Source organism: Miniopterus schreibersii, assembly GCF_964146895.1.
Source record: "Miniopterus schreibersii genome assembly, chromosome: 1".
Taxonomy (NCBI): domain Eukaryota; kingdom Metazoa; phylum Chordata; class Mammalia; order Chiroptera; family Miniopteridae; genus Miniopterus; species Miniopterus schreibersii.
Genome location: NC_138101.1, coordinates 167507830 through 167579918, shown reverse-complemented (window position 1 = coordinate 167579918; position 72089 = coordinate 167507830). Strand labels below are relative to the sequence as shown.

The window sequence follows — 72089 nt, the reverse complement described above, 5'->3', positions numbered from 1 at the left end:
AATTTTGCCATTTAAATATATTTTTTTATTGATTTTAGAGAGAGGGAAAGGGAGAGGGATATGTAGAGAGAAACATTGATGAGAGAGAAACATCTATCGGCTGCCCCCTGCATGCCCCTCACTGGGTATCAAGCCTGCAACCCTGGCATGTGCCCTGACCGAGAATCGAACCTATGAACTCTTGGTTCATGGGTCGACGCTCAACCACTGAGCCACCCAAGCAGGGCTATAATTTTGCCATTTAAAAAAATATTGTATAAATTACATAGTACTTAACATTTTGTGTGTTTTTTTTTGTGTGTTTTTTTTTACTCAGCATAATTATATGGAGTTTCATCCGAGTTGCTTCATGTATTAATAGCTTGGTTTTTTTTGCTGCTAAGTAGTATTCCATGGCGTGGATGTGCCACAACTTGTTTAACCATTCACCCAGGGGATTGTTTCCAGTGTTGGCTATTATAAATAAAGTTGAAATAAACATTCCTATACAGGTTTTTATGTGAATATAAATTTTCATTTTGGGGGATAAATGTCCAAGAGTGAGATTACTGGGTTGTATGATAACTGCATATTTAGTTTTTTGTTTTGTTTTTTAAAGAAACTGCCAAACTGTTTTTCAGGACCATTTTCTTTCTCTCCAGTAATATGAGTGATCCAGTTTCTTTACACCCTCCCCAGCATTTGATGTTGTCAGTATTTTTTATTTTAATCATTTTGATAGGTGTGTGGTGATATCTCATGGTGGTTTTAATTGCATTTCTCCAATGAATAATGATTTTGAACATGGTTTCATGTGCTTATTTACTATTTATATATCCTTTTTGCTTAAATGTCTCTGCATGTCTTTGGTCCATTTCCTCACTGGATTTTTTTTCTTACTGTTGAGTTTCCAGAGTTTTTTATGCATTCTAGATACTAGTCCTTTGTCAGATATATAATTTGTAAATATTTACTCCCACCCTGTAAAATATCTTTTCATTTTCTTAACAGTCTCATGCATACTAAAAGCTTTAAATTTTGATAAGGTACCATTTATCAATTTTTAAAATTATGGTTTTGCTGTCGAGTCTAGCCCAAGATCCCAAAGATTTTCTTCCATTTTTTTTCCTAAAAATCTTATCGTTTTAAGTTTTACATTTGAGTTTGTGATCCATTTTGAGTTAATTTTTGTAAGGTATGAAATTCATGTTCTATTTTCTTTTCTTTATTTTTTTGCCTGGGGATGTCTAATTGCTTAGCATCATTTGTTGAAAAGGAGCCAATTGTTTTTTGACAAAGGTGCAAAGTCCATCCAATGGAGAAAGGAGTTTATTTTCAACCAATGATGCTGGAACAATAAGACATCCACATGCAAAGGCATGAACCTCAACGCATACCTCATACTTTATATAAAAAGTTAGCTCAAATGAATCAAAGATCGAAAAACCTGAAGTTGTAAAACCTAAAACCATAGATCTGTGAAACCTAAAACCATAAACCTGGAAGAAAATATAAGAGAAAACTCTGTGTGACCTTGGGTAAGGCAAAGAATTCTTAGATACAATACCAAAAAAACTATTCATAAAAGAAAAATGTTGATAAGTGGGCTTCATCGAAAACTTCTGATCTTCGAAACTGTTGAGAAAATAAAAAGACAAACCACACACTGGGGAAAATTACTTATAAAACATACCTGACAAAAACTTCTATGTTGCTTATGTAAATAACTTCCAAAACTCAGTTATAAGTATACAAACTAATAAGAAGGTAGGAAAAGATTTGAACGAATACTTCACCAAAGAAATTCAGGTGGCAAATAAGCACATGAAAAGGTAATCAACATCTTTTGTCATTAGGGAATTGAACATTAAAACCACAATGAAATACCACTTCCCGTGTATTAGAATGGCTAACCTAAAATAACAACTGACAATACCAAATGCTGACAAGGATATGGAGCGACCAAACTCTTACACGGCTGGTGGAGATGCAGATTCGTATAGCCCCTTAGGAAAATGCTTGTCAGCTGCTTATTAAGTTGAACGTATTCTTCCTAGATGACCCGGCAATCTCTCTTCTGGGTATTCACCCAAGAAAAATGAAAACTATATACTTTATTCATAATCACTCAGAGCTGGAACACAATCTAAATGTCCTAATGACATTTTAACCTGGAGGTTAAAACTGGTGAATAGATAAACTATGGTACATCCATACAAAGGACTAGCACTTGCCTTGCCACCACACGGATAAATCTCAGATGCATTAGGCTAAGTGAAAGAGGCAGATTCAAAGACTGCTGCTGTGTAATTTCGTTTATATGACATTCTGGAAAAGGCAAAATTATAGGAACAAAAGACGGTAGGAACAGAAGGGAATTTGTTTGGATAACGGAACTTTCCTGTACCTTGATTTTGATGGTGGTTACATAACTGTGTTTGTCAAAACTCATAGGATTGACATCAATAGAGAGGGAACTTTACTGTGTATAAATAAAGAAGTCACTAAGAAAATATTCCTATAGAAAAATATACACCAAAATCTTAAGAATTATGTCTTGAGTGGCAAGACACTGCATAATTTCAGTTTTCCTTCCTGTTTCTGTAATAAGAAATAATTTCAAAATAAAAATAAGAGAAAAATTGATACATGCTTATTGTGGAATATTTGGAAAAGACAGAAAAATGCTATGGAGGGAAAAAATTACCGTAGCCCAACAGCCTTTGGCAATTACACTTCAATCAGTCTTTTCTTTGTATATGTCTATATATGATACCAAATGACATAAATTTGCTTTTGCCTTTTTTGAGCCTGTAGTTATTATCTTAACTTCCAAGAGCATACATATTGTTACCCTAAGAAAGATATTCCTGTTGTTGGTAAAAACAGTGACCACTTGTTCCACTTTTAATGCCACATGCAGGCAGGGCCTTGAGGCCCCTGTCTGGCCTTGGGGGCCAGAGCCAGCAAAGCAGCCTTCCCCCTTTGGGAAGCATGGGAGCGGCCACCTGGTCAATGCTTTCACATAGAGCTGGCTGCTGCCCGGGTGGGCACCTGCCAGGCACTCATGTGAATGGATGCTCAGAGGATGCACATGAGCAGATAGCATATCTCCAGGAGCTTTATCTCCAACGCAGGAAGTTTCTTGCTGAGCCCTCTAATGACTAGTGCATTTATATTTGCCCTCAAGTCTAGTTCCCTTCTTGATTTCCTTGCATATTCAAAGTTCCTTCATGGTTTCTTCTTTTGTCTCGAGCCCAAGTAGCACATTCTTTCGGTTCTCCCTGCTCGACTGAGCTTATGTGTACTAGACTTCCCCAGGTTTGTATCATGTTTCCCTCTGGGCAGCTCCTTGATTGCTCTAGCTGCTGTTCTGTTTGACCTCTGGCTGAGCCACTTCTCACAATTCTCTCTGTGTGTGTCTAGGTCAGCACTTTATGTCTCTGCCTCTGTCTTCACATGTCTTTCAGTCTGTCTCTCTGCCTCTCTCCTTCTGTTTTCTCTCTCCCATTTGGACTCTAGGTGTTGTACTGAGAGGTCTGGGAGCCAGTCCTCCCTCCAACCCCTCAGGGCCAAAATATTGGTAGTTATTCTACATCTGGCACTGAATGTCTGTGCAAATATTGCTGATGAATATAAATTGTCAAGCGTGAAGATTATAAAGGAGAATTTTTTTGGATTAACTTTATGGTAACTTTTTCATATATAGGGGAAGGCAATGTAGTTTTGTGGGAAGGAGTCAGCACTCTGGGGCCAGATTACTTGGATCTGAATTCCTGCTGTGCCACTTTCCAACTGTGGGGTGTTGGGTGAGTTCCTTAACTTCTCTGTGCCTTGGTTTTTGTATCTATAAAATAGGGATTTTAATGGTACCTAGGTCATGGTGTTGTTGTGAGGATTAAGTTGGTTTTATTAGAACCATTTGCAGGAGTGCCTGGCACATTGTAAATGTTACATCAACACCAGCTATTCTTATTGTGGGATAATTTCACCTCTGTACACCGCTTAAGATGATGGCAGAAATAAGTATTAACTACAAATACCAAATATGAGTTGGGGAATGAGCCAGTTCCCAGAAGAGGTTCTCTGTGACATGAATGAAAACTAGCAGTCAAGGCAGAGGGCCTGGAGAACTGAGAAGGCCAGGGGGTGTTCTCAAAGGATTGAAGTTAAAATCTTCAAGCAGCCACCCCAGACAGAACAGTTTCTTGTACAGGTGTTACCTCTGTGAGGACTGGGTGAGTCAGGAGCCCAGAAAGCTGCTTGTCCTGTCCAGTTTCCTGTGTGTGAGTGTGTGGCATGTGTGAGTGTGAGTGTGTGAGTGTGAGTGTGTGAGTGTGCATGTTTAGGTGGGGAATGCCATTGGAAAGGAGGGTCTTTCCTTCCCTAACGCTCAGTGAGGTATGCAGAGGTCACATCAATGAATGCCATTTAAAACGATGCTACTGCTAACTAGGGAGCTCGGCCTTAGTTCTTGGTTAATTCTTACTTAGACCTGGGAGAAACTTACCTGTTAGGGAAAAGTTAACAGACTTTATTTTGGTTTTGAAATGTAAGCTCAAGACCCTGAGAAGCCTATTTACCTTTCACGTTTCGCTGTCCTACCAGGCTGGTGACTCCAACACAAACGCTTAATCACATCATCGTTTCTGCAAAGAATAGGCACGGAGAACTCTTTCAGTGATGCAAGTGCCTCTGGGAACAGGCTCTGTCTGCAAAACGCACACGGAGGAACAGAGGCCATTTTCTAATTTGATTATACATTTCCAGCATGCATCTGTTAAAGGCAGCAGAATATGTTTCCATAAACACTCGTCTGTTTTCTTACAGCAGTGCTGTTTGAAACTTTTCATCTGACCCGAGGATTCCTGTGCACGCCCTCCCACCAAACAAAAACAGCGAAGCAAAACAAAACGAAAACTCTAGCAACTGGCAGCAAACTGGAGGAAGGAGATAGGATCAGCAAAATTTTGTGCCCAGGAGGGATTTAGTTGCAGATAAAGTAGAGAAATAGGGCCAGAGGCGTAGACAGAGAGCGGCCCTGGAGCTACCCAGGAGGGCGAGAAGGTCGCTGTGGAAAGGGTGCCTAGCTAAGAGACTGTAGGAGGGCTCAAGGGTATTGCTTTATTTTTCTGAGACAAATATTTAAAAGTGAAATTTTTAAAAATTCCACTTACCATAGCCTCAAAAAGCATAAAATACTTAGGAATAGATTTCACAAAAGATCTCTACCCTGAAAAGTACAAACCACAGCTGAAAGAAATGAACAAAGACCTAAATAAGTACTGAATGAATATATATAAAATGCTCATGGGTCAGAAGTCTAATATTTTTTGCTATCAATTCTCCCCAAACTTATTTATAGAGTCAATGTAAAACCAATCAAAATTCCAACTGGATTTTTTTTTCCTGGTAAAAATTGACAAGTTGATTCTAAAATTTATATGGAAAAGGAAGGCTCCTTGAACAGACAAAACTACCTTGAAGAAGAAGTATTATTTTACACCTTAAATATTAATGACTAAAGTGCTGCTATTTAATGAATGAAACTCACTTGGGGGAAAAGTTAAAATGCTGAGATGCCCGGGGTTTTTATCTTTTGTTTGCACTTTCTGTGTATCTTTTACTGGTGGTTAATACTGAAAAGTAACGCAGTTATAGCTGCATTTGGTTCTTGGTTGGCCGCTGCCTCTTAATTCTAACGTTAGGAAGGGTGGGGGCGGAGGTGAGCGCCAACAGAACAGATGATGTCCCTGCATGCTTCTGTTAGTTTCTCAGCGTACAGGCAAAAATTTAGCTTTAGCGTACACAAGCCTCTAAATTTACTAACAAAATCCCTGTGTAAATCTTAAAAGGCCGTTTATATTTATAACCGCTTCCTAATGTCTTCCTCTCTTTTGGTCCTGTCTTTTAGACATGCTAACCATAGGGTTTAGAAAAACTGGGACTGTTTAGAGAACGTTAGAGAATATTGGATTAAGGCCAGGATGTGTTAAACTTCTCAATGTAAATATCTACCAACATCCCACGGTGAGTGGGAGTGCAGCGAGCGTTTATATTTACCAGGGGTTTCCATAAATTCACATTAGCTGGGCTGCAATGTTAATCTGGATACAAACCTTGAATGGAGCTCCTTTACTATGTACAGCCTGTGAGTGGATGTGAATGGTGATGACAGCTGCTAGAATAACAAAATTGAGGAGAGGAAAGAGGAGAGCACAGCTCTCATCCTGCGCTCGATTGTTGCTAATTGGAGGACCAGTCTCAATATCCAGGCAGCTTGTTCTGGGCTCAAATGGCAGACAGATGCTCTAAAGCCCTTGGGCTCAGGTATCTTATAATTGTGGATCCAGCCAAGGACAAATTTGATTTGTAGCCCACATTTTGACCTTTCTATAGTGCAAAGTGCTGGGAGTTGTTCCCACGTTGCCCCTCTCTTTCAGATCGTTTCCATCGCAGTCCCCCACTCCCAACTGCTTGTTGATGTCCAGAACTATGTTCATATTTTACTAGCCAGTCAGTCCTCGGGAGGATGAATTCCAGGAAGAAGGATGGGGGAGAAAGGAGACGAGAGGAGAAAGGAGGACAGGCTCATGGTGCAGGTCCCTATGAAGCTGACCATAGGCTTCTGGGGGGCAGAAAATGAGCACTGGCTTGGGAGGGCTGTGGCTGTTCTGTGAAGGCCGCATCTGCCTCTCCGGTTCAGCCGAATATGGCTAAAGTCAAGTTACAAAGGGCCGTGCAGGCAAGGTTGAAGGGAAGGGGGGTCATAAGAGCAAGACATAACTTCCATTTGGTGGATGAGGCGGTCGGATTTGGCAATAGTTGAGGAGATTTACAAACTAATTGTGTATCATGAGTCTCAAAACTTTTCAGTTACCAGATGTCTCAATTACCTCTCAGAAAACTCCCTGCAAATGCCATTGGCACTCTGTGGGTCCTTGGGTATTTAACTTAAAAGCAATAGCTCGTATTGATGGTTAAGCTTATGGGATGGGACCCTGAGACGTTGTCTACCCCAGTTAGGACACAGCCTTAGCATTGCAGGGCTCCCCACCCCCTCCCACACGAATGCACTTTGCACACAAACAGTGAACCACAGGCACTGCTTAGAACTTTGCAGACTCCTTTATTTACATCAGAGCTACATGGCTCCAGGCATTTAACCTTTCTCTTTAAGCACAAAGCTTTGTTTTAAAAATGTTTGTTTTGGTAAAAAAGAAATATTTGTGAAATTGTAAGAGATAACATGCATCTTTCATTATATATCTTACTGATCTTATAACCAGTGCAGTAGGCACTAGCTACTCATGGATGTTGAGCACTCAAAATATGGCTGGTCCAAACTGACATGTGCTACAATTATAACATGCATACTCAACTTTAAAGATTTAGTGTAAAAAAAAATCTTACACTGTCTTACAAATAGTTTTAATATTGATTACATGTCAAAATTATAATATCTTGGATATATGGATTCAATAACATATATTCACATTCATTTAACTGTTTCTTTTTACATTTTTTTCTACCATGGCTACTAAAATTTTACAATATGTGGCTCACATTATATTTCTATGAATAGCACCACACTAGATTTTAATATAAGAAACATGTAAAAAGAAAGCTGATCAGCAGACAAAATACTGATTCAAGCTATTTCTCTCACCTAAACAATTAAATAATTTATGCAAAACAAACTATGTGACCAACACTTTGCCAATGTAAAGGAGCTTAACAATTTCAGTGGGGAGAAAGTAATTTCTTAACCTGAGATTGGACATGAAGGGTCAGCATTACACCTACAGTACTTTCATATGAATGGTCATCTATGATGAATCAGGTGAGCAAGGGGAAAGTTACAAAAAGCAACAAGACCGTGGGGTCAGAGAATTTGAAGCAGGAATGAATCTTGGTAATCACAGATTCTAAAGCCTTCATTTTATAAAGGGGGTAGAGGGGGGCAAAACCCATCAATATCAGGGAAGAGTGACTTGTCCAAGGTTATACAGAATCATTGGTCTGAACAGACCAATCAGAAAGGGCGCCCCTCTGGGCAGACCAGGCAGAAAAGGCCCTTCCTCCTGAGGAGAACACAGGGCTTGGCTTCACCTCCACTTTCCTCGTTGGCCAAGGGCAGTGGGTACAACTGGAGGCAGAGGCCTGAGAAAGGTCACTCTTCTCCGGCCCCTTCATTGTGGTTGAGATAGTCCCAACTTTAAAAAAAATGTTACTTTTCCCCCCTTTCTCTGAGGTTCCTTGTGGGAAAGCAATGTATCTATTACAATCCTTGATGATTTCAGGTTGTAACAAAATCCCTTTATTATTTTGTGTTGTTTTAGGAGTTTCAAATGAATGTTTCAACCTTCTTAAGTGTGAATCCATGTTCCTTATTAAAAACATAATATTAATATTTTTAAAAATTAAATGAAGAGGAACTTTAAAATCACATAAAACAGGATTTGGGGTACTTTTGTGCTATTAGAAAACCCATCACATTTTATATTTATAGACCAAATATTTGATTGTAGGCAATTGCATCAGGAAGTTGAACTAACTTACGGAGGCCAGAGTTTCTTTTGGTGTAATCAAAGTTTTAAAAAATAGTAAGTTGATAAATTCATTAATTAAAAAAAATTTTAAAATATAATCTTCTTGAAGGCTGTCATTTTGGAGGCCTGCTATAACCTTTATCTTTTTTCCAGCTTTACTGAGATATAATTGACACAACATTGTGAAAGTTTAAGGTGTACCACCTGTTGATTTGATATATTTATAAATGGCAAAATGATTATCACTGTAGTATTAGCAACTGCCTCCATCTTGTCACGTAGTTACCATGTTTTCTTTGTGGTGAGAACATTAAAATCTACTATCTTAGCAACAGTCAAGTCTACCCTCTTTACTTTTTATTTTTTAAAAATATATCTTTTATTGATTTCAGAGAAAGAAAGGGAGAGAGAGAGAAAGAGAAACATCAATGATGAGAGAGTCATTGATGGGCTGCCTTCTGCACGCCCCCGACTGGGGATCGAGCCCGCAACCTGGGCATGTGCCCTGACCAGGAATCAAACCCTGATCGCCTGGATCCTAGGTCTACGCTCAACCGCCGAGCCACTCCTGGCCAGGCCACCCTCTTTATTTTAATCTTAAGGTTTCTCATTTTGATCTTAGGGATTTTCTCCCCTCAAATTAAATAAACATTTTTTTTTTTTTTTTTTAACGTTAGGAGAATAGGAAATATATGTATAAAATTTTATTTTTATTTCTATGGGTCTTCTTTGAGATTAGTTCCCTTTAATAGTTAATAACATTTTTCTATCCTTCTCTTTGAAGACTTGTATTATCTTTACTGATGATTTATATTCAGTTATCTCTAGATAATTATTTTTGCTTCTTTTGATTTTTTTGCTAATAATTTAGGATTCAAGATTTTTCTCTGCATATAGATTTCTAACTCTGGATCTTACAGCTTGTTTCTATAATTATAGTCTTGAAAATAACTTCCCCCATTTTCTTGATGCAATTTAGCTACAAACATTGGTCACTGATTTTGTTCCTATTTGTTTTTGGAAAGCTTGTTTCTTTGTGAATTAAAGATTAGAGTAATTTTTTGATTGGAATATAGTTTGTTTTCTGGCTGTTCTGATCATCAAAATATTAGTTTCTTATTGGTAAGTTGCATTTAATTATAGTAAGATCTTAGTTACTAGACCAAATAACTGGAAAGATAATTCATTAAAAAATAAGATTCCTTAAGTAATATTTAAAATTTAAAAATGATTGTGAAATAGTTTAATATTTCAAATTTCTTTGAGAAATTAATACAAGAGAATGATATTCGAGATAGGTGCAGGATTACAGTTTTTTTTTTCTAATATGGTATGTAAACAATGAACAAAACGTTCTGAACCTGGATTTCACGTGTCTTTTGTAGATTCAATCTCATTATACTTCCTATACAGTGACACTTATTTGCCAGGAAATTCTATTAGCCAGGATATCCAATTTCCAACCCCAAGAACAACAGAAACAACAACAAAATCCTCCAGGTCTAATAATAAACATTCTCCCTTCCATTCAGAATACACTAATGTAATGAAATATTGATAATGTTTGATCACTTAGTTGAATAATTCTCTTTTCTTTATAAAGAATAGTTTATTTTCAGAGACAGAGGAAGGGAGAGAGAAACATCAATGTGATAGAGAAACATCAATTGGCTGCCTCCTGCATGCCCCCCATGGGGCACTGAGCCCGCAACCTGGGCACGTGCCCTTGACTAGGAATCGAACCAGCAAACCCCTGGTGCACCGTGTGATGCCCAACCAACTGAGCCATACCAGCCAGGGTATAATTTTCTTTTCTAAAACTTGTGCTCTTTCCACCATGGATTTGGATTCTGCCTAGTTTAACCTCGAAACTAATTTTCAGCATCTGTATTAACAGTCCAGTGTGGTTGACTAAGCTGATGGTACCTTTAGGGACAAATGTTGTGTCTACTTCATTGTAGAGTAAATAAAACCCCACATTATCTCCATGCAAGTTACCCAGAATAATATATTGATAGTGTGTGTTTTCCCAACTGGATTGGGAGCCTGGGGTGTCTCCCAGGGTTGTTATATCCACTTTGCTTTCCCTACTTCATCTAGCCCAGGGCTTTGCATATGGTGAGCACTCAAAAATGTTTATGGATTAGAAATAAATAAACATATTTAAAATGGGCTTTGGAGAACACTTCTGTTACAGATGCTGCATTGGTCAGAACATAACCCTCTGTTCAACAGGCCAGGAGAGGAATGGAGCAATAACAGGGGTCCTGAGTTTGCTTAGTGCCAGAGACTGAAATGCATGGACCCTGGAGAGAGTAATGCACCAAGGGACAGGGCTGGGGAGAGGGGTCGTGGTGGAGAGGCCTTGGTTTCTAGGCAGAACCTGGTGCTTCCATATGCTGTTCTCACCTCCTTGGGGCTTCCTTTTTGCATCTGTCAAATATGGGTATATATTGTGGGTGAGTGAATAGTGTTAAAAGGCAAATACTCCTTAAATGTCCACATGCACACAAATCTGCTGAGAATCTTGCTAAAATGCAGATTCTGATTCAGTGGGTCTGGGTGGGGTCTGAGATGCTCTGCCCCTGGCTAGTTCTCACATGGTGCCCACTCTGCTGACCCATGGACCACACACTGAGCAGAGAGGCGGGGACCTGCCTAATTCATCTCTGCATGTCTCATCCTGTGAAGGGAAGAGACTAGGTCCTCAATAACTGCCTGCTGGAAAATAAAAAACCAAAAACAGACAGTTCTATATTTCATACCCAAGCTGTACGGCTTCCAATTCAGAACCAGGCCCTTAGAGGACAAAAGAAGGGTTTTGAATTCCAAACACTTTGTTTTAATATCAAAATCTTGGTCGACTGAGAGCACAGTGCATTTACCATGAGCCACAGAGCTGAATGGCTGGTTTCCAGCTTGTATGAAAATACATCCAACATCAGGAAAGGCAGATTAGAGGCATAATGAGAGGTGAGGTCCTTGTGGGTGCCTAACAAGGGGTCCCTGAAGTCACACCCCACAGGGAGTCCTGGAGCAGAGAGGATGATTTCTCCATCTCTCAGGGTTTAGTGCAGGGAGAGTGGAAGACCCACGCCGGGCAGACCCTGAGGAGTGGGTCAGTAAAGGTGAGGACAGCCTCCCACGCAGTCCTGAGCCCCCTTAGAGAATTCAGATTGGCCAAGTTCAAGAGTTCCAGAAGTTGGGCTTGTGATCTAAGTCCTGTGCTATCTAAGTTAGCAAGAAATATAGTTATTTTGTATCTCTGAGACAAATCAGTAAATTTTAAACTTGCTCCAGATGTCTGATACTAGGCTCCACCTGAAGTAGAAAAGTAGCGAGGTAAACAGGGACACAGTGAACAGAGTCCTGGGAAATGCCAGACCCCAGTTGCATGGACACAGTAGCAACTTCCCAGGTGTCTTGTGCCTGGCTGATCGAATGGATTGGATCAATCTGATTAGGAACTTAAGCTGTTGGAAATAAGATGAAACATTCCCAAGAGCTTCAAGCAGTCTTTGGTGACTCAGGCAAGGAGAAACATTCAAATGCACCATTCACCTGCCGCACACAAGTGGTAGTGTTTCGTGCTCTGTGAGGGCCAGACTGACACAGGGTCACTCTCAAGGGTGGTGCTCAGACAGATTCTGTTTAAGACAAAAAAAACCACAACAACAACACAGGAAAAGACAGAGCAGAATAGTTGCCTCAAAGAAATCATGTTGAAGGGAGAGTACAGAGTGCTTCTGTTTATAAGCTTGTTCCTTTCTACCCACCACTGGAAATCCACATACCACACTTAGAATCCATCTGCAATGCAACCCCTCCCACCCCACCCGCAAGAGGGTCCGTGTCCCATTGTCGTCTGCCCCACGAGGTGAATGGGGAGTCTGCGAACCCAGTTCAGGCCGCTGGACTCTAGCAGGCATGAGTCCAGTTGCAACATCTGGTGGCTTGGGAGGGGCGTTGGCCTGAAGCTTGGAAAACTGTTGTGACATCCCTGTCCTCACGAGAGGCAGCCTCCTACCACAGCTTCCTCTCGGAGCTCCTGCACCACCCAGGCTGACAACTGAAAGTGGGTGGGATCATGAATCAAGCAATGGCAGGACCCTGGGGCCCTGGACCTTCAAAAGGAGTGGACTAAGAAGTCAATGGCCTGGAAGATCACAGGCTCATTATGGCGCTAATATTTTGTTTTTTTGCTAATTTCCTCAAGCTTTGATCTGAGGGTTGTCTGACGACTCTGGAGCTCCAGGCTTCTACTTGCATTGGGTTCTAAATGTAGCTGATTACAGTTCGAGTTCCCAGGCCTTACCTCAAACCTGCTGATCAATGTGCAGAGGCAGGGCCTGCAAAATCTTTCTCCCCTTTTCCCCCTCCCCCCTCCCCCTCCCCCCTCCCCCCTCCCCCCTCCCTCCCTCCCCCCTCCCTCCCTTCCCCCCTCCCTTCCTCCCTCCCTCCCCCCTCCCTCCCTTCCCCCCTCCCTTCCTTCCTTCCTTCCTTCCTTCCTTCCTTCCTTCCTTCCTTCCTTCCTTCCTTCCTTCCTTCCTTCCTTCCTTCCTTCCTTCCTTCCTTCCGCAGACACGTCCAAGAGGAGGTGGAAGGGCGCCGTAGGAGGAAGGGCAACTCACTGCAGCACCGCTGGGCGGGGGAAGAGGCAGCCAGGTAACGGGGTAAAGGGAAGTGAGGATGCCCCACTATAGCAAGTTACCCCCATTCTCTAAATTTCAATGTCCTCATCTGTAAAATGAAGATTAGAATAGTTGTAAAGTTTAACCATTTGTCTCCATAGTAGCTAAATGTGTAAAACAGGGTGTGGAACAAAGCAAAAACTCAAAAACTCTCTTCTTCCTCCCCTCCCCCTATTCTTCCTCCCCTCTTTCTCTTACTTTTAAATCTTGTTACAGACTCCAGACTTTGCACATAAGGGTGGTACTATCATCATCATCATTATTATTTTAATTGTCAGAAGCATTGACCTTGAATTAAAATTATAACTTAATCTGGATACACACTTCCCCTTGAAATTTGCAGATAGGAATGTCTTCCCCCCTCCCCCTTCGGCAACCCCCTTCATTTGAAGCCCAGCATCCAGGCAAGTTACAAAGACCTGAAATCATGCGATGTCCTGCTGAGCAAAGTGCCTGTATTGGGCTGAGTCTTCTGTTGAAAAATGTCTGTAAACGCAGGAAGAGTCTCCTTTGGTGCTTTGGATCCTCTTTGCTTCTTTCCTCAATCAGGACTTGTTTACTTTATTTTATTTCTTAAGCATCTTGTTTATCTGTGTTGCAATTTATTCTAACATATGTGAGTATGTTAAAGTAAATTGCTTTCCCCATGGATTGAAATCTCTACTAGGAGTGGAAAGAACTGGGGGAAAAACATATTGCCTTATCAAGTAGGAGTTAGGATTATTTACAATTATAGAGAGGAAGGTAAAAACAACACTGATTTGCTTTTTTAAAATGTATTTTTATTGTTATTGATTTTTTAGAGAGAGAAGAAGGGAGAGGGAGAGGGAGAGAAATATTGATGTGAGAGCAAGACACGGGCCAGGAATCAAACTGGCAACCTTTCGGTGCACAGGACAATGCCCAACCAACTGAGCCACACTGGCCAGGGAAGCCCCGATTTGCTTTTGATGGTCTTCTACGCAAGTTGGTAGCTGAGAATTGGTTGGGGGTGGAGAGGTCAGGTCACTAGAGAGAGTAAGTTATTTTCCTAAGTTGGCTTTAGTGTTGTGGGCAGAGCTGATGGCTTCTACTTCTCTTTCACCCACTGCACTAGGTCTATTTGTTAACTTTATTGACTCCTTTCCTAATGTTTAATAACAGAGATTCAATCTTTAAAACATGGTGTCACCATGCCTTTAAGTTTCAGTGGTAGAAACTTCCACCACTGAGAAAGTCTTAACGTCACTCAGATTCTCTGGGACCCTGTTTTGGTTCCCAGGGCATCTGAGTTCTTCACGTACCTTTAAACCTTAGCACGCTGCTTATTGCTTCCGGACACCGAGGCCGTCCTGTCCCTACTGGGAATACTGAGCTACCCTGCTCAATTGCAAACAGTGGTAAAGGGGTGCTGTATTGGTGGCCTATTGTTCTAGCCTGGCAGACCCTGGAAGACATTTGTAACATGTTTTTTAAGTTTTAGATTTTAAAGCGAATATTTACAGGGTCAGCTGTTGAATGTTTTTTTCACTAATTAGACTAATCCCTTGCAGTTTGCCCCTCCTTTGTATTTTATGTTTATTGTGATCCATATAATACATACAAATACATAAAGTCTTTACTATAATAAAAAAAAAAAAAATGTAATAAGTAATTAAGTAACTTCATTACTGAGTTCTTCTTGGCCAGGGCCATTTTCGCCACATCATCTTCCTCCTCTCGTCCCCTCTCCTTTTGTTGTGAAGGCTCCCAGGACTGTGCCTTCAGGGGACCCACAGCTAAGAAGCCTTTGTTCGCAGTGGGCCCCTGTTCTCCTGGCCCAGCTCCCTGAGTGATGTCCTGGAACAACCAGTGGGTCCTGGGGTTTTACCCTCCCATCCCCTTAGGGGCCTTGTGGTCTCTGCTGAATTTCAGGCTTTGGGTTTGCAGAGGCCTCAGCTGGGGAACACTGGGTGGCCTGGCCTGCCTTCTTTGCTTGAAGTGCGATAGAGCCGTGAGCAAAGAGCATTTCTGGAAGAGGGGAAAGCACTGCCCACCAGCTGGGCTCCGGAGTACAGTTCCACCCTGGGCTACAGGATTCCTGGAAAGACGATGTCCAGAACCAGCACCATGCTCTTTGTAGGACTAACTAGGTACTGATGTGTCACCCACATCTGGTTTTCCCTGGAGATGTTTACATGCAACTGCTCTATGAAATCAGTCCACCATGCACACTCGTCTTACTGAGAAAATGTGTGCAGATGATTTAACTTAATGACTTGGTTGAATTGAATGGCTTCCAGTAGCATAGTAATGTGTTTTGAGAAGTTTTGAAAAAGAGAGAGGAAAAGCTGGTTTCCCATCTCGTTCAAATAATTTTCCATTCCTCAGGGGGAGAAAGGAAAGTCTGAGAATCCAGCAGAATGAGTACAGGTTACCCATGACTTCATTTTATAATGTTTGGCAAGGAAAACAGGTAAGTCAGTTCAATCTGTTTACTTGGCTCTTCCAGGCATTCTGTGTGGATGGGGCCTGGGCTGCAGGGGACAGTGAAATGGACTTCTGCTGAGATGCCTTCCCGGGAGAAGTGGGCCTGGATTATACAAGCAGGGCCGACAACCCCTGGTTCTAAGGGGTTCATTAGGGACCCAGCACTTTTATGCAGCTACCCTTCCCTCCGGCAGATGAAGAACCCGAGAAGCCCTTCTCTGACCCCTCAGGCTGTTGTGGAAAAGCTTCATATGGGGTCACCTGGGATCAATTCCTGTTCTGCTGTTTGCCACAGGGTGACTTGGGGCAAGTCACGAGATCCCTCTGCACATCCCAAGGAGACTCCCTGCTTGAGAGAATTGTTGCAACAATCACATGACGCGGCCGATGCAAAAGGGCCTTATAATCTGTGAACCGATATAACAGTGCAGTCTAGCAAATCCTGCTTAAGAAAGCCTATTTTCTGCTAGAACGTGGTAGAGAAGAGGGCAGAGGATACGTAGAAGGAAAATGTGAGGGCTGTTCCCAGACCTGTTCCCAAACTGTGTGACCGGGGCTTGTGAAAAGATGGCCTTACAGGAAGGAGTCGAGTGCAGCAGTGAGCAGGGACCATAGGCTGTGCTTGTGCCGTGGTGGACTCGACCTCGGTGTCTTAGCAGCCACAGGTGAGAGGGTGGGGCCTGCACCGGGCAGATGAGAATGACCATGCCAATGACCTTGGCATCAGTTGAACAGGTGCTCGGTCCCTCTCTAGGTGCTTACTTGCATCCCCTCGATTCTTTTTCACACCATTGACTCTACTCCAGCTCTTTTCCGCCTTTACAGAGGAGAATTCTTGGAGAAGTTAAGAAACTTGTCCAACTCGGCACAGCTAGAAAGTAGCAGAACGGAATTCAAACTCAGGTCTGATTCGCTCTTGAGCCCACAGCCTTAAAGGGAAAGAAATATAGCAAGGGTCCCCCCACTTCTTCCTGAAGGTCCCAGTATAGTAATTTTCTTTTCCTCTATAGGCCATATCAGGGTTATCCCCAGGATTTCTTGGGGTCATTTAGAAAAATAAACATAGAAAGGGCAGGGAGATTATGCCGTGTGGCCGCCACTAGTTGCTTACGATCAGCTAGAAGCAGGGGCACCTTTGAGAATCATTCGTCCTTAAGAGGACCCCTGGACTCTCCCTCTTGACATCTCAGGACAGATGTGAAAGTGCAAGACTCTGCTTTCCATGAGGACAAGGTGCTATGTTTTTGGTTTCTAATGATCCCCTTCAGTATTCAGTTCAGTGCCTCATATGTTATTAAAAAAGAAATATTTGGTGACCAGTAGAATCAATAGAAATGAAAACAAATCCAAAACTGTTCCCTGTAGATCTTGTCTCCTTATCACTTCTAGAAAAAACACACACACACAAAACACACGAATCATCTCTGAAGCTTGTGGCTCTGAGAATGTCTATAGCTGAGCTCTGAAAGCAACACCCTGCATTGGTTCTGCTGGGCAGGTGAGACGTCACCCAGCTCCCAGCTCTGTTACTGTAGAAGTTTCGCTCCCATTTACCTGCTGATTTGAAATGTCTATTGAATTCACTGCGTATCTGGAGGAAGGAGCAGATGTCACTGGGAGGGAGCTGGGTCTATTTGGGTCCTCCATGATTTTGCCTAATACTTGCCCAGTTGTGTTTGCATATAAAGTAAACAAACATGAAAGCCTCAGCAAAACGGAGAGAGAGAATGCGTATCTAGCAGGGGGTGCCAATTTGAACATACCTAATAATTTCATTGGTTTAAGACTCTCTTTTCATCTTTTTATTTTTCGATCAACTCCCCTTACCTTTGGATCATTGAAAAATACCCCTAAGAAGTTTTACTAGAAAGAAAAGACATAGTGATGCCAGGAGACAAGGGGCTGTTTCATTCTCTTCAGAGGTAAAATCATTCATTATCATTGGGATGGTGAGCCTGGGATTGTACGATCGGTACTTGCTCACTAGTGTGTGAGAAAGATCGGGTGAGATGCTGGTGGTGCTCCCAGGGCCAAAGAGGTGATGCACAAAGCACTCCAGAAAGGATTCTTATTTAAGTACATTGCTCCAGTCCTCAGGGTAGCCTGCATTTAGGAGAGACTGCCTAGCTTCCGTCTTTTACTTCTGTCATTGGTGAGGAGTATTATACACACGTCCCTGTGCATAACATACTTTCCAGGTAGCTTTGTGGGAAATTTACAGAGTGGTGCAGTGGAAGAACCCTAAAGACCAGGTGGCTGCATCCCGCATCCCTCTTGGCTTCTCTTCTTACCAGCTAACGACCTTGCCCCTTGCTTTCTGAACCTCAATATTCTGCTTTGCCTACTTCACAGAATAGATGTAAGCATAAATTCAGGAGTGTTTGTGAAAAGATTTTAAAAACTTTAAAGCACTATGCCAGTTTAAGGCACTTTAACACTTTAAAAATATATATATCTTTATTTATTTCAGAGAGAGGAAGGGAGAGGGAGAGAGAGAGATAGAAACATCAATGATGAGAGAGTCATTGATCGGCTGCCTCCTGCACGCCCCCTGCTTGGGATAGAGCCCGCAACCCGGGCATGTGCCCTGACCTGGAATCGAACCTCGATCTCCTGGATCCTAGGTTGATGCTCAGCTGCTGAGCCACGCTGGCTGGGCGGCACTTTAACACTTTTAAAAACAATTTTAGAAAGAGCAGGTATTTGTAAGTGAAAGATGAAATCAAGAAAAATTTTTAATTTTGTTCAAATGTCTATGGTAAAATCATATAAATTGGAACTCTTTCATGTTGTATGAACCATATTTGATTATATGGGTTTCACTAGTATAACAAAATAGAAATATAATGAACTGATATATAAGTTTGCAATTTAAAGAATCAGAAACTTATTTTGTAACCATGTGCAGCATGGATTATTGGCATACTTTTTAATCCATGGTCAAGGTGATTAAAGAACTGAATTATGGTTGCTTTGCAGTGCTTAGGTAACATTTATACAATTATTCTACTTATGTAGAATCACCAAATTATAATGATTAGAGGCCTTAGAGACAGGTTCAAGGGGTTAGCCTGGGATGAGCTGCTGCTGCCCACTGCTCCCCTGGTTGCAAGTCTTCTGGGGTCCCTTAGAGGGAAGAAGGCGGAAGGGAATGGTGTGGACGTGCTCCCCTGAGGGAGAGCGCATCCTGGATCCTTCGTCCTGAGCCTACTTGTCTCTCTATTTCAGGTGGGAATCTTAGGGGAAGTCTCAGGGGAGGGTCCTAATAGAATATTCATCAGCTTTCCAGGTGTGCTCTTTCAGGGTCATGGTCTCCACTGATTGGTCTGTGCCAGGGCAGGGGACCATTAGTCCATGTAGCCTGTCCTGAGGCAGCCATGACGCCACTTTTCTGGTTTTACTGCTTTTCTGGGCCTGGAGCTGAAATACAACTGAGGCCTAGATGTTATCTTTAGAGAAGAAAAGTTCAGGGGGGAGTCTAAACTGCATAACTAGCATTTTGAACAGTCGGGGTCCAAACTGCATGACCCATGATATGCTAGGGGAGGAAAGGTTAGCCTGGGGACAAGGTTCTTGTTTTCCCAGTTTTGCCCCTTGCTAGGTATCTGGGGCTTTCTGTCCTGGTGAGTTTCTATACCTGGTCCATCATCCTTGCTCTACTCATATCTGTCTAACTGCCTATTAACACCAGGAAGCCCAATACAAACTTACTCCTAAGGACGTTGTAAAGTTACGTTCTCCTTGTTCGATGCTCCCCTAGCACCACTTTCCTTTCCTGGTGGCCTTTGCCACAGTTGTATCTGTACATCAATTTCTGTGATGACTTGGTGTCTCTCTCCCAGGAGATAAGTTCCCCGAGGGCAGGACCAGTCTGTTTGCTCATCTCTGTGTCCACACCTCCTCACCCAGTGCCTGGCTCTTAGTAGCGGCTCAGTAGAGAGTTGATGAATGAATGAATGAGCCTAGGACTGTGCTTGTTACACGACATAGGGTCTCCTTTTTTTGAGGCTCCCAGGAGAAGTTTCCTTGTGGTATGACTACTGCAAAGAACATTGCTTCTCCAAAACAGTTGGTTTGTTCTTAGCTCATGGACACCCTCCACTGTGTACCTGTTCATAGTCTCCTGTTTCTGTTGGCAGCTTCGAAGCTTTGACATAAACTGTGGTTGACCCTTAGCAGGTGTACAGAACTTCACCTTATACACTCCTTGCATGGCTACCTTCCTGCTTACAGTGTCTGCCCCCGTATCTCAGTTTCCCGGATTCTCCTTACTTTTCTTTATCATTCTTTTTTTTATTATATTGCATATCGTATGTGACCTTTGCTATTATCTTAAGTCTATTTGGCAGTAAGGCAGGTTGTACAACATAGTACTCATACGAGTGGCCCCTAATGTACTGGGGGCAATAGATAAAAAGTTAGAATTTCAAGAATGGGGCATTTTCATATGACAGTAATTTATTTCAACTTTTGTTTGCTTTTCTATTTCATGGTAAAGTAATGATAAAAATCAATGTTCAATCTGAGATTCTTCGGTTCTAACAATGGTAAGATCCTCTAACTGCAAAGAAATGTGGACTATGCTGTGTACTTAATGTTTAGAGGCCGTGGGAGAAATAAAGTCATCTAAGTAGTGCTTGGCCAGACAGATTGCTTGTTTCTCTCTTATTCTGCTTTCTCATCCCTTTAGCTTTGGAGATATGGATAAGGCAGGTTCCTCTCTGGCCCACCACACTCACTTTTGCTTTGTCCCCCCCCCTAGTTTTCAGGGATGTCAATGAATAGAGAACTTATTTCCCACGCTGAAAGCCTGGTCCAGCCTCGAGCTCCTCAGGCACTGTCTTGGCTTGAGAAATGCTGTCTGACCCATACTGTCCCTGAATTAAACCTTAAAAATAGTTCCAGCCACAACTTCCACAGCACTCAAGCAACCAGATTTGTAGCACCAGCCCCCCCTCTGGGCTTTTGAAACTCTCGTGACCCCCACCGTGGGGGGCAGGGAGCCTTTGTTTACACACGAAGCACTACTTTCAGTTACATGTGATTATGTGACTTTCGGTATTTGCTATGTCCTCGCTCTTGGCCAACACAAATATGTTATCACATTCGACCTTCCTCCGCATAAGAATGACTTTGGAAGGCCACGAGATTTTCTAATAAACAAATAATGAAGGAAATGAGAGCACCTGCAAAAGGAAGGAAAACCTCCAACTGCAGATTAGGAGATAAGACATAACAAAGCCATCCACGTTCCTGTTCAGTGATGGGCCCTTCCAAGAATGCAGAATGCTATGAGCAGTTGCGTGGAACGCCTGCCCGGGAACACTGCTTCCAGCACAGGCCAGCCGAGCCAGCCAGCCCGGCAGCATCGGATCCACTGTCACTGAATGAATCCCAGTGATTCACCCAGGGCCTCCCCCGACCCCCACCCAGGAGGCAGAGGAGGAGACGGCTCCTGGCCCCGTGACACTTGAGCTCTGTGAGGGCAACAACTAGCCAAGTCCAATCCCCCTTTCCCTTGCTACCCAGTCCCTGCCCCTCCCTCCCCACAGCCCCCACCGCACCCCAACTATTTAGAGGTCTGCTTATGAAGACAGTTCTTGGAGTTGAGAGGAAAGAGGCTCCCCTCTTATTCTGACTCAGGGGAACTCTCTTAGCCTCTATTAGCCTGTTCCATTGTCTGAAAAGAATCCAGTTACACTAGGAAATCTCCAGAACCCTGCACCTTCGATTTCTTATTGTTTGGACAGCGTTAACTGTTTCCCTCCTCCCAGCAGTGCTCAGACGTACCTGGGCTGTTTTGCTTCTTTTACTCCTTGTCGGAACAGCAGGCTGTGGATTCGGACACCGGGGTTCAAGTCCTTGCTTCGTGACTCGCTACCTGTGAGGTCGTAGGCAAGTTGCTTAAGCTTTCTGAGCCTCAGTTTCCCACTGGAGGACACAGGCTGAATGAGAAAGCCCACGCACAGCATCGCACAGTCTTTCCTTCGCCTTCCCGCTGCCCCCTTCCTCTTTTCCTCTCCGGTCCTGCCTCCCCCTTCCTGAGTCTTCTCTCTGACTCTAACACCCCGTCCCCGACTTCCCTCGCCCCTTCCTGTTCCTTGCACACCCCACTGTTGAGCTTGGGTAAACCGCAATGTGGAAGGGACCAGCGGTCAGATACTAGGTAGGAATGTGTGAGTCCCTACCCAACTGTCACTGCCAATTCTTCTGTGTCCCTTTGAAACCCCGGTGGCGAGCCCAGAGGCCCCGTGTCTACGGCACCAGCAAGTACCAGGCCTAGGACCCCAAGGGCGTGGAGCTGCCTGCAACAGGCAAGGCCGCTTTGTTTGTATTTCCTTTTAAAGTGGATGTGAGCACATTTAGTCTCTTCAAAAGTCACTCTGGATGAAGCAATGGGAAGTTTCCTACAACACCCACGGGGTCATTGATTCATGAGGCTCTCGGAGTGGCCATCCTTTTGAAACAGTGACCAGCACCATGACTGAAGGAGGGGAAGGGAGATGGAGAGGCAGGAACAGAAGTCAAGGAAGGACTAAAGTAGCGGTGTGTAGAGGCCGGTGCCTGGCATACTTGGGAATTGGTTTGATAAGGAGATCGTAGTTGAGTTCAAGGAAATTCGTGTGTGTTTTTAAAAGCCTGCCTCATATACCTGAACCTCTACTGCTTAAGACGCCGTGAAGGTAGAACCACGTATACAGACAAGAGCACACGACCAGAATCCCACACACAGGGATGGGCCATTAGGTTTCACCTCGAGCGCCTGTTCCTACCAATTTGTAAAGTTTGCCTGGAATGTGTTGAGAAAGCTTCGAAGGCAGCACTACAATTTATTTTATTTTATTTTATTTTATTTTATTTTATTTTATTTTATTTTATTTTATTTTATTTTATTTTATTTATTTTATTTTATTTTATTTATTTTATTTTATTTTATATTTTTATTTTATTATTTTATTTTATTTTATTATTTTATTTTATTTTTTATTTTATATTTTATTTTATTATTTTATTTTATTTATTATTTTATTTTATTATTTTATTTTATTTTATTTTATTTTATATTTTATTTTATTTTATTTTTTACTAATGTCTGCCATGGGCAAGGTGAGAGTGATGGGTATATAGGGGCTATGCCAGTTCTAGATTAAGGTGTCGTGATGACGACATCACCTCAAGCAGGAAGCAAAGTGAACTAAGACAGCGTCACGTACAGCGCGGCACGCTGAGCGAGGAAGACGGGGTGCTCTTTTCTTGGGGCGAGGCTGGGGAGTGAGATGGGGAAGGGAGTGGAGGAGACGGGGCTGCTGAAATGAATGGGGGGGGAATCGTTCCACAGCAGGGGCATGTAAAAGACACAGGAACCTCAACTCTGTGAGATGAAGTCATATGAAACAGCCTTTTAACCAAAGTCTCTCCTGACACCTGTTAATGTTTAACCTCTGCTGAGGTGGAGCCAGTAATTCAGCTGGACGGATCTGCTGGTGTAAATGGTTGTCTAGGTTTCCCATATGCTGTTTCTGTCTTAAGCTATTGATACTTGCAAAGAAAGGCGGGGGGGGGGGGGAGTTTAATTCAAGCGTATGGAAGAAGCCTCGCTTGTCGTCAGTTCCCTTGATGAAAAGGTCTGCCTGTTAGGTAACTGACTGTAAGAAAGGCTTTCAAAGGGCTCTCTTATGTTAAAGATTGTCACTATTAGAGATGGTGGTTTAAATCTAAGTAATGATGCAAAATCTGGTCGTGGCCATTCAATATGAACTCAAATTGGAATTGTCTCTATGTCCTCAGGTGTTTAGGTCCCTTAGTATAAATTAGGATGTGTTTCAAAAGGTTTCAATTCCCCACCCCCCACCCCCCCAAAAATGTTTTATGACTGTCACTATTTCCAACTGCTGTGTTTGTAATTGGAGCACATTCGATGCAGATAAGATGAGGTTTCCTAGGTGTCACGAAGTCTCAGATTAGGAGATAAGACAGAACGTAGTTTTCTGAAGTAGCCCAGTGAGGACATGTGCAAGGAGTTATGTATTAACAAGGTTTTCTCTCTTCTTTCTGTAATGACTCCTCTTTCCTTCCTACAGCAAACTGAACACTCATTCCTGTTGATTTCACCCAATAGCCTTTGTGTGCTTAGTTCAGAGCTTCGCATTGATCTCCCTTCTCTGTTCTTATTCAAACCATCCTTGTTTCTTTAACTTACTTGCCAAACTCCTGCCATAATAATCTTGCTAGTCTTTTTCTTAAAACCACTCAGCAGTTTTCCAGAGCCTTTGGGATAAAGCCCATTTGAGGAGCTCACGCTCTGTCTGCGTTGTCTGGCCCACCTCTGCTTCTCCACACCCTACAGCCGATGCCCCGGCCACATCAGATCCCGTGGCTCTCTCTGAGTCCCCTGGGGATTCTTACCTCCATGTTTCTGTATGTATGTACCATCTCTCTTCCTTCATCTTTCGGTCCACCAGGTAAACACAACTTTTGAGGCCCAGCCCAAGCATTATGTCCAGTCACCAAGCCATTCTTTCCCCTTACCCTTTGTTTTTGCCTCTGTCCTAGCCTGGGCAGGATCTCCAGGCTTTCTGCCCTGGGACAGGTTGTTAAATAGTTAAATATTTCCACAGGACCCAGGGATCTCCAGGACCTCTAGTGGTCCAGCCATTAAAGGGTTACTGCCCACACTAGCCCGGCGCCTCCTGGACCCTGTTTCAACGCTCTGGCACTAGCCATTTGGGATCATCAGCTAATATTTTCAATTTGCGCCTTGATCACATTATTTCCCACCCTTTATGACATTGCTTGTTGCATTTGCTACCTCTTCTCTGTTCCTAAATTGTAACTTCTCTGAAGGCAAGGATGCAGCATTTCCCATTCAGTATCTCCAGCATCCAGGACAGAAACGGAAACAAAGTAGGTGCTTAATAAATATTGAATGAGACTGGCTCTTGAGGTGGGGTCCTGGTATTGTAGAAACTGATTTCTGATTGGCTCTGAACCTTCCCACATGGTTTTTTCTTGTAGCAGTAGTTCTTCTCTGGGGTGATTTGGCCCCTTGGAACGTTTGACAACATCTGGAGACTGTTTCAGTTGTCAAGATTGTGGGGTGGGTGGTGGGGGTGGGGGTGCTAATGACATCGAGTGGGTAGAGCCAAGGGATGCTGCTAAACATCCTACAAGGCTCGAGGCAATGCCCACGGAATGCTCTAGTTCAAAATGTCAAACAGTGCTGAGGCCGAGACCCTGCCCTGTAGCCTTGGCAGAAAGTCCCTTTGCTCTGTAGCCCCTGACATCATGGTCTTGTCCTCTCCTTGGCTAATGCCTTTTTCTCGCCACTTTTCCTTATTTTATTGTTCTAGTGAGTCTGTACCCAGGAACAGAAGGAAAGAGTTCATTTATTTTTTTTCTCTACCTTCCCTTCCCTTTGATGTCTGAGGAGGTCCCTCTACACCTTATCTCCGAGGTGTCCCTCCAAGGTGGAGGTCCCTCCCTTATTCATAGGCCTGGAAGTGGAGGTTTTGAACTGTGTGTAAAATCCGAAGTTTACATGCACAGCCTGACACACTCAAGACAGTGCGTGGGGCTGAGAGAGAACTGGTGACGGACAGAGAGGACAGGAGAGTCCAGATATTTGACTGTGTCTAAAGGATATCAAAACACTGGGTGGAACATGGAAAAAGGGGCTGCCAGTCCGTTTTGTTTATGTGGAACAGGCCAATTGTTTCCTCCCGCGTGAGCCGCTGGTTTCGTTTTATCTTTACGCAGCCACTATCCTCTTTTTCCCCCACAGACCAACTAGAACTCATTCTTCTTGTGCTCTTTGTTTTGACTTTTTTTTTTTTTGGTTTCTTCCATTCAACTCTTGTTTTGCTGCATAATATCAAAATATTTTCTTCAAAGACAATTTCCTTTAAAAATAAACTGTTATCAGGAGAGAAGCTATGTTCACAGCTGGTAAAGGCGTGATTAAATAATCACCGTATGGGGAATTACAAAGCAATTTCATAATATAGCTTTAGAATCCAAAGAGAAAATCGAAGGAAACATTCCATTTAGTTAAGAAAACTCTTAATCAAATGAAGCGTTTGAACTCCAGTTGGTTTTTGTACTTTTTTTTTTTTTTTTTGGCAACTTTCTGTATGTGCATGTTTTACTTGGTGAGACTTTGTAAGAGGTTATCTTAATACAGTTATGGGCTTCCTGAGAGTTTGGTTAACCTTCTAATTACATATAAAATCGCCTTGCAAATAGTTACACTGACTGTTTTGGACATAAATTTGACATGGGTCTTTATCTTTACTGCCAGTCTCCACCGTAGCTCTGTTTTTTATTTTACTTTTTAAATTATTAATCTAAGAGGAAACAAGGATATTTGAAGAGAAGTTCCTATATTCTTTATGCTCATAGAGTGACATGGACTCTTTTACCCATAAGTAGTAAAGTTATGGAGAAACGGAACCTACTTTTGAATCGAAAAGGCTGGGCCAATGGCCAGCATGTCACTATCAGGAACCACCTCAACTCTCTGAAGCCTAGTTTATTTCATCTGTAGTCTGGGCACAATGTTCCCACCCTTCAGGTCTGTTCTGATGGCTAGAGTTTACCAGTGCAAAGCCATCAGCGCAGTGAATGGCGGGTCCCAGGTGCTCAGGAAAGAAGAGCTATGAGCGTCACCACGATAGTGTTGGCAATTTGGTGGACACCAGGTTTTACATAAAAGTTTTCACTTTGAAACTGATGAAATGTCAGAGCTACTGAAGGGAAATTTGTAAAATGCTTGTCAGAATTTCTAAGGCCACAAGTGCAGAAATTCTCAGCTAAAATATAATTTTATGCTTTAGGTTTTGAGACCAGTATATATTAATTTCAGATAAGAATTACTTGATTTTTTTGACATTATTAAGTTTGGATATCTCGTACTAATACCAGAAATTAGAACAATTTACATAATTTTTAATGTAATTTATGCAATAAACTTGTTATTTATTTCACAAACAATATTTATTATTTATTGCATAAATTTAACCAAATTTGTGCAACTTAATTATAATTGTGAGACAATGTAAATTCCACTAGAAAATTGTATTTGAATGATTATAATGTGATTCTGTTATCAGCCCAAGATTTTTAAATAATAAATTTAGTTATGAAACATTATTTAAATACATTAAAAATAACCTAAGTGTGTCTTCTAAGCATTTTGAACTTTGCAAGTTGATTTACTTGTATAAGATGACATAGCTGAGGTAGCCTGTTTCATAAAGCTATATTAAATCTTCAAAAAATGAAATAACTTAGAAAAATCTTTCCAAATTTTGTGAAATGACTTTATTTTTGTTGTTTACATGTAGCTTAGATTATTTTAATGTTTGTGTGTACACTAAAATCAAAATTACACTTTCTAAAATCATCCCTAGCTTCTATAACAGAACTGACATATGCTTTGAAACTGTGCTTGAGTAGCACATTCAGTAAATTTAATTAGCACATTCAGCAAACCATTTAATCAGTTTACAGAATACAGCATTTGAAATGCCTTTCCAAAGCATATTTATCTATATTTTATTCCCATGGAAATTTGAATTTTATTTAAGTACATATATGTCATTTTTGTATTTATCTTGAAAAGTTGTATTTAACATTTTATAAAGACTTTCCTTAGTATTAATCCAATAGGTTAATTTCAGAAATTAGTATTTTAATTAAATTCTTGTGTGTGTGTGTGTTTTACCTTTTCTAGAAATGCACTATCATACCTGTTTATAAGGTTTAGGTTGGAGTACTTCAATGAAAACAGAATCTTGCCTGTCCACACATAACCTCATATGCAGGTAGGATTTTTTAAAGAGGTGATGAGTTCAGTTATTTAGTAAAGGACTGTCTCTGATTCTAAAAAACAGAAAGAAAATCGGTGACATGCAGATAAAGGGAATCAGCCTAGTCTTAAAGCTTATTGCTTTGTATTTTTGTCTTATGAACTTTGAATTGAACTTCTGCACAGGATCTGATGTGGATGAAATGTCATATCTGAGACTAACCCTTATCTCCTAAACGTTTCCTTTGTTTCTTTGATTCTCTGGGCTTTACCCTCTTATTTTATTGTGAGTGGCCCAGAGCTTTGATCTTGCAATAAGCTCTGGCTTGCAACACAAACCTTTGCTTTGGTATGACACACAGAAGGACATGGGTATACTCAGAAAATCTAAATAGACAAGAGGTTACTTCTTCTGTGGTTAGGGCCGAAGGCAAATGGGGTAACTTCAGAATTTATTGTCTCCCATTACATTATGGGAAACTAAAAATTCACACGGGTATTTTAACTTTAAGAAAGCGCACCTGTGAGAACAAGTTTGATGTACAGTATATATCTGTTTCTCATTTCGTTTACAAGAGTTTCTTGAGTTTTAAGAATGAAGGTTTTGCCCTTTGTATTGCTGCAGACAGAAACATTTCGAGCCATCTTTCAGATTCCAAATTCCTTTCTGGTTAAAAAATTACATTAAGATAAGTTTTGAAACTATACAATAAGTACAAACATTATTAATATACTAAGCACAGACTATATCATTCATAAGTTTTCTTTAGCCTAAACAATAATTAGAAATGCCAAATGCATAATAAAAATAGAAGTTATAACTATTTTGTTTGCAAATAGCATTTCCTATTTCCTGACTATTTAAAATTTTTCTTACTTTAAAGAAAAAAGGTTCATAAAAATTTCTGAACCACATAATTCATTATATCCTCAGTGTCAGATTATGTTACTCAATAATCTTGTATTGGAGGCATGCATTTAGACTAAGAGACATGTATACGTGTTAGATATGTATGTGCAATGCAAGTGTCATAAAGAGAATGTTTCAACACTCAGATTACCCTAAATATGCCTGAGGAGACCCTCAAAGTGTTTCCTTCTTCAAGAAGATCTACTAATAAGTTAACTATAAACACATAAGTAGTGTTTTTTCAAGGCAATTTTCTTATTTTGGGTATTTGTTCAAGCAATAACTGTTAAGTAGCAAGTCGGGTCCAACCATATGACTCTATCGATGGCAATTTTATCATTTTGAGATGGAGACGGACACTTTTATGTCCCTCCAAATAAAAGCAGCTAAGACATCAATTTTATATGCTTAATAAATGAGGAATTAGGATGGAAACATTTTATTTGCCAACATCAGACATTTCCCTAACACATTCCTACTGACATTTCAGGACATTTTAGCTGAAAGAACCAGGTCAGAAATACAGAGGTTGACAACTCCGAACCGTGGGCTCTGCTGAGGAAGCAGTCTTGTTACCATGACTCTTATGTCCGTCTTTTACCCCAGGTATCAGAAACTCTTGGTATGTTGCTCTTTCTTTATATGTTTACATACATGCTTATATTTTTTTAAACTGGGACTCACCCTCTAGCTCCCAAACAAGCACTGAACTTTGTCTGTGAGTTCATAACCTGAATCCAAGCTGTAGGTAATGTTTGTAATTCTAAAAATGCCCACATTTGTCATTGTGAATTATGTTTCCTTTAGGAAATTCCTTTACTAAAGAGAGGCAGTCATTTTTGACACTAATCAGATGCCTCCATGCTGACCCTCTTGCTGAATGAGGCCAGGCTTTCTAGGTTATTAGTATTTAAAAAGAAATAACCATTCAGTGTAGCATTTCAGTAAATAATGACCTACAAGACTTATTAGGCATATTGCACAAGTTTTCCCACCCACGGCAATGATTAACTTAGAAAACATTACAGAGCTTTTCTGGTGTCAGCTGAGCAGGGCTTGTAGTTCCTCAGTCACATTTTTCACTTAATCCGGTGGCTTTGAATTCCTTTGCCTTGCAAGTTCCTATATATAAAGATTAGAAACTGCTTTTGGCTATGCGGAATTACATGCTTTTAGATGAAATCCAATCCATTGTAAAAGGTTCTGTTCAGAGCAACACTATTTATTCCTTGTTGAATTTGGATGACACAGAGAAGAACATTAGTTAACTGGGAACAGAAATTGTGTTACCCAATTTAAAAAAGCTGTAGCAATAATTTTGGGAAAGACTAGAAAAATTAAACACGGGTGAGTTTATTTAAGCCTTTTAAGGAAAAGAGGAAATACCGGAAGATAATTAAAAGTGCAGGGCGAACTTTCCCCCTGGAATGCCTTTGACTCGCCTGCCTTTTATATAGGTTATGTCATAATAAGGTCGGGAGTTGAAAACAAATTTGGCGTATTTAAGGAAGTGGTGGTTTTTGTGTGATTCTTAGTACTCATCTTTGAGTAAAACAGGTCAAACAAATCTTTAGGAGTAAAAAAGGAAAAATATTTGGATTTCAGGAGCTACTGGAAATGTGTGTGTGTGTGTGTGTGTGTGTGTGTGTGTCTACTTTTCAAATATAATAAGTTAGAGACTTGGAGAAATCCTGAAAAGTGATTATTGTCTCCTGAATGATTTATCTGATCACTTATAGACCAGAGGGAGGCTCCTCTCTCAGGTTCTTGATATTTGGCTGCAGAATTCCGAAGAAACAGCAGCATGGAGGGTGGGGGTCTGGGTGGGAGTGAAGGTAAGAAAGGTGTCCACACGTTATCCATAGAGGAAAATGCTGAACAAATATTTCATTTGTTCACATAGCAGGATTAAATTTTTCGTTTCTGGTGGAACACAGGCATAAATCCTTAGACAGTCTCTGCAAAATTTGTTGAAGGATCACTTGAACTTAAAGGTAATGAATTCTTGGTTTTTTTTGATTTACACATTTTTACATCCTTACACCCTTTTCAACTAACGGAAAAGGCAAAACATCCCAAGGACCTCCTTTATTGTTCTCGGTGTCCTGCTCTGTCTTTCACATCTTATTTTCTTCCCAGATGCATTTAGCAGATTTTTGTTTTGGTTTGTGTCAATGAGTTTCATCTCAAAGTATCCGCCTCCCGCCCACCTCTGAATCCACTCTTAATGGATAACCCTCACTTCCTTCTTTCCCGTCTGCCCCCTAGAAACATTTGCTGCTCCACTGTGTTTAACATTAGCATTGAATGGTTCTCAGGATTCATTCAAAGATGGTAAGTGAGGGTGTTTTTTTTTTTTTTTTTTTAATTGACTTGGCTGGAAGGTGCTCATATAAAAAGGATGCCGGGAAAAGCAAATGAGCAGACATTCTAGAGAAGTGAGGTAACTATTGAGCAGAGGGCAGTTCCAGAAGGTTCCACTCAGAGTGGGCTTCAGCATTAGGGAGCATAAATCTCCCAGTTCCTGGCTCAGTGTACTGATAGAAAGGGTAACATAAATATTTAACCCCTTTTCGGTGGATCCTTCTCATCACCAATAAGTATTATTGGCTAATTGACTATTTGCTCCAGGAAGTTTTTTTTAAAGACACTTTTTTTTTTTTTAAAGCCCAAAAAACCGTGCCTTCATTGAGCTGAGACCCAGACTTCCCTGACTAACCCTGCTGAAGGGAAAACCGGAAATGCTTGCCTGAAGAATGTAGATGGCTGTTTCATGTGTACCCGACGCATGCTGCTTGGCTGGGGAGGTTAATGTCACCAGGAAGAACACAGCGCCTGAGGCCTGAGCAGGCCAGTCGGCAGCAGCCCCAGGGTGGTGGGTGCTTGGCGAATGCTGGCTGACTGGATGAATGAGCATCCTGCAAGCTGCGCCTGCCAGGTCTTTAGTTTGTTCCTTTTTGATGTCATTTGTATGAGGCCTGAGATTTACTTTGAAATCACAGGAAGAAAGACTCTATATAAACTAAATGGCCATTGTTTTCGCTAATATTATTATGTCACACCCAACCCCCAATCCCTCCCAGACAACAATTGAACCAAAGCAACATCTGTCACGTGATGCCTGAGGTCAAGTGAGTTCACCTCCCTGCCTCTAGCCTGGCATTATGTAAACCACTGAAGTAAAGGCAACTATTTCTTTGGAGGTACACACTTAATGAAAACACAATTTGAGATGAGAGGGCAGAGGGAGGACATTGTTCGGTTTCCTCCAAAGGAGTTTGTTATGCTCAGACACAGACCAAGTCTCCTGTAAATTCCTTTTTTCCTTTGATGAAATTAACAGCAAAAGGATTTGGGACTTCCAGGTTGCTGCGGGAGGGAGGCCCTGTCCTCACATGCACCAGGTGATTTCTGTTTGTCTCATGTAACGGGCTGAAGCCCAGTCAACACCAGATTCTGGTGAATTTAGACTGACATTTCTATAGTATTAGGGGCAAAGGGAGGCCATGGATTTTGAGCCTCATGAGAGTGTCTTTGGATTGGTGAAGTCTCCATGTACTTGTATTTTATAATTTACAGTGAGAAAAGGAAATGCTGTCACACGTCCCTAAATATTGATGAGAAGTGTACCCTTCTCATGATAACATGCTGCTAGGTCTTCATGTTTTTCATCTATCTACACAGCAGATCTTTACTTAGCATCTTTTTGGGTCAGGCCAGGGCCACACAGACATGATTCCTACCTTCCTGGAGATCCTATGTTTAGAATTGAAAGTTATCAGTAAACATAGAGCTCTCACACTCTGAAATACTACATCCCCAAGCTGAAGACCACTTAATAATAAGAGGAGGCAGAGGAGAAAAACGAAGAGAGGGAGAAATAAAAAGAAAAAAAATGGAAGGAAATAGCACATAAAGGATCAAGAATGAACGAAAAGGAAATCTAGGGACTGCTAATCAGGAGCAGAAAGGTCAGCCCCGGATGTGGGAATCCACCGGGCCACCTTGCGACGCCTTATCACCTAGCATTTGTTTAATGGATGTTCTAGAGTGGGAAACGGTGAGGGAGTCAAGGCTTGGGTCAGGCTGCAGAAGTTTGCTGTTCTTCGGGGAGTTTCCTCCCCCCAACAAACACCTGCTGAGGTGACAGGGAATCACGGCAGCCACAGAGAAAGCACAGAAGGGGCCGCCCATTCATCTTGCAAGCGCAAATTCAGGTCACAAGTTCAATACCCTTTTGCTTAATAAGAACCCTTCACTGGTGACGCTGAGCCTATTTACCTTAGTCACCTGGTGCCAGTGTTGGGGGACCCCCAGCAGAAAGGAGGGAAGAGGCCACACGAGATAAAAGAACATCCTTTCCTGCCCATGGCCGTGTTCTTCCAGATGCACCTACAAGCCGTGCTCAGGGCATAGCAAGCCATGAAAAAAAGTATGCTGCACAAATTAATAAAAATATTGTCCAAGGAGTGAGCCAAATGCCTTGCAGGGTAGGCGGGAAACACACTTGAGCAGAGTGGCCAGAGCGATGGGCGGTGCTCAAACCTGGCTCAGCGGAGAGCGTGGGCCCCACTTCACGGGAAGCCGCAGCTTAGTATTGCCGTGGGGGAAACGTGGGGCCAGTGTTGCTCAATCTTCTGAGTTTTTCAAGAGGAGCCAGAAATCTAGACTTCTGTGTAAAATCTCATTTAAAAAAAAATCTCATTTTAAAAATGTTGCTATCACTATTTTTTAAACACTATGAGAAGGTCCAAATAAATATATCTGTGGGCCAGATGCCGCCCAAGTCTGCTGGTTCATAGCTCTAGCTTAGATGAAAACAAAGGGAACTGTACTGGGGAAAACAACTTGAAGAAGATAATTTTGGAGAAGTTCTCTTCAGTCCATGTTATGAACTCTTTCTGTTTATATCACGTAGAGGATATGATAGACTGTGAGGTTCTAGACACAGTCGTTAGGTGCTCTCTAACTCTTGTTAGGGACTCTCTTTGGCTTTCTGCTGTCTTCTTGGAGCAGGTACCTTCTTAGCTCCAGGATGCCAGAAATCTCCCCAGGGTTACTGCTGTGCTCAGTCCTTCCCAATTAATGGAACGGATTTAAAATGCTTTTGTGTGGTGGGTCTTTCTACCTAGTGATCAGCGAAGGTACCAATGAGGCCGTGGTCTGAGAATGATCACAACAAGCAACAGCATGTGACCTAATATATTTAATTATAAGTTGTGGGGAGGGTTGGAGAACTGAGGCCTGATATCATTCTGGGAATAAGAGAAAATGCACTTTTCACTCCAGTCAGTACAAAGCAAATTTCTAGGGTGTGACCTGTAGAGAACATCTGTGACCTTCTTTATTTCAGAAGTTCTAGGAGGAGGCTATGGCTCTGGCTGCCACCACTGGTTGAGCTGGTCAGCAGGAAGTTTGGCCTGCCAGAAAAACAAGGAAGGGAACAAGAAAGGCTATTTTCCAACTTATCCAGATGCCTCAGAGCCTGGAGCTGATGGGCCAAAGAAAAATGATTTTAATGAGTTTATCTTTACCAGTCTGTATTAGATATGGTAGGCTACCTGATGCTGTAACAAATAAACACCAAACCTCAGTGACTTGACACAGTAAAAGTTTATTTTTTTATGTAGGCAAAGTTCACTGGGTGCTCAGAGGGTGGCTTCTGTGGGGCTCTCCCCCAAGCATGGATTCTGTGATCCAGCTTCTTCCCTTTAGGGCCTCGGCTGGGATAAGCAAAGAGAGAGAATTGACTGACCTGCGTTAGAGCCAGGCCTAGGAGTGTCAATCTTTGCTTCTGTCACATTTTGTTGTCCAGAACTTAGTCACATGCTATTAACCATGGAGGAGGAAGCAGTGTATGAATATAAAGTCATCCTGACACACTGCCTGTTGGCCATCTGAGCAGAGGAGGAAAATCCTGCCAACACGCTCTTCTCTCCTTCCCTCCCTATTCCCCTCTCTCTTCTCTCTCTTTCTCTCTTATGAGGTTGGACTTTCAATCTTTTTTTCAATCCTCACCTGAGGACATGTTTTCATCGATTCTTTCAGAGGGAGGGAGACAGCGAGAGTGAGAGCAAGAGTGAGAGAGCGAGCGAGCGAGAGAAACATCGATTAGTTGTCTTCCCTATGCACCCTAACTGGGGATCAAATCCAAAACCTAGGTATGTGCCCTGACCAGGAATTGAACCCACAACCTTTTGTTGTATGGAATGATGCTCCAACCAAATGAGCCACCCAGCCAGGGCTATGAGGTTGGGCTTTAAAAATCAAGGAAGAAGTGTGATGGTTTCATTCAGTAAGAGCTGATTTATCTCTAACCTATTTATTTCTCACTTGATAGAGTTGTTTTCAAAGAACTCTTCCTCCTCCATCGTAGTAAGTCTAAACTCCTAAGAACACATACACTGATAGAAGATGTATGTAGACAATTCCAATTAAACACGCACCTAGGTTTTCACGACCAAGACAAATTGTTTAATTCATTGACTCATTGCACTTTCAAAGTGGACATAATGTTGCTTCACAAATAATTAAGTCATTAATATTTATCCCAATGAGTTTTTGAGGTAGCTGAGCCAAACATCAAACTTCCTTAGTTTATAGGGGAGAAACTGAGTCACAGAGTTAGGAGATTTGTCCATGGTCACTCTTACACATAATCATTATTGCCAGAAGCTCCCAAGACTCTTAATGATCTAATTCCCCAAAGCAGATCAGAATGTGTGTTTAAACCCTTTACATTACTCCTACAAAAACTAAAGTATACTTATGTTTCATGTATTTTAAATATGCATTTTTGAATCACTGCCTCTAAAATGACAGGCCCTTTGTCCTAATTCAGAAATGGTTGGAACATATAAAGGATTTTCTCAAAGATAAGATTTTGAAAGCCACAAGGTCATGTTAGATGTCCAAGCAAGTGGGTCCTCTTGGTTGGTGAGCCTGGCTTCATGGTGAGCTTGTGTTCCTATGAAACAAGCCTAAACAACATGCCTGACTTTCTAATGCGATTTACTGAGTATCAGTAAGAGGAGGTGTTCTTAGCGCAAAGAGCTTATGTGGGGCGGCAATGGTCTTCTAACCAAGTTAGGTGAAAAATATCTATTTAATGCACTGTATATAGAATTATTAAATTAAAAAGATTTTTGAGTGGGCTTAAAGTGACATTTTTTGGGGAGGGTTTATTGACCTGATGCAGTGAATCTGAGATCAATTAATTTTGCTTTGAAGTTTGTTCTTGATCCAGATCTTCAATAAGAAGGTAGTTTCCAAATCACTGGTCTGTGAACACTGCTTGTGATTAATTACCCTTTTATAATCTTAGGAATTCTGTTCTTTGCTATATTTTGAATAACTCAGACTCCATGGGGAGTTGTATTTTGGCTGGTATTTTTGGAACGGCTAATAAACACCTACTTCCTGTTTTTCTTACTACTGTGTATAGCAAAATTGTAAAATTACTTGTATTGCCATCTCTGTTTCTTGTGTTTAACCAGCCCTGATTTATGCTGTGGACTAATCTGCATTAAGGAGTCTTTGCCAACACATTTCTCATAGCTTCACAATGTAAGATACTGTATCTTACTGCTGTAGTACAAACTTGAAAGACGATAGGAGACAGTATTTCATTTCATCAGCACAGAAAGATTAGAATTTTAGTATCTTGGGCCCCAAATAATTCTTGGAAAGAAGCTCAGTGTATTTTTATTTTATCTTTTACATATTTTTTGAGCTCAGTAGTTTTATTCTTTTCGGAAGACGTGATGGGATAAAAAATATTTTTTTGTTTTCCTTTGAGTTGCAATTTTGCTTGCTAAAGTCTAAATAGCTTATTTAACCAATAGTAAGTACTAGTATTATTACTCATCTCATGTTTTTATTGTATTTATTTATATTTTTATTTTATTTTATTTTATTTTATTTTATTTTATTTTATTTTATTTTATTTTATTTTATTTAGTATATCTTTATTGATTTCAGAAAGAGGGAAGGAGAGGAAGAGAGAGAGACAGAAACATCAATGATGAGAGAGTCATTGATCGAGCCCGCAACCCGGGCATGTGCCCTGACCGGGAATCGAACCCCGATTGCCTGGATCCCAGGTTGACGCTCAACTGCTGAGCCATGCCCGGCCGGGCTATTTATATTTTTAAAATTTAGTTTTTAAATTTTTATTTAAATAATTTCTTATTTTTCAATTACAGTTGACATACAATATTATAGTTTCAGGTGTACAACATAGTGATTAGACACGTATATAACTTACAAAGTGATTACCAATAAGTCTATTACCCATGTGGCACCATGCATAGTTATTATAATATTACTGACTATATTCCCTGTGCTGTACTTTACATCCCCATGACTGTTTTTTGTTTTTTTTATAACTGGCAATTTGCACATCATAATCTCTTCCCCTTTTTCACCCATCCCCTCTACCACCCTCCCATCTGGCAACTATCAAAATGTTCTCTGTATCTATGAGTTTGTTTCTGTTTTCTTTGTTTATTTTGGTTTTTCATATTCCAAATATAAGGGAAATCATATGGTATTTGTCTTTCTCTGTCTGACTTATTTTCCTTAGCACAGTACCCTCCAGGTCCATTCATGTTATTGCATATGGCAAGGTTTCATTCCTTTTTATGGCCAAATAATATTTCATTGTATATATGTACCACCTCTTCTTTCTCCATTCACCTATTGGACACTTAGGTTGCTTCCATAGTTTGACTATTGTAAATAATGCTGCAGTGAGCATAAGGATGCACATGTCTTTTCAAATTGGTACTCTGTGTTTCTTTGGATAAATACCTAGAAGTGAAATTGCTAGGTCCATCCTTGTCTCTTGCTATAGCCTTTGTTTTATTATTATTATTTTTCACTTATATTATTTTTTATAATTTTTCTTTATTGTTGAAAGCACTACAGGTGTCCCATTCCCCCCCCCCCCCCATGACCTTCTCCACCTTACTCCTACCCCCTACCCAGGTCTTCACCCTGTCATTGTCTTTGTCCATGGGTTATGCATATATGCATATAACTTCTTCGGTTAATCTCTTCCCACCCTCCACCCCCCTTCCCTCTTCCCTCTGAAATATGATTGTCTTTGCATGTGTCAATGTCTCTGGATCTATTTAGTTTGTCAGATTCTTTTATTCATTAGTTTCTTCTTAAAGAAGACCATTCGCCCGGCCGGGCGTGGGTTGAGCGTCGACCTAAGATCCAGGTGATCAGGGTTCGATTCCCGGTCAGGGCACATGCCCAGGTTGTGGGCTCGATCAATGACTCTCTCATCATTGATGCTTTTATCTCTCTCTCTCCCTCTCCCTTCCTCTCTCTGAAATCAATAAAGATATATTTAAAAAAGAAGACCATTCAACATTTCCTGTAGTGCTGGTCTGGTGGTGGTCAACTCCTTTAGCTTTTCCTTGTCTGAGAAGCTCTTTATCTGACCTTCAGATCTAAATGATAGCTTTGCTGGGTAGAGTAATCTTGGTTGTAGGCTCTTGCTTTTCATCATTTGGGATATTTCTTGCCACTGCCTTATGGCCTGCAAGGTTTCTGTTGAGGAATCAGCTCAGTCGTATGGGTGCTCCCTTGTAGGTAACTAATTGCTTTTCTCTTGCTGCTTTTAAGATTCTCTCTTTGTCTTTAACCTTTGGTATTCTAATTATGATGTGTCTTGCTGTGGGCCTCTTTGGGTTCCTCTTAGGGACCCTCTGTGCTTCCTGGACTTGTAAGTCGATTTCTTTCCCCAGGTAGGGGAAGTTTTCTGTAATTATTTTTTCAAATAGGTTTTCAATTCCTTGGTCTCTTTCTTCCCCTGCTGTCACCCCAATAATATGAGTGTTGGGCCTCTTGAAGTTGTCCAGAGGCTCCTTATACTATCTTCATATTTCTGGATTCTTTTTTCTTTTTGCTCTTCTGGTTGGGTGTTTTTTGTTTCCTCATGTTCCAAATTGCTGATTTGATTCTCAGTGTCCTCTACTGTTGATTCCCTGTAAATTATTCTTCATTTCAGTTTGTGTAGCCTTCATTTCTGATAGATATTTTATTAGGTCATCGATGGTCTCACTTGTTTTCATAATAGTCTTACTAATATCCTTGAGCATCCTTATAACCAAAATTCTGAACTCTGTGTCTGTTAGCTTGCTTGGTTTTATTTCATTTAGTTCCTCTTCTAGAGATTTCTTCTGTTCTTTCCTTTGTGACATGTTTCTTTGCCTCCACATTTTGGCTGCTCCCAGGTGTTTGTTTCTGTGTATTAGGTAGAGCTGCTATGTCTCCTGGAATTGTAGAGTGGCTTTGTGTAGTAGGTGTCCTGTAGGGTCCAGTGGCTCAGCCTCCCCAGCCACCTGAGCTGGGCCTTCTAGGTGCTCCCCTGTGTGGGCTGTGTGCTCTGACCTGTTGTAGTTGAGTCTTGGCTGCTGTTGGAATCACTGGGAGGAATTGGCCCCCAGGCCAATCAGCTGTGAGGACCAGCTGCAACTACAGCCAAAGAACTGTTGTGCTGGAGACACCCCTATGGAGCAGGATTTACTTCAGTGGGGCTTTGGTGTTCACCAAGTGCGCCCCTTGCGTGTGTCAGTCATGGATGTGGTAGGGTTGTAGTCCAGTGTGGTCGAGTCTGACCACCAGATGCACTGTCTCTGGGGCCTCCCGGGAGGTGCAAAGTCAGCCTGTGCCAGTGCCTTGCCCAGGGCCACCCAGCATGAGCTACACAGCAAACTGTGGTTGGCTGCTACTTGTGCTGGGCTTAGAGGTGCCCAGGAGAGGCCAAGCTATGAGCCAGTGCAGGCTGCCGCTAGTGCCAGGCCTGGGGCCACTTATGAAGCCGTATGGGGCACACTGCTGCTTGTTTGAGAGATTTTAGGAAAGTCCTAAGCATGAGGCTTGAGAGGCCACTTGCACAGAAAAGCCCCTGGAAATGGCCTGGATGAGCTGCAGGTGGGGAGGGGCGGGGCCTCCGGGAATCACGGGGCGGGGCCAAAGGTGGGAGTCAGGTGCTGGTGATTCAAACATGGCGCCTGCCTGCCGGCTGTGTGCCGGGAGGACTCCTCTAAGGAGCCATGGCCTCCACCAGCCCTTCTGCCTGGGAGGAAGCTGCCCCTCCGCCTCTCGCCCGGATTCCAGGCAGGTTAGTTCCCCCCGAGTGTCCCAGGTCCTTTCCGGCCGCTGCCCGATGCTGGGCTCAGAGGGAGCGTCCGAGTGAGTCCGTGCCGGGCCCTTTAGGAGGAGCTGCTGGGGCTCCCGCAGCCTCCGCGACCCTCAGCGACAGTCCCCGCTGGTTTCACAGCCCGGAGTTGTGGGGACGTCTCTTCTGGCCCTGGAGCCCTGGGCTGGGGCCCTGCTGCGGGGCTGGGACCCCTCACTCCTCTGGGAAACCTCTGCCGCCGAGATTCCCTCCCAGGTTTAACCCTCGGCACCGGGTGTGGGCCCGTGGCCGCGTCTCTGGGATTCAGCCCCGATCCGCCCGCGTCTCCGCCCCTCCTATGGTCTCGGTGCTCCTTCAGTTCCCTGGTTGTGGGGCTTCTGTGCAGCCAGATCTCAGGAGGCTCTGAGTGATGGTGGTTCTGTATTTTAGTTGTGATTTTGATGTGGTTGTGGGAGGCGGCGGGTGCAGCTGTTACCTACGCCGCCATCTTCTAGCCTTTGTTTTAAAGTCGATTTTGTCTGATATAAGTATTGCTAACCGAACTTTTTTGTTTGTTTCCAGTTGCATAAAACATCTTTTTTCATCCCTTTACTTTCAGTCTGTGTGTCTCTTGTAGACAGCATATCTACGGGTCTTGTTTTCTCATCCATTCAGCCTTCCTGTGTCTTTTGATTGGAGCATTTAATTCTTTTACATTTAAAGTAATTATTGATAGGCATGTAGTTATTACTGTTTTATTATTCATATTTTTTATTTTTTTCTTCTGCCTCTTAAAGAAATCTTGTTAATGTTCCTTATAATGCTGGTTTGGTAGTGATGAACTCCTTTAGCTCTTTCTTGTCTGGAATACTCATCTCAGGTCTTCAATTTACAAAATACTCTTGCTGCATTTGTTGCACACATTAGCGTGGCCAGCACGGCCTCCCGCTTGTGTTGTGTTGTCTGTAGACTCGTATCGAAGTCCAGGAAGTTGCTGACTTAGGATAGGTTGGAGCCTCCCGTGGAAGCCCAGGAGAACTAGCCTTGGTCTAGCATTGGTCCTGAGGGGAGGTGACTCTCTTTGCCTTGCAAGTCAAGACAGTAATTGAGTGAATGATCAGCAGATATTCATTCTCCTTTGCTGATAGAAAAGTATAGAGAGTTAATGAGTTGCTGGTGCCCTGGAATCTCTATCTTCTTCTGATCTCCCACCAGACCTCCACTCCATGCTCCTGGTCACTCAAGTGGGAATAGAAGGTTGAAAATGCCATGCGATGTTGCTTAGGAACAGCCTATGAATTTGGCACTGCACTGGTGATGGCGCAGCACTACTCTTGGCCTTGGGCAGTTGGGCCCCTGTGACCCATACTTTGGAGGATACTTCTCAGACCCTACTCTGCTTTGCTTCTGACCAGTGGTGCAAGACATTTGGGGGGTTAAGGCGCATGCACCCAGAGCTCATGCCCAACCCCTCCGTAATCTGGGTTCCCAGACTAGAAGATCCCTGCCCAAATGACCCTAATACTTCTTTCAGGGCCCATGAAGGCCTCAGTCCTCACCTGTCCTCCTGAGGGTGGGGTGTGTGTGTGTGAGTGTGTGTTGAGAGGATGGGGTTTGGACATGAGAAATGGGGTGGACACACACATGCACTCTAGGCCCTCACGGTACAGTTATGGGGACAAAGGCAAGAGGCCAACACTTGAGACCTCCACATATTTTCTTGTCCTGCTCTGGGGACATTAGGGACAGTCTTACTGTGCGGGGCCAAATGAAAGGTGGAGCTTGGAGCCTCCACTGTGCTCCCCAAGTTTCTCTCATTTTCTCTTTCACTTTCTTTTCAGCTCCTAACAGCCTTCTTATATCTTCACCTCTCGCCTCTCTGCAGCTGACTGCCCACACCGCCCTTCTAACCTCTCTAAGCTCCAGACTCCCACCTTCAACTGCCACGTTGATTTTCCCCCCAGAGGTTCTGTCAGCACCTCACAGGCAACATATTTAAAACCAGAATGAAAATCAGAATTTCCCACAGCCAGCTCTTATTTTTGAGATCTCTTCTTTGGCCAGTCACACCAGCTTCTATAATTATCCAGGCAGCTGCTGTATTCAGAACCAGTTTTGACTTGTTGCTCTCCTCTTCTGCTTTCATTTACTTTACTCAGAATTAATGAATGAATTCTGAATGTGAGGCAGAGTATCGCTGTGCAAAGCCTCTTGTTTGCCGCTGCCTCCTGCTCGCCAGAGGACCTTTCCGACTCCCCATCTCCGCTTGCTCCGTGTCCCAACCACCCTCCTCCACCTGGCCAGACTCATTTCCCAGAGGACAGGAGCTCACATCACTCCCCTGCTCAAGAGCCCTAAAGAAGTCTTCTTTGCTGGGCAAATTTAGTAAAAACTCCTTATCAGTTCTTCAGTTCTTTTATTTCTTTGATACATATTTTGTATCTCCTATCAAACCATTGTGATCGCTCCAGATCTATTTAAAATAGTACCAAGAAGCCTATCTTGAATTCTCAACTGTAATAAATATTATTTCTTCCTTTAATGCTTTTTTCATTGTATAATATTTCAAATAGGCAAGATTTAGGAATACTGTGATGAACAGCATGTACCTCCCATTCGGCTTTGTCAAATCCCAACTTCATGCTGTATTTGTTTCAGATGTTTCTTTTTAATTGAAGAAAGAAAACTTCGCTGATATAGAAGAGGCTCCCAAGTACCCTATTTCATTCTCCTCCCTCCCTCTTTTTCTCCCCCAAAAAAATTATTGTGAATTCAGTGTTTATTATTACCATACATATGTTTATACTACACATTTATGTACCCCAAAATATATTTTATTAGGTTTTGGGTTTATAAAGTTAGTGTAAAAGTTACAATTTAGCAGTTATTTTGCTCTCATATTGTTTTGCAGCCTTACCCATGTTTATTTCATTTAGTGGCTATAAATTATTCCACTGTATGACTATTCCACAATTTATTTATTTATTTCCCACTGATGGATATTTATGTTGTTTCCAATATTTTGCTCTTCCAACATTTTGCTCTTGCAAAATCCTGTGCCTCTTGACACCTAAGTGTCAGGGTTGGCCTAGAGTTTATACCTAAAACTGGAATTTCAGTATTAAGGGGTGTGAACACTTTCCGCTTCATTAGACTTTGCTAACATGCATGCTCTGTGATTGCACCTTTGCCAGTCCTACTGGCAGGCTAGGAGGGTTCCTGTTTCTCCACACTCACTTGCCCTTGTGACTATCAAACTTTAAAAATTTTGCCAATACGAGTGTTGCGAAGTTAGGTCTCATTGTTGCTTTTACTTGCATTTCTCTGATTTTCTGTAGAGAAGTCTTTGCTGGGCAAGACACGTGAAGTACAAGCATGAAAGACCCATAAACAATCCATACATTTGACAGTCCAAAAATAAAGACTTCTGTATAACAAAAGATACCACAGAGCTAAAAGATGAGACACAGACAGGAAGAATAGATATGCATTGTGTATAACTGATGTAAGATTGGCACTTGGAATATGAAAAGAACTCCTGTAAATTTTAAAACAAGACAACCCAAAAGAAAATGTATATGTGTTTTGAACAGGCAATGCTCCAAAGAAATCTTACATTCCTGGAGTTTAGGAAACACTTGCTGGTAATTAAATGAGTAAGACGAGTGTCTGAAACAGATCTCTGCTGATGTCAGTGTCTTCATTGGGTTCTTGGGACACAGATCCTGAGACAGAGATGTGTGTGTGGGAAATTTAGTGGGAGGGGCCTCAGGAGGGAGTTAGGAAAGCAGGATTGGGCAGAGTGAGAAGGTGATTTGGGAATGCTGGAACTGAACAGCCCTTCAGACGGGTTCCAAACTGACAAAAGGGGCTGGGCTTTTGTGTCCTTGAGTCTATAAGTTACTGGTTGCAAGTTTCCCTGAGGAAGGGAAGTAGACTTGGCAGATCCCTTTGGCAGAGGGCACAGTCCAAGGAGACAGCCAGCTGTGAGCCATCAGTAGCCTACACTCCTGGCAGCTGGGGGAACAAAGCGGGAGTTGGGTGGGTGATACCACAGCATCTGCTCCATGCATTATTAACATCCAGTGAGTTAATCAAAGTGTTGTGATTATGAATCCTGGCATGGGGGTCAGAGGGCCCAGGATTGAATCCCTGATCAACTACTCCTGTTAGGTAACCTTGGACCAGTTAACTGGACTTAGTCTCAGTCATGTTATTCTTTCACCAAATATCCATTGAGTACCTGAGGCTACCTTCCTTGCAACTGTTGTGGGAGTTAAGTGAATGAGTACTCATAAATACCTTTACCCAGTTTCTGGTACATGTTTAATGCTCGATAAACAGTGAGTATTCTTTATTATGATGAATAATACTTGTGGGTCAAAGCCTGCGTCGCTTTTGCTCTGGGTGTAGTAAGCACAGCAGGAAACGTTCCTGGAATGTGCTTCTGCGGCTGTCTTCGATAAATGCAATCCTCCTGAGGTTAGTGGGATTTAGAGCGGCCGTATTCTCTAGTCTAAGCCGCTAAATGCCTTAGCTGCTTAATAAAACATTTCCTGGATCTATATCTAAAACTCAACTGACTTCTCACTCCTCAAGGCCAGTTGTTTTTCTCTCTCTTCATTTTCACATGACCTAACTCCTGTAACAAACGGCTAATCTCAGACAAGAGAAATGATTCAAATGCCTCATCTCTAGCAGGTGACTGTGGTACCCAGCTTTACGAGAAAATTCTTTTTTGTTGTTGTTAGAATTGGGTAGGATCAAATAAACGTTAGAGCCAGAGGGGTCCATAGACCTTAAAGATTATCTGGGGTAATGGTTTTCATTTTTTTAAGTAGTGGGGATCTACCTCCTCCTTCCCCTGCCACTTTTTAAATAAATGACTATCATGCAACAGCTCATTATTTGGAGCAAGAAAACACAGAGCAGCTCTGGCTGAAGTTGGGATGCGAAGATTAGAATTCACCCTCTCTGTCTGTTCCTTGAAGTCCACACTTTAGTATAGCTATCCTTGATGTACCTCTGGTCATAGTTAAAAAAGAACTCACTGGTGTAGTGTAATAAGTTCATTGTAAAGGTGAAGAGATGCCTGGCTTTCTTCCTGCCTCCCTTGCCACTTTTCAATCTCTTTTGCTGGGTCCTCCCCTTTTTCTATTACTGGGGCTCCTCAGGACTCTGTTCTGGAGCCTCTCCTCTTTGTACAGTCACATCTTTGATGATTCTTTACAATCTTATGACCTTCCATTCCATCTACATCCTACTGATTCCCAAATTTATAGCTCCACCCCAGAACTCTGTCCTGAACTCCAACGATATTTCTCACTGCCTAATTGAAAGCATCCCTTATCTCCAAATGTCACTTAGTCATTGAGGCCGACTCTTACCCTGCTATTCTAGATTATAACTGCCCTCTTCCACTCCCCATCCCCTTTCTTTACTTTAATTTTTTTGCACAGTACTCCTTTAATATTTTATATATTTTCTATATATTTATTTTATGTCTCTGACCAATAGACTACAAGTTCCATGTAGATGGGAATTTTTTTTGGCTTGGTTTCTGCTGTACCTCCTGAGCCTAGGACAGAACCTGGCATATAGTTGGAACTCCAAAGATATTTGTTGATAACCGAGTGAAGAAGCCAAGAGCCTCCAAAGGTTAAAGGGCTTCCTTCAGTCACTAGATGAGCTTGTAGAAGGTCTGAATCTGGAGCCAGAGTCTCTGACTTCCCATCTTAAGGGCTTTGGTTGGGATGATAGGCCCACAACATGCAATGAGATAACAGACCAAACTACGGTTGTTCAGCTGAGCTCTGTTGTAACTGGGCATTTTCTCTTGTTCAGATCTGCATGTCATTTCTGAAGTTCACTTCTGAAGTCTAGGTACTAAAAATGGCTTTAGAAGCATATCAGAGAAGTTCACGGAGAACTAATTCTTAGAAGTGATTCTTTGTTTTAAGAGCAGCGATGTGAAAACAAATGCAGTTCTATTCAGAGGATGATCTGAGAAGGATTTCTGCTTCAATCCTATTGAACTGGAGATTAAAATAGCACTTTTTGTGGTGACTGCCTCAGAAAACAGATTCTAAGAGATTGGCTATATTTGAGGAAGAAAATGGGAGACTGGACTCTGGGCTCTGCAAATGCTTGGAAATCCAAACTCTGGGGCTCTATGTGATTCTACTTTCACCCTCCTCTATTTCTCTGAAAAGATAAATCTTGCCTTCCTGCAAACAGTAGGTGACGAGTGAGTCAAATTTTCAGTATGAATATGGGAGTCGCTGCTGGTAATGGGTGACTTCCTCCATTTCTCATGTCTGAGCAATATGACCCAGCTTCCCTACCCAGGTGACTGACAAAGGATGTCTGGGCACCTGACCAAGGAGGCCCTTTAAACCCTTGAAATTAACACCAGAAAATGTCAGTTTCATTTGGCCGTCCTTTTAAGTTGAGAAGGGGCAGATTCAAAAAGTATGGTTGGTAACGTTTTTCCTTCATGCAGCTCAGTCAGAGAGAAAGCTGCTCTGCCACTGATGAAAACAAAGACAAAAGAAAGGGGACTGGAGGGGGGGTTCCTGACCAGAGCACCCCACTTCCTCGTTCCTGAGGCCCAGCTGCATTCCTGCCCCAGGCAGCCAGCGGGAAACCCTGGTATCTACATAATCAATTACCATTGTATTATTTGCTTTATTAAGCTTGAATTGGTCTCTGTTATAACCAAAAGCACGCTGGCTAATACATTATATGAGAAAGTGATTGGTAAGTGAGACATACAGGATTATTACCAAGTCACTCAGTTCTCACTGTGCCCAACATTGCCTTTTTAATGCCTGAGTCCTGGACGGCAGTGAAGGTTTTGAAATGAATCACGTCTGAGCCTCCACTTGTATCCCGAGCACACACCGAGGCATTCTTTGTTGCCAGCGTCACCCAGTAGCACTTCCTTTGCGCTATATCAAGCTGATACAGCTGTTCTGTGGGCAAGAAAGGAATTGGGACGTCGTGGGAGCGAGCTAAGGCTGAGTCAGGAAAGGAGGACCGTGCAGCCCTTCAGAATGACTGTTCCGGCCCAAAGCTCCTAGAGCAACAGTTACTGGCGGGGGCTGCTGGCACTGGTGAGTTAGAGGCCAGTGGAGCTGGGCGATGCTATTTCTTAGCACGCTTTCAGGCTCACTCCGGGACAGGCATTGCAGGGATACAGGGCTGTGCCTCATATTTAACACTCATATGCAGTCCATTTTGGTTTTGCTCACTTCATGACGTGACCTCAAGAGCCAAGATAAAATGAGACAGACGCGCTGCCTGTCGGATGCAGAGATCTGTGAGTTGAACTCTTAATTTCATATTGAACTTTTAAAAGGGATTCTCACACAAAGGACCCATTCAAGTTTTCTACCATTGTAGGGAAGTGGAAAACATGCACGCAAGCATCTTGGCTGTTGGGTAGCTACAGAGGATGCAGTTAGGGGCACTGTCGAGCTTTTCTCCACCCACCCCACGTGTAAAGTCAGTACACGAGGTTAACTGCAGGCACCCACGTCGGAAATAAGTTTTGAGTCAGAACAATGGGGAGCAATCTTGCCCTCCCAGGGGAATGTGTGGTTCTGCATAATAAATGTCACAGATGGCGTGGCACACTCAGGAAAGCCATAGTTCACAGTCATCTCTACTCTTTTATGTGAAAATTCAAGTGCTTTGCCTCCAAGCTGAGTGGATCTGTCTCCTGTCACTGGAAAAATGTGAGGAGGGTCCTGAACACCAGCACTGTGGTTTTTAGGCTGTGGCAGGAATGGATATAATGGGAAAATGGGTGGCCAAGTGACATGACTTAAGCCATCTGTTGTAGAGAGGTGGCCAGTTAGCTAAGGAACAGGAAGGTCAGGCAGGTCAAGGTTAAATTCAGTGACCCAGATGAGACCCACCAGGATTCTCTGAGCTGCAATTTTACTGTTGAGAGAGTCTTGCCATCAAAGATGGGGTGTGCAGAGGAAACACGCTTCCCCCCAAATTTACTTTCAGCCCTTCCCCACACTCATTGATTTTGATAGCTTTAAAATACCCTGAAAAGTAGATGACCAAATGAATTTTCTGTCCCCAAAGTTCTCTGCTATGGCATGTTCTCTTAAATGTTTGACTATTATTATTATTATTTAAAGTCTATTTTTATTGATTTCAGAGAGAGGAAGGGAGAGGGAGAGAGAGAGAAACATCAGTGATGAGAGAGTCATTGATCGGCTGCCTCCTGCATGCCCCCTACTGGGGATGGAGCCTGAAACCTGGACATGCTCCCTGACCAGGAATCAAACCTCAGTCTGCTGGATCCTAGGTCAATGCTCAACCACTGAGCCACGCCAGCCGGGCTAAATGTTTGATTATTAATTATCATGCTATAACAGTTTGGTAACTTACCAATTTGGGAACACCCAATACAAGATTCATGGCATTGCAATGATACACAGTTATATTACAATTCAATGACTTAGGAATGTTCTAAAGCTAGAAAAAATAATTATATTCTTTGGTTGGTCTATATATAAAACAAATAGAAAGTGGCAGAGTGTTAGCAATCCACATCCAGTATCAAATCCCAAGATAAAAACCAGTGCTCTTGTGTTGATTTCTTTGCAGGTAATGAGTCACACAATTCAAGGAGCTTACATTTTGGAATTGGATATGGGTGTAGATCCTGGCTTTGCCACAACACATGTATCATTTGGGGCAATTTAAATAACTTCTTAAAACCTCAGTTTCTTTTTTGGGAAATTGAGAGTAAAACTCACCTCACAGAGCTGGGTTAAGAATAAAATGAAATAAATACAAAGCATCTGAAGCTGCCATGAGCCAAAGAATAGTATTACTTTCTGCCTTAGACCTAATCCCATTCTCCTCCAGCTATATTTGTAACTAGCACATACTACAATTAATTTGGTGCCTTTCTCTTCCCCCTCCCCCACCAAATTGTTTAGTTTTTAATTGGCTTTTCTCTTCACAGGAGGCATTACAAACAAGAACAACAGAACCAGTGGAAAACTCTTTAGTAATAAGTTGATTAATTACTACTTATTATTCCTAATGTTGAGTGCAGTACCTGGCGTTTGGTAGGTACTCAAGATTTTTGATGCAATGATTGATGGTTCACTAAATGCTTTAATTTAAAATTTCAACTTTGCTTTGAAAGGAGCAGCCATAGTTGCTACGGATGGAATTAAACCTTTCTTAGAAAAATCTCTCCATGTATGAAGGGTACCATGACTTGTTCCAGAGAATAGGATTGGGGACAGAAGTTGAAAATCACAAGGAAGGTCATTTTGGCTCAGTTTTAAGAACTATTTAACAATGAGAGTCGCCCATCTGTACAGTGGGTGTTCCTATGAGGTATATTAGATGAAATGGCCTTAAAAATACTCACTTTCACTGAAATACCTTCCTCCTTCTATTGTATCCTGTATTGACACTATTTTTTGAGAATATAATAATTTATATGTATAAAGAACAGCTGTTTATATAAACACTGTTATAAAGAACAAAACAAACTCAGAGAAAATTAACCAGGGTATTACTTCTTATACATAAAGCAACTAATGCCCTAAAGATTTCAGTTAATTTATTGACTTGAGAGAGAGGTAGAGGAAGAAAGAGAAATGTCAACAATTTGTTGTTTCACTTATTTATGCATTCCTTGGTTGATTCTTGTATGTGCCCTGGCTGGGGACTGAACCTGCAACCTTGGCTTTCTCAGGAAAATATCGAACCAACCGAGCTACCTGGCCAGCACCTGTCTCAAAGTGCTTTACAAAGGAGGTCGCTTAACAAGTTCTAGTTCAGGTTTTTTTAAATGCATATTACATGTTTCCTCTTTTTCTTAACTTCATCTGCAAGAGCTCCCAGTTTTTTATGCTTTTCCTTCTTAATCTTTCCCTTGACGGCAGCCACATCAATTTTAGTTTCAGTAGGAGCTTTCTCAGGTTTTACAACTGACCTTTCTGTAGGTGGAAGACAAGCTTTGCTTGTCTCCTCTTGTCCCTTCCTGAGAGCTTCTGCTTGTCTGGCCTCTACCGCTTTCATTTTCTGTCACTTTTTCTGACTTGCCTTCAGAAAGCATTCACCGCTAGCCAGTTCTTGATCAACCTGGCGCTCTGGCTGTGGTGCTGGCATCCTCTCTCTTAACAGATTTTTTTCTTTGGTTCCTTACGTTAATTCACATTTCTGTGCGTGAACTGTTGCAAAAATCGTTCCCAACTTCACGATCATAATTCAGAATCTTTTGCCAACTCCCGTTTAATCATTAAAGTCTCTTTTTAAGCCACTAAAAGGTCCAAATGGCTGCAACTGTTTCCCTGAACCATAATGTAACAGTTTATTAAAGTTTCCAGTGCCTGCGCACATGAAACACTCCTTGCTAATGGTTTTATTAGTCTCTGGCCCTAATGATGGTATATGGATCAAAATCGTCTTTGTTTTCCAAACAGTCATGCTGCCCTCGATCAGGTCCAGGGTTGCGCTAAAGCGATGTTTATTCAAGGCTTTCTGTACCAGTGGCCAACACTCTTTCAAGTAAGCCTCTCTATAATTTGGGAACAAAGTTGCAAAACTGCCCTCTTTTAAGAGCCCTCTGGGATTGTCCTCTTTGGAAATAGCTGGTTCCTGCCAATCATCAGGAACAGTGGGGAGTTCTGTTCATCTCCATTCTCCTCAGGCTTTGGCTTCTGGTTATAAAATTCACTTTTCTAGGCCGCTGGGGCCGGCCCTTTCAGTTGGGAGGACACCATCTTCAAATCACTTTCCCTGATGTTCTGTTTTATTAATTGATATTATGGGAGGTTGTATCTGTGTATGTGAACCAGACGATGTTAGTGAACTTGAACCAGTCACTATACACTGACCTCTTGGAATGTCAGAGCAATGGCCCATCCGGACAAGCATTGTGAAGGTCTGGCCTCATCTCCAGTGACTGTAAGGGGTGGGAGATGTCATTATAAGTGAGTTATAAGATAAGGGAATACCTACCTCTGCTTGTGACTCAATCTTAGAAGGGTTCAGACCCTTCTAGCTGCAAGCTAAATCATATACCAGGACCCGGAAAAAGGATTTTAAAAGAATTGTTCTGGGCTTCCCTGTTGAGTGCCCTTCACTACCTCTTCCTGACAAGTTACTCAGGGCTCTGCTGGGTGACCAACTGGGCCATCCTAGAGATGTCCCTGTCTCCAAGACTGAGGGGTGGAATATAGGGAGCGGGAAGAAAAAGTTACACTGAATTGGCTTTTCTACTCATTTTTAAATTGCCATCTGCTTTAAAAGACTAGTTATTCATAGAAATGGGTTTCATCAGTCTAATTCAGGTTGGGAAGGATATTTGAAATCCTAGTGAATTCTGAGAGCTGTGCATCTATTCACTTGGATCTGCCCAGAACCATCCAGAGAGATGGTAGAAGCTGCGACCGTTGTATGAAGGGCTGATGCAACAGGAGTGAAGGGGGCAGGTCCATTCTGTGTTCTTTTACAATCTGGGGGATCTATGGGGAATTTTAAGACAAGGTGGAATGAATTCTGGTTTTAGAGGTGAGGAAGTTCTGGACCAGACAATTTTACCATGTGGAGCCTCTGCTCGCCGAGGCTGTTAGAATCTCAGTCCCGTTGCTGGGTGAAATCTGTGCATTTTTCTCTAGTGTGACTGTCACGAAGGGTCGACCAGAACTCATACCTCTTGGTCTAATTTTTGGCTGCTCAGAAGGAAGCTGTGGAAATGCCTTGGATTTAATCATGGCAAATGATGTGTTTACCTCAGAACATTTTAAGTTAATGAAAAACCTGGAAAATATCAATTTGTTCATAATGCAAAGCCCAGAAAGCAGTAAATAATTCTAGCACCTTTCTGTGTCCATGAAACACAAAACTAGCTTTGTTTTATTTTTTCTATTTTAAATCTATTTTCTGTTTTAAATCTCGGTGGAATATGCTTTCAGCTTTGAAAGGCTCGTTAAATCACAGATCCTTAAATTAGGTCCTTTTCAATGGGTTTGAAAAACACAAGCACCCATAAGTTCTACAAATTTATACTGTCTTGAATTGTCTGGGTGGACACGTTCACATTCAGAGAGAGAAATTTGGCCAATCTACTGAATCACGACATGGTAAAAAACATTTTAGCTTATCAATGCATACTTGAAGAAAGTTACCCATATTCACATTAGTCTCTTAATCCATATTTATTTTATAGTCTTCACTTCATGATTGGCAGATTAAACAGTTCATTTAGATGCTTTGAAAGGTCTATAAGGAACAATTCATGCTGCTTAGAGGACACTCGTGGGTAGAAGGAAGAAGGGTTTGGGATCAGCATGCTTCATGAGGCGGCCTTTGCAGTGGAGGCACAGGGCATGCACGGGTTTATCCAACCAAAACCTGCTGGGTACCTGCCACATGCCAAGGCCTGTGTTGGACACTATGGGTACCACCGTCTACTTCCTGGGCTTAACAATTTTGTCCATTGCTTGCGATTGTTAGGGATCACTTACAAGAGCTGTGTGAAAGGAAGTATGAAGTCAAGTCATGGTACTGATTGGATTAGAACTGATCCCAGCACAAGCCACGGGGGATGTCCTAATCCCCTCTACATGTGGGCTCCCAGGGGCCAGGTTCCCAGGAGGCTATACAGACTTTCTGGTCAAGAAGCCAATGGTAAGTCCTTAGATTGGAGGCCAATTGAAGAGCAGCCTTTATGTGTGATATCATAAATGCTGTAGTAGAAATTTGGTTCAGGCCAGCGAAATAAAAATAGCAAGTGAATTTTATGTGACCTAGAGAATAAAAAGCATTTTTATCCTGTTGCTTACTTTGTAAAAAAACAAACAAACCACACAATATATTTACTGATTCAAAAATAGCTAGCATTTGAGTTCCTACTATGTGCCAGGAGCTGTACTAAGTATCAGATATGCATAGTCTCCTTTAATCTTCAATGTCAGACTATGAGCAGCCCCTCTTACTATCTCAGTTTTGTCAGAGAATTGAGACTCAGAGAGGCTGACGAACTTGGTCTACCCCATGTGGCTCGAATGGGGGGGAAAGCAGTGGGCTTGAATGCTGACCTCTGTCTTCAAGGCTCACGGTCTCCACTGCCCACTATTGATTTAGCTCCTGGCGTTGGAAGAGGCGCGGAGAAGCCGAAACCCGCTGCTCCTTCCGTCTTCTCCCGTCCGTTAGTGCCCTGTTTTCTCCCCAAGCCTGAAACCTAGGAGTCGCCTGCTCCTTGTTTCTTCCTCTCTTCCCCTTTCCTCTCACCCATCAGTCTTTAGATCCTGATTATTTCAATTCCTAGTATTTCTTGGATCTGCCTATATTCATGTTTTTTTGTTTGTTTGTTTTACCTAGACAATGGCAGTAATTTCCTAACCAGCATCTCCCCCCCCCCCCCTCCAGTTCAGCCTTTACCATGCTACCAACAACATCGAACAACCAAGGTGTTCGTGCCACATCTCTGCTTAAAAGCCTTCAGTGCCTTTCAGACCCATCATGCTCTGGAGCCCCCACCCACTCCTTTCTCTCGCTCTGTGCTCTGGGGACCTTGAACTGGTTGCAGTTAGCTGACTGGGCTGTTGCTTCCCTGCTCCTGCTTCTCCTTTCTCGATGACCAGATGACCCCCTCATGGCTTTCTTCCCAGTAAACTGGCTCTAATGCCTCCTCCGAGAAGCCTTCAGCCCTCCCGCACGGGGCTGGTTCCCTGCCTCCAACTGTACTTCATCCGTGTTTCTGTGATAACAGTCACCACTTTGAGCTGCAATTTAATATCTGCCTGATTCCCTCCCTCCATGGTGAATGTTTCAGGGCAGAGAAATGTAACCTGTCAGACACAGTGTGTTAGGAGGAGCTGTCCATACCAAAAGGAGTACCAATAGCAAGCATCTTAGAGTACCCGAGCCCCACCAGAGTCCAGCTCAGGGTCAATGGAAGAGAAGCTTTCCACGGAGGTATCCATGACACTTGCACATCTATTTCGTGGGTGTGATCAGCTCATATACCAAATGTCAGCTCAGACACATGGTCCCTTTGTGTTTCCCACTCACCTCATCAACTATGCTGCCCTCTAAGTTTGCAGCAGGGCAAGTTTTGCCAGATCTGGTGTCCTTCCTTATTAACTGGGCATAGTCCCTTTGCACATGCAGAGACATCACAGGAACATGGTCTGCTTGTCCCCTCCCTGAAAAAATATGCCCTTCTCTCTATTTCTTTGCACTGCAGTTATTTATTTATTTTTAATTGGAAGTATGTAGGTCATTCATAAGTTCCTTTTTTTAATTGAATTTATTGGGGTGACATTGGTTAATAAAATTATGTAGGTTTCAGGGGTACATTTCTATAATACATTCATGTTTTCTTTGGGGGTAATCTGTGAAATGGGGCTCTTGCCATTGTAAGAGTGATGTGCCCCTCATTTGATGCTCAGTTTTTCTTTGAGTTGTCCTCAGGCCATTGCCCTCTCTCTGGGTGGCAAGTCCTGGCATGTTCATGGCCCTGCCACAACTCCCTGCTGCCCATGGAACATATCACAAATGGGTTGCAGCAACCTTGTCACTAAGCCTGGGCACAGCCTCAGAGTCTTGCTTAACCCAGCAATTCAGGCAGCTACTACCAGTCGTTTGGAGTTGACACCTGAGAGGAAGATCAAATTAACTGTGCCCTTATGTTGGCTGGACAGTCTGCCTACTACTTCCCGGAGAAACTGGAACTGTCTTTCCCCAGGGACCACATCATGACCTTTATTCATTTCTATCTTGCTCCTATGAAGCCATTAGGTCTTTGTGGATGAAAATTTAAGAATCTGCAAAAATCCTCCTGGGTATAATGCTAAAAGCGCAAGAAACCCAGACTTGTTTGCAGTTACCAGGAAGAGGGACTGCTGTCATTTGGTCACAAGTAAAGTACCTCCTGAAATAGCCAATGCATTGGCTATTAAACTCAAAGGGTGAAATTACTGATAAATATAATGAGATTATGTGCATCACATGTGAGAAACAGAAAAAAGAAATTGAAAAGGTATAGAAGTAAGAGAGTTAGATTTTCTTAAAAGTAAAGGAAGGGAGGTGGTCACAGATGTGAATGTTCCAAGTCAGACAGCTAAATAGTATACTTGCTTTTATTTCATTTTATTTTTTTGCTTTTTTTGGGGGGGAGGGTTGGGTCCTCAAAATAATCTCAAGTGACAAGAAAACCCATATGTACATCCTTTGAGGTGAGATTGCAAATATTCAGCCAACTGAGGATGAAATTGAGCTTTAAGATAAAGCATGTTGGAGACCTACAGAAAGAAGATGAGTGTCTATGAAGCAATACAGAACTGTAGAAAAGGAGCTGAGCCGGGAGTCAGAGAGTCTGGAGTTTGTCTGGTGTCGCTGCCTGTTGCCAGCTGTGTGACACTGGGCAGATTGTGTAATGTCTCTGAGCCTCCCTCCCTGCATGTGTAAAACTGGAGGTAGCTACAATACCCCCAAGCCTGGCATATGATCAGCACTCAGTCAATGGACGGGCCATGTGTCAAGTGGACCTATAATAAATGAAAATGTGTTATTTAAATTGCAGTCAGAAAAATTTTCTTTGGTTAAGATAATCTCTTACTTCTCTGATAGATTTTTCACCAAGAGACCCTTAAATAAACTGAACGGCAGACTTGAACTTGAGGGGAGATGAGCTCTGAACAAACTAATCCAAGTCTGACATGACCTAAAAGGCAGTTTTGACTACATTTGCTGCAGCTGGCCTAGCTCTGCCCTAAGGCCACCAATACTTTGTTTGCTCGGTGTCCAGCCCAGAAGGGGCCTGATCCCTCCAGAAAAATTACCCCTGTGGAAAAGAATGACATGATGAAGCCAGCTCCTTGCTTGGGGAATCCTCCACTGGTCATAAGATCCAGCCTGTTAGCAACTGCTCCAGGAGAACTTACTTTATAGGATCTGAACAAAAATATACTGAGAGAGAGAACAAGGTTCAGAAATGATCATCAATTGGTCCTCAGACCCAAGGAGCACCTCTTATGGGCAGAGTTCTGACTTTGACAATCCTCACAGCAGCTCCAAGGGAAATCAGCAATGCTGTTCTTATTTTATAGGCAGAAAACCCAAGGCACCAAGGGATTAAATAATTTGTATTGGAACGAGATTTTACTAACTCCATAGAAAATTGACCTAAAACTTAAACATGGATAAACCACATCCTTTATTTAAACAGTATTTTACAGCCTATGATGAAAGAATAGTTAGAGATGGAATTTCCAGATTGGCTGCTCATGAACTCAGGGAAAAATCATGCAACTTTCCATTCATTCAGCAAACATTTATTCAGTGTATACCAAGTGCTAGGCACTGTGATAGGTGCTGGGAATACAAGCTCATAGAAGACTATTACCTGCCCTCAGGGAAAGCAGAAAGAGACACACATGTAAAGAAAGAAAATTAAATGGTATAGACACCGTGATAGGAACAAAAATCTGTACCCGTAGAGGTAGGGGCCCAGAGAGGAGTGAAGTTCTGAAAGATCACTGTTTGTTTTGCCCTGGGTAGGCTTGGCAACAGGAAGAATGCTACCGAATCCTAAAAGAGTTGCAGTACTTGCCAAGCTTAAACCCACAAATAGGCGAACATAATGTGTGCCTAAGTGCTAGAAGTCACGAGTGCATGCACACAGAGAATGTCATTTTTTATGTTTAGTATCTGAACTGAGATTGCGATTATTTTCCAAATTCTGAAAATTTAGGCATTCGAGTCTCCTAAATTTGACCTTGAAATAATAATTCCTTGCTAATAGCTATCTTGCCAAAGTAGAGACTTACCATGGGGGAGGGCCCGAAATCAACCCAGACGTTAGACTGTTGGAAGGAGGGTGGAGTTCCAGGCCTGACAAAATTAAACACAGCTTTCAACCCACTTACACACTCTCTTCTTGAAACATTCCTTTTCGCTGACTTTGGCAACACTCCATTTTCCTGGTTTCCTTCTAACTTACCGGCACTCCTGCAGAGCCTCCTTTGCTGACTCATCGCCCTCTATCTTTAATGAAGGGTTTTTTCAGGCCCCTCTTCCTCTCTCCCTGGGTAATCACACATTCTGCCGAACCTCCTATCACCACGTAAATATCAATCACTTTCACTGTCTCCAACTTAGAGCTTTTCTCTACTGTCCAGGCACGTACGTCTAACTTTAAACTTGATCTATCACTCGGGTGCCCCCGACAAAACCCACCTAAGGATGGAAATTCATGGAATTCCCCCTCCAATTCCCTCCCTGTCAGGTGTTTTCTCCCTTGGGAACTCTTGTTCACCTGACTCAGGGATTCGCTAACCTGGCTTCACATTTGAAACATAGGAGAGGTGTTGGAAACATACCTGTGCCTGGGCCTTCTGCTTAACCAATTAAATCAGAATCTTGGGGATAAGGGTCTTCAGGAGAGTTTAGTAAGCAGCCAGGTTAAGAAGCACTGAGCTAGTGGCTCAAGTTGGAAATCTATGAGTTATCTTGACTTCTCCCTTTTACTACCCTTTTGTAGTCAGCCACCTGCTGATATAGCTCTAGACTTTATCTACTGTTTTCCATCATCAAAGTCACCACCCTAAACCAAGACATCATCATCTCTTGCCTGAAATAACCTCTAACTGTTCTCTTTGCCTCTGTTTTTGGTCCCATCCACACCATGATTCACAATGCAATCAGGGTGATTTTTAAAAAATCTGACCACATCACTCTCTTACTTACCATATTACCGTGGCTTTCTGCTTGCTCTTAGAACAAGCCCCGCATCATTATGGCCTATGGAGATGTGGATATTGGGTTATATAGCCTTTGTGTTTTGGTCTGATCAGCAAACTTGCCCATCTCCTCTCTTCTGGTAACATGTCTTCCTGACCACCAACACAGAGGATGGGCTTATGATCAGGTGTCCAAGGGATGGGCTTAGTTATCCGAGCCTACCAGGTTAATTGGGGGCCCACCTTCTTAAAACTTTTGGGCCTAGACTAGAAGCATGAGTTCATGGTAGAAGGGTATGGATTTGGAGCTCTTAGCAACTCACAGAGTCAAATCTAGTATTCCTGACAACAGGGGGAAATCCTCTCTATGATTAATTAATTGTTCGAGTAATATATTGCTTACTTTCTATGTCTTCTGCTCAATTGTTAGCTTCACGAGGGCAACAGCCATGCCTGCTTCGTTCAATGCAGTATTTTCCTTTCCTGGCACATAGAAAGTCATCATCTTTTGATGGGTAAATGAATGAATGCCAGGTCTTGAGGACATCCACTACATTAAAGGTCAGATTAAGGACACAGCTGTCAATGGAAGGTTTGTGCATCCACTTTACCAAATTTCACTGTGCTGACCCAGCAGTGGGCCCTGAAATGAAGTTATGTATGATGTGCGAATGCCTGGCCACCCACCTTGGTACAATCAGGTATTTCTTTAGCTTTTTCTCATCAGGAGATGTTCCCCTGGCATTTTTAGACTCCTCTTTCTTAATAAGGTAAAATTTCTATTCCAAAATACCCCAAAATGGGATAGCTACTATGAGCTGCTTTATTTTATAATTTGACATTGGAATGAAAGAAGAGAATATGCTTTTTAAGCTCTTAAAATGCAGTTCTATTAAAAATAGCTGTGGAGACACATCCATAAAATAAGCTCTAAGGAATGATAAGGAAGAGTTATAGATATGTATTATGGTGTTCTACCCAGAAATATTGTGCAATATGGAGATATATTTATTCCTTAAGAATTTAACCAAAATATACATAATCCTCTGTGACTTTTTTGCTTCATAATTTAATTCACTAGGGTTCTTGATGTTTGGATGTAGCCATTTGATTCACTCATATGGAGGTGGAAGGAAATATTTTGATATAACTAAAAAGCAAACCCTAAAAGCATATCTATTTTAATTATGAATAATATATGAATCAGATATACTCCATCTTTGAAGTTCACTCCATTCCAACCTATTCTCCCTGGGGTAGGGATTAGAGATGAGATGAAATCAGGGATGGGTTAGTGTCAGGTTTGGGAGACAGATGGTATGGAAATATGGTCCCAAATGGCTGGCAAACTACATGGGAAAAGGAGTCACAGTCTTACCACACTTGCCAGTCTCAGAAAGGTAGCCCATTGTTCTAAATCAGGATGCTGCTCACTTTCTGAGAATTTATTTGTATTATCTGTACCTCAGTATCTTGGACTTACCTCTGAAATGACAGTTGTCATAATCATTTGCTTTTAATCAATAGATAGATGTGTCATTTCATTGTGGTATTCATTCTCTCTTTTCATTTGAAAAGCTATAGGATGGACACCTTTAAGTTGACTTCTTGATTCTACAATCCTGTTTGAGGGCATCTGTTATCCCCTAGGCCAGGTGGAGGTGGGACTAGGAAGAGGGTGTCTGTAGCACAATAGGGTCTCATATTCTTCAGATTTCACAGAAAACACTCAAATTTCTAAGAGTTTCCTCAATAGTTCATTATAGATAGGCATTTTACTAATTATTAAACTCCTTCAAAATGGAGGTTGGGGGATTAGACTTAGAGTCTAACTTGATCAATTCCAATAGACTAAAAATCTGCTGTTTTTCTGATTTTAAAATTAAAGCTTATCCATATAGGATAACATATTCTGCATTCAAATAATACAGAAATAAAATTTTAAAAGAAGAAAAATTTTCATGATCAAGTTTAAAGTTAGGGATGAAGTAAAAATTAGAGACCAAGGCAGATTCCTTGCAAAATGTTGAAGTAAACACTTCAAGGCCCCTCGCTTGCATGGGCCTCTTCAAAAGCCTTGGGAGGCCCTAAAAATATGTAGATAGAGTCATTCATTTGCTCTTATAAAATGTATTCATGCAAAACTTTTTAACTTCAGTTAACGAAGGCTGCCCTCTCTTTCTGCTCTCACCCCTTCTTGTCACATTTTCTCTCATGTTGAGTGTCACTGGGGTTGCCACAGGCCTTTTGGAAAATAGTCTACAGAAAAGTTGAGTTGGGGATCCATTTACATTTAGGTCGAGGGGTATATTTACAGTGTTTGCAGTCATATCCATGAGGAGCTATTTAGTTAGTTAGCTGTTTTGGTGTAGAAATTACTTCCAGGCTCACTCTACCATCCGCTGCTGTGACTCACCAACATTACGACGTAAAAGTATAAGACCAGAGCCTGCATGGTAACCTGTGGGTGAGCTAAAGCTCCTACCACTGAAAGCATGTGCGTGGTGGAGCAGGAACATGGTTTGACATACATGGAGCCAGAAGTCAGTCTGTGGAAAATTTTTCCAATCATCAGGAACACAAAATTGTAAGAGAATCACTCAGTTCTCACCAGTGCCTGGCCCAAACAGTTCTTTGCTGCCAGAAATACACTTGACAATATTTTTGGTACATTTAGAAATATTTTGGAAATCTCTCAAAAGGGTATTTATCAGAATTACTGTGTTTGTAGGACAAACATGTTTGATGTATCCCAACATGTCACTGGGATATATTGGAAAAATATTTACATTTCTAACTGATGTAAAAATAAGATGCTGACATCAGCAATGATAACACAAAACTTACAATGTATTATTGTAACAAGTTCATTGACTAGTCTGTTCATTCAAAGAGTAAAATTGGACTCTGCACAAAAAAACTTGTGATGCCTTGAAATCTTACAGCTCACATGAAACCTGGTAGAAGTTTCCCCCAATTTGACAACAATCCTAAGAATCCTGAGGAGTTTCTGCCCTACCTCTGGCCTTGGTCCTTGGCCCCTGAAAGCAGTGCTGGACTTGATTTTTTTCGTGTCTGGCACATAGTAGGCCCTTGAATATTAGTTTTTTGCTTCTCTCTTTCTTTTATTCTTGTTCTTTCAGGTATGAGGAAATTTTTATGAAGAGAAAACATACCTAACACATTCCAATCGTATTACCCAATGACTGCCTTTATTGAGCTGTCGAGAGTGACAGAGTCCAGGCCTATGACAACATCGCAGCCAAGCACTGTCTTTACACCTGGTGTGATTTTTCATTGTTTCACACAGGCCTGCAGCTAAACGGCTCAACTGCAGCAAACCATTTTGGTGTAGAGTTCCCTCAACATTCATTGCCTCGCGAAATCCTTGTAACCACTTTGGAGGGTGGGTATAACCTTTATCCTGATTTTAGAGAGAACAGTGCTGTGGGGGGATGGAGTGACTGGCCCAGGATATCCTGGCCGCTGAGTGGAGAAGCAATGCTCGGAACCACGACTGTGTGACTCCTCTGACTCCTGAGTGTTTATAGCATTTATATTAATGGGATTCAAGGATAGTACCTGCCTTGTTGACAGCCCCCTGCTGTCGTCTTAACTCTACTGAGATGGAAGCCATTGTGCAAAAATCTTGGATGTTGTATAAAATGTTATCACTTCAGGATATGAATGTTACCACTTCTGGTGGCCCCTGGGGATAAAAATAGAAAAAAAAAAATGACAGAAAAGGCAAAAAGGAGGTGAAAGCTCTGAAGCAAGAAGGAGCTTGGCATTTGGAAGAAAATAAAAGAAAGTGGGAGGTATGAGCCACTGGGAGGTAGGCAGGAATGAGGTAGCCACGGCCTTGCAAAATTTTTTCTCTGTTTACTGAACACATAGATAGCATTTCAAGCATGCCAGACACTATTTTAATCCACTTGCTGGTTCTGTGAGTAGAGCTCTTTATTAAATGCACTTTTCAGGTGGTGAAGCCGAGGCACAGGGAGGTTAAGCAGCTTGCTGAGTGGACTCGGGAAGTCTGGCTTCCGAGCCTGCTAAGCTGAAAGGCGGATGGAAGCAGTTATCATGGGGCATCCAAGCCGAGTGGCTCAGATACTGGATATAAAGCCTGAAATTCAGGGGTGGCTTTGGGATTGAAGATACAGATTTATCAGTCATGCTGGCTGCAATTGATGACTTTTCATCATTTAAAAAATCTGTTTTACACCCGCAGATTTCAGGATGATGTTGTTTTTTTCTGTTTAGGATCTCAATTCAGATAAGTTTCTGCATGTGTTGTAGCATTTGGCTTTAAGGCCTCATGGTCTTCCAGGAATTTCCTTGGGCCCAGATGTATTGAGATCACAGAATTGGTTATTCTTTTGTTCTATTAATGTTTTAAATGAAAAATACTACTATTTAAATAGTATAATTACTATAATAACAATAATAAAAATATTAAACTAGTATTACTAATCACCATTTTAAAAAAGTATATATAAAATAAAGCAAAATATACATTATTTTTTTAAATGATACAACATAACTACTTAACAAATCTATAAGTAATATAAAATTTATTTATCAAACCTTGGTTTTATTCAGTTTTGAAGAGAACCCTCCTGTCATCTTGTTCTGGATTTTAATATTGTAGATAAATATGGTTCACAGGTATAATTCTGATGTTAGCGTATCAAAAAATCATGGCAGTTTGGTTTTAAAATTCTTGCTTCAACTCATCAGCAAGAATGCCAAACTTTATTATGAATTCAAAGGGAGACGTTAGTTTGCTCTGGTCAAGGCTCCTGGCTTGGTGTTGTGCTAGAGCAGCTCCGGCGGCAGCGAGCAGGAGGTGGATCTAGTTCTGGAAGGTTTGCAGTCCACGGAACCGTCTGCCTTGTAGACACCCGACAATCATACAATAGGCACGGGGCTCAGAGAGGCGCAGATGAAGTCCACTGGGATCAAGGACCAGAGAGGGAGAAGACATGTAGTTCATTCCTCCATCAGCCACTGGGAAACCCAGTGCCCACGCTCCCTTCTTAATCTGCATAAAATAATACTGCCGCAGTTAGTACGGCCACTTAGAATGACTACACATTAACTTCTGCTGTGTCTTCGTGTCACTCCTAAGTTTACAAGCAAATATCTCTGGAGTTTAAGAATTTGAGAGAGGTAGAGTGAAATTTCACCACCGTGCTAATGTGTTTTTTCATTTTTCATCCTAGTTATCTGACTTCTTTATTTATATCATCTCTTTAATTTCAACATCTTCTCCTTTGTATTTTCTTTTGTAGTTAAGTCCTTGCCCTTTACATCTAAGTAAAGCATTTCATGTCATCCAGCTACAGTTAGGCCCTGAATCAGACTCCTGGTTGGAGAGGGTTAACCAAATAAATGGCTTTCTCCTCTCACTCGTCCCATATTTAATTTATTTTTACTTGATTGTGTGGCACCTGCAAAGTTACATGGACTTATATGATCTATTAATTGCTGCTCATAAAGAAAATTGAAAGCAGATATAATTGAGTCAGATAGAATTATAAAATCCACTTATGGGGACAGAGACTATTTCTTTGCCTAGGATTATTTAGAGGTTAATTTTTTTTGTATTAAAATGGAATTGTATGCCTAAATTGTTTTCACTTTTGTCTGTCAGCATGGAGTCTTGATTATAAATGCATTATGAATTTTGTGCTGGCTATTTTCCCAAGTCTCCTATAATATATGTGAAAATAGGATGCTTGCTGGTAAAGATAATGTCAGATAGATTTTCTAATTTAGTCCGCTAAACAACAGACTGAATTAAATGCTTGATTTAAATTTTGAAACAAAATCCGAGATTTTAATGCCTCTTCCTGCTGAAAATTATCCCAAATGTGTCCTATAATAAAATACTTTCTCCTTTTCTGTTCCCATTATGGTTTCCTTGCCTCTAAAATATGTAGCCCCTCCTACCTCTCTCTCTCCCCCATAATTTAGATTAGGGACCTATTTGTTTGCTAAGCCTCTGTTCTCACTTTTTTTTTTTTCAGAGAGCAGGGGTGCATGTTCCAGTTTGATTTTCTCCTGATGACTCTTATCTGTATTGTTTCTAGCTTCACTTAGTTGTGTGTGTGTGTGTGTATGTGTGTGTGTGTGTGTGTTGAGCTTTCTCTCTCCCCCTAGTATCATTTGCCCTGCTCATTGATGAAGGACCAGTCTTCCTTACCTCATCTCAGTTCCCTTACTGTCTGTACTCAGCTCACAAAATCCATTCATTCTTAAGTGTAAATTGGTGAAAAGTTGGGTGACATTTGAGTTACATCTGGCTCTCAATTAGTGACAAAAATACTAATTTAAATAGGATTAGGGAAAGAGAGAGAGAGAGAGAGAGAGAGAGAGAGAGGAGAGAGAGAGAGAATGAGAATGAATGAATCATGGGCTCACAGAGGAATTTTGGCATGGCCAGGATCCAGAGCTATAAATAACACAGCCAACTTTCTCCATGAGGTGTGCCCTGGAAAATTTAGCTAATACCTGGCAAATTCAGTCCCAGCAGGAGGCCCTTTCCCCTCCTGATATTTCAACGCAAATTCTCAGATCAGGTCTTGATTGGACCAATTCAGATCATTTGCCACCCCTGAGCCAATGATTGTCACAAAAGGCATAGAATATGCTAATTGGGCAAGCCTGGGTCATGTGTCTGTTCTTGGATTTGGGAAATGGGGACCAACCCTATTGGAACCACAAGGACTTAGGTGGGAAGGAGTGGTACCCGCATGAAAATCAGGGTGGTAGTACAGAAGTAGTAATGGATTGGATACTGAGCAGGCAAACACGACAGGTGTCCCTCACGATCTCCTTCCCAGGCAGACTGGAGTGATCCTTTCAGAGCTCTGGTTTCTGTATTTGGATTCTGAGCCCTACCCCACTTCAATAAAAAATACTGTAAAAAAAAGTGTTTTCATTTAATACTAACAGCAAATCATGACTGAGGAGTAACAGAGCAATGGTTTACATTTCCCCACTTATAGAAATACAGCCAAAATAAATATCTGCTATGTATCTCTATGGTTATTCATAATGGCTTGGGGCAATCAGGAAGGTTCTGGGTAGAATAGGTGATAGGTCTCCATTGCTGACCCCACATCCCTGAGCCCTGATACCTGTGTACCCTTTGGCCTCAGAACATGGCTTCACTCCAGGGCACACCTGACACTGTCCTGGCTCATCTCTGTCCCATGGAGGGCATGCTGGATGCCTCATATGTTGGAGTCTTCCAATTTGACTATAACACAATTTGTTGCCTAATGTGTGTCATGTGACTTCCTAGCTGTGTGGCTTTGCTCAGGACACTTAACCTGGTTGACCTTCAGCTCAATCCTACTAAATTCCTACTTCACAGGGTGATCATAAGGATGTTTTGAGTTAATGTGAAAATGGTCTGGCATGTAGACAGTGGTCAGTAAGTGGAGGTTATCACTGGAAACTTGTCCTCAGGGAACAAGCTCTCTGCTTATTCCTCTGGCTCCACCCTTCTAGAATTTTGTCCTGTCCAAATACATCATTGTGTCTCCTTCACCTATTCACATTGGGTGAAGTTTTTTTCTTGTGGAAAGAACATTTATCTGGAGATTGACCTTCTTAATAAAAATTTTAAGTGTAATCTATTATCTTTGGCTATGGTTGGTAAGTTCTTCATGAGTTTATTATAACTTTTATTGCATTTATTGAGCACCCACTATATGCCTAATAATCTTAGATTGTTAATCATTTGATCCTCACAACAACACTATAGGGAGATGTATTTATTATTTTCATTTGACAGCTAGAAAACTGGGTCTCTGATTAAGGTCCGAATCAATCCTACACCCTTGTTCTCACCTAATGACTGGTTCAGAAATGTCAGTGCACAGAAGAATCACCTGCAATGTATTGGAAGTGCAAATTTCTGAAGTTCAAAGGTTCTGATGTGAGGGCTCTGGTGTAGGCAGAGAAATATGCACATCTGTAACAAGATGTCCGGGTGATTCCCTCACAGGTGATCCTCAAATCACATGGCTACAGGAAGACTTCAGATGATCGAATCCCCTTCCTGTGGTTTCTCACCTCTCCCAGCTTCTCTGGTGGGAAGAGAGAACTGCTGTGCTACCTGAAGGTTCTGACATCTGCCCTGAGCTAGCCTCTCCTGGCATTCTGTTTTTTCAAACTATCCCCGAATGCTTTGAACACCCAAGCTAACCCGATCCCCCTTTGAGCCATTAGCACTTGAACATATGTTGAGGGTGCATGTATTAGCCTTGTTCATGAGTATCTGTTGTGTACTGTGCATATAACAGGAGCTCGACAGATGTTTATTGATTACTTTTGTATTGTGTACATTTCCACTTAGTTCTGTTTGTATGTTCAGTTTTCTTCAACTAGGTAGTAAGGTGCTTAAGAAAAGGGAATGATGGGTCTTCCATTGTCCATTAGCTGAGATCTCTCCATATGTTGTGGCAGTTCCACGAAGACCGCTGACTCACTCAGTTGTAGTAGGATATGCTGAATACATGTTTGTTGAATTAATAATTCAAAGGTGTTGGTTGCTGCTGTTCTTTCACAGATGATGAAATCTTCATGACTGAAAATCTTTTGAACATTTGCACTTGGTTTTCTACCTTAAACATTCAGAGGAAGGAAAAAAATAACCCAATTTTAGCCTCAGAGGTAAAATATTTAACTACTCAACATTCTTTGTTTTTGCATAAAGAAATGTTTAACCAAGATTTCTCAGGTTACAGTCAGACGGCCAAACTTTTAAAAACAAACGTGTGGACACAAATATGCAGGCAGGACTCACCTCAAAACGCAACTGCTTGTGAATCATGTCTCTACTTCTATGTCTTTATAGGGTCTCAAGTTTTTTCTCAAGCTTGGATCTGCACGAATAAATGGTTTGTTCGTTGTCATCAAAGTCCTTATCAAGGACAATTGTTGAAATCCTTGAAGTTCAATCAGAGCACCGGGAGTTAGAAATGGAAGTATAAGATAAAATACCTAATGTATAACACATGGTGATTATAGTTCATAAGACTGTATTGGATAATTAAAACTTGCTAAGAGAGTAGAATTGAAATGTTCTCACCAAAAAAGAAGAAGAAAAAAGGTAAACATGTGAGTCGATAGGTGTGTTAATTAATTTGATGGGAATTTGATGGGAGAAAAACCTTCCATAATGTGTATGTATATGAAATTATCACATTGTGCACTTTAAATATCTTACAATTTTATTGGTCAACTATACCTCAATAAAGCTGGAAAAGTAAAATAAAAGTAAGATGCCTGCCTTCAAGGAGTCTACTGTTGTAGACTGCTCTCCCATCCTGTTGTTTGTGTTAGGAATTTCCAGGATCTAAAAGGCTATCTAGTTTAAACTACTCACTTTTTGGATAAAAAAGGGTGGAAGAAGAGATACAGTGATGTGGCAAGGTCCTAGAGGACGTTAAAGGCATAGGCTGAACCAGAGCCTGGATCCCTTTATCTCATATTTATGGGCTCTTTCTAAACCACAATAAAACCTAAACTTCTAAAAAAAATTTTACATTTCACCAGAGCGCCAGCAACCTGATGGAGATGGCAGGACCAAAAGGCTTGTCTAACTAGAGGGCCATTAGTTGTATCAAAGGGTGACTATTATGGGATTGCAGCCAGGAGGCTAATTAGCACAGAGATGGGTATGTGAGTCATACAGTTTCAAGCTGGGAGGCAGAGAACTGGGTTTAGAGTAGTGCTGGCCAGTAAAAATATAATGCAAGCCACAAGTGCAAGCCACATGTATAATTTTAAAATTTCTGGTAGCCACAAAAAAAGTAAGAAAAAACAGGTGACATTAATTTTAATATATTTTATTTAACCCGATACATCTAAAATATTATGATTTTAACATGTAATTATGTGAAAAATAAGGTATTTCACATTTGCTTTTGTGTACTAAGACTTTGAAATCCATTGCGTGTTCTACACTGACAGCACACTTTAAATGTCTCATGGCCACAAGGGGTTAGTGGCTTCTGTATTGGACAGAATTCTCAATGAAGAAAAGAATGGGAGAGCAGCATTATGTCAAGCAGATGGTCTTGGTCTGAGGGTCTCTTAAAGAACGCTTCGCAAACTTTCATATGTAGGGAACTCGCCCTGGCCAGTGTGGCTCAGTCGGTTGGGCATGGTCCCTGCGCCGAAGGGTTGCTGGCCCAGCTCCCGGTCGGGGCCCGTGCCCTGCATTGTGAGCTCCCTCCCTGCTAGGGGCGGGCAAGAGGCAGCTGATAGATGTTCTCTTCTCACATCCATGTTTCTTTCTCTCTCCCTTCCTCTCTCTCTAAAAAGTCAATAAAAAAATATATTTTAAAATGTAGAAAATTCACCCGTGGGTCTGATGAAAATGCTGATTGTGATTCGGTAGGTCTAGATTCTGCATTTCTATCAAGCTTTCAGGTGATGCTGGTGTGAAACCCACACTCTGAGCAGACAGGCAAATTTAGGAGATGGACTATAGTGGGGAGAAAAAACCCAAAAAAGGAAGTTCTAAGTGGGCCGACCAGAATTTGATCAGCAGGGGGAAAGGTTTTTCCTTACGGGGTTCCTGGGCCCATGAAACAGGAACTTCTACCACCTCTTCTGTTCTCCCAGAAAAGCAGAGGATGCCGCTTCTGTTCCGCCCGAGGCTCCCTCGCTAGGCTGTGACTGGGTGTGCTTCCATGGGCCAGAGGGGAGCACAGTGTTGGTAAAAGCTCCAGGGTCACATCACGAATGTGATAGCTCTTAATTTAAAGGTCTATTTCATGTATTTCAAAACCTTGTATGATTTTCTCCTTAAGGTACTGAATATATTTTGATAGATTTATACTTAGGCATTTTTTTACTGGGCAAAATTTATCACCTTTGTTACTGTAGTGAGGAACATTTTCGAAAACTATATATTTTTACTCATCTTGTTGCTGGTTTCTAGAATTCCAGTTGGTTTTCATTTTATATCTAGAAAATCCACTAAACTTTCTTATTGATCCTCATAATTTATATGAAAGTTTTGGGGGGGATTTTCCAAGGAGTCAATTGTATCTTCCATAGTTAATACCTGTCTTTTCTTCTCTCTATCCTATACTTTTATATATTTTTTTCTAGTTATATTGCACGGTCTAGGTTTTTCAGTGCATTGCTGAATTAATTGATGAGGTAAGAGTGGGATATTTGGTTTTGAAGCTTTTAATGATCACCATTCAGTATGTCATTTGTTGTATACATATTTTTTGTAGATGTCCCTTATCCGTTTAAGAGCATTTTATTCTATTTCTGCTTTTTGAATAATAAAAATCTATGCTAAATTTTATTAAATAAATTTTTGCATCTATTGAGTCGATCACGTTTTTTCCTTTTCTGTGCTTATTTTTGCATTTTTAAAAATTTTATTTTTCAGTTATGATTTACATTCAATATTATTTTGCATTAGTTTCAGGAGCACCACATAGCAGTTAGACAGTCATAGAATTTACAAAGCACGCCCCCCATATTTCCAGTACCCACCGGACACCATACACAGTTGCTCTTCTAAGCTATTAAAGTGGTAAATTATATATATATATATATTTAAATATATCTTTATTGATTTCAGAGAGAGGAGAGGAGAGGGAGAGAGAGAGAGAGAAGCATCAATGATGAGAGAGTCATTGATCGGGCCCGCAACCCGGGCATGTGCCCTGACTGGGAATCGAACCTCGATCGCCTGGATCCTAGGTCGACGCTCAACTGCTGAGCCACGCCCGGCTGGGCGGTAAATTATATTATTAAATTTTCTAATATTGAACCAACTTTTCACATCTAGAATAAACTCTACTTGGTTAGGAGATATATTTTTTTATACATTGACACATTTTGGATGCTAATCTTTTGCTTAGAATTTTAATATTTTTGTGTATTACTGGGATTAGCTTGTGATAGTCTTTTTTTAAGCTTTCTTTATCTATTTTGATGTCACAGCTATATTAGCCTCATACAATGGTTCAGGAGAGTTTCCTCTTCTACCATTCTTAAAAGAACTTGTATATGTGTATAATGATCTATTCTTTGGAGTTGGAAGCAGCTTTCCTGTGAAGTTACCTAAGCCTGATGTTTTCATTTTGGGAAGATATATATCTACTAATTTAATTTCTTCAATTTTTATAGTGTTATCCTTTTTTTAGAAAAATTTCCTCATAAGTCGGTTTTGGTGTTTTGTAATTTAGTAACATCCATTTCATCAAAGTTTAAAGTTATTTTTTTTAATTTTTCTTTTTTTAGCATAACTTTGTTCATTTCTTTTGTATTATTTTTCTGAAGTACCTACTGTTATGTTTCCATTTTCACTCCTAATATTATTCATTATGACGTTATTCTTTTTTCTTGAACAATCTTGTAAGAATTTTGTCAGTTTTGTGAGGATTTTTTAAAAGCACCAACTTTCAGCTTTGTTGATTTTCTCTGTTATGTATTTGTTTTCTATTTCATTAATTTCTGTTCTTTACATTCTTCCTGGCTTTCTTTGGGTTTATTTTGACTTTTTTAACTTCTTAATTTTTAACCATTTAAAAAATATATATCGTTTAAGGCAATAAATTTTTCTCTAGGTACCACTTTATCTTTGTCCCATAATTTTTAGCATTTTGTTTTCTAATTCCCATTGTTTTCTGTACTTTGATCAATGAATTATTTTAAAGTATTTTAAAATTTCCAAATGTATTACGTTTTATTAGCTATCTTTTTGTAATTGTTCCTTACGTTATTTTCATTGTAGGAAGTGATGCCAATCCTTTAATAATTTGTATAGCATATGGACATTTAAAAAAAATGTTCCAAATGTGTGTAAGAATGAATTTATTCTCAAAAATTGGGGTGAGTTAGTCTACAAAACTTGTCTCAAATCTTTACCAGTTTAACTTCTGGTTTCTGTATCAATTAAACATTTTTTACTATAATTATGGATTTGTTAAATTGCCTTGTAGTTTTGCCTATTTAAAAAAAAATACATTTTAAATATATTTAAAATAAATAAATAAATAAAAATTAAAAAATAAAAATAAATAAAAAATACATTTTAAGGCTGTATTTAGTAGGTATAATCAGGTTTAGAATTAACTTCATATTGTGTTCAACTTTTTATTATTATGCAGTGACCTTTTCTTTTAATCTTGAGTAATGCTTTGCTGTTGTTGGTTTTTTTGGCCTTAAGTCTCTTTTGCCTAAATCAATATAGCTACAGAAACCTTTCATGTGAAGATAGTGGTCGCCTGTCTATCTTGCTCCACCCTTAGAGCAGCTCTGTGTCGTAATGTTTGTACGTATCCCTGGTAAACAGTATTTATCTGGAATTCTTATTTTATCTAGACTGACAAGCTTTTTCTTTGAACCGGAGAGTTTTCGCCCATGTATAATTATTTGGCTTCCTGATGCACTGGCATTTCCTTCTGCTGAGCTACGTACTCTCCCCCCCACATTTTGAGAGGTCTTTCCCTTTCATGCTTCCTCTGTATTGTTTTTCTCTTGACTCTCACCCTGCAGCCTCCTTCTACTAGGTTAGAAAAAGTAACTTCTAAAGCGGGTCCGTGTAGCCGTCGCCTTTAGTGTTTTAAGATGGTCACTTAACTTACCAAAGCTTCCGGATAACCAGTGTCTTCCCCTCCGTCCCAATCAGACAAAGCTCTTGGAGCGAGCGCTCGGGTCCCCGCCTCGCTGGCGCACTGTGTGCCTGCGGCGCAGCTCGGCTCAGCCCGGGCGCAGCGAGCGTGGGGGCTCCCCCGGCCTTCCCGGCCGCAGCAAGGCGGACACGTCGGCCGAGAAGCCTGCGGGAGGCGCTGTTCTGTGAGCTGCAGGGTGCCCGGCAACATGCCTCACCTCTAGATGCCAACAGCCTCACCCTCCCCAAGTTGTCACATAAAAATGTCTTCAAATATCGTCATATGTTGCCTGCGGGGGGGAACTTGCTCTAGGCGAAGGACCATTGATTTCCATCTTCCCACGTATTTAATAATATCTTTTCTCAACGTTCTGTCACATCTCACACTTTCCATTGTTTTCCTTCTGTCTAAAATAAACAATGTAGATTTTTTTTTTTTTTTTTTTTTTAGTGACTTCTATAGGGTGTAAGGTAACAAATCTGTTTTTGTTTTGTTTTGGGTAAATCTGAGATAAGTTTATTTTTTTCTTTGTTCTAATAAGATAATTTATTGAGTATAGAATTTTAGATTGAGGGTTATTTTCTTTTAGTACAGTAGATAAATCAGTCTACTGTTCCGTGACATTGTGGCTGTTGAGAAGAAAGGACTATCAATCTAATTGTTATTCAGTTTTAGATAATATTTCCTTTCTCGATGGCTCATTTGAAGAACATTTTTTGTCTTTTGTATTAAGTATCACAATCATATGTCTAGGAGTATATGTCTTTTTGTTTTTCTTGCTTGTGATTTGTTGGGCTTTCTGAATCCAAGAAATGACAACTTGTAACAGTTTTGGAAAATTATGTTATTATGTCTTCGAAAGTTGTTTACTCCCCATTCTCTGTAATATTTCTGGCAATTAGACACATGTATTTTCTCATGTTATCCTCCATTTTCTCTTAACTTTTATTTTACATTTTCCTTCTCTTGGCCTCTCATTTCTGTATTTTTTTATATTTATCTTTCAATTTAGTAGTTATCTCCAGTGAAGTCTAATACTGTTTCACCTTTGAATTGAGTTTTTACTTCTAGTCTTTTTTGTTTATTTTTCTATTGGTTTCATTGTTTCTTTTGAAAATGCTCTTGAAAATTTTTATATTATTTCTTCATTCTTTTTACATTTTACAGCCT

The 72089-nt window shown here is 41.4% G+C and overlaps 1 pseudogene across 1 annotated transcript; it reads right to left on the bottom strand.

Annotated features, from left to right (window-relative positions):
• Positions 1-16489: 16489 nt before the first annotated feature.
• LOC308552120 (KRR1 small subunit processome component homolog) lies at positions 16490-53496 on the bottom strand (annotated as a pseudogene). Its single transcript has 4 exons — positions 53434-53496; positions 49367-50247; positions 21461-21615; positions 16490-16541 (listed from the first exon to the last, which is right to left on the bottom strand). The product of its transcript is annotated as a KRR1 small subunit processome component homolog (transcript).
• Positions 53497-72089: the final 18593 nt, after the last annotated feature.